At 37.6% G+C, this 72089-nt stretch overlaps 1 protein-coding gene and 1 long non-coding RNA gene across 3 annotated transcripts; both read right to left on the bottom strand.

Annotated features, from left to right (window-relative positions):
• Positions 1–32711: 32711 nt before the first annotated feature.
• Positions 32712–33318, bottom strand: LOC110688790. Its single transcript, XR_002504670.1, has 2 exons — positions 33147–33318; positions 32712–33062 (listed from the first exon to the last, which is right to left on the bottom strand). It is a non-coding gene; the product is annotated as an uncharacterized LOC110688790 (long non-coding RNA).
• A 43-nt stretch (positions 33319–33361) lies between these two features.
• Positions 33362–48995, bottom strand: LOC110688731 (lariat debranching enzyme-like). 2 transcript variants are annotated; one of them, XM_021865493.1, is made up of 9 exons: positions 48628–48995; positions 47650–47807; positions 46087–46208; positions 45695–45888; positions 45027–45233; positions 44829–44947; positions 44588–44733; positions 43962–44078; positions 33362–34203 (listed from the first exon to the last, which is right to left on the bottom strand). In XM_021865493.1, exons 1-9 carry the CDS (start codon positions 48748–48750, stop codon positions 34118–34120), a joined length of 1272 nt encoding a protein of 423 aa, XP_021721185.1. In that variant the 5' UTR covers positions 48751–48995; the 3' UTR covers positions 33362–34117. The 2 variants fall into 2 exon arrangements, with proteins under 2 accessions (XP_021721185.1, XP_021721186.1); XM_021865494.1 differs by having other exon boundaries at positions 33364–34203; positions 45027–45209; positions 48628–48988.
• Positions 48996–72089: the final 23094 nt, after the last annotated feature.

The following is a 72089-nucleotide window of genomic DNA, read 5'->3' as shown; positions in this document are numbered from 1 at the left end:
ATTCTTCTCCTCTTTCATCTTGTCTTCTAAAAAGTAGCTACACCCTTCTATTGCCGAAATTGCCCTCCACATGAATAATCATTATGAACTATGAAGTACTCGTTTCGGTTTTCTTCAATTGAAATAGTAATATGACTTGCTAGAAAATGAAGTATTAAGGTGTGAGATGAGAGCAATGGAAAAAAATTTATATGAGTGAGATCCATTATAAGAGATAAATAGTTTAAAATGTAATCCCTTTGTCCCTTTTTTTTTTTTTTTTTTTTTTTTTTTTTTTTTTTTTTTTTTTTTTTCTCTCTCTCTCTCTCTCTCCATTTCCAAAATTTGAATCAAACTTCAAAAATTTTGACCATTAATTCACATTACTATACAAATAAATAATATAGTCATGTGGATCTAGTTTAATTCATGTCATTATATATTTTATTAATATAATTTTATTTTTTTTGTAATTGTCACGTGTATGAAAATAGAGATAAAAATGTTCTAAAACGTGTCAATTATTTTGAAAAAGAGATGATATTTTTAGGTGAAGAGAACTAAACCATTAAAAAAAGTACTTGAAAAGTTCAACAACATAAAAAGTTGCGGCATAGTGGCTAAACATTGTTAATTTTAAGAGTGAATAACTCAAGTGGTTGGAGCTCCCCTCTCGATTCCAAAAAGATCTTGGGAATGATTCTCATCAATACCCTTATGGCTCTCTAAACACAATAAAAAATAAAAAAAAAAAAAAAATAAACAATACCCTACCCACCCTTTTCCAAAATTATGTATACATTAGCCTTTGCACCAGGTGCTAAAGTGATTTAATGGTTAAAGAGATGGGAGTAAGGACCTATTCTGATTTACTAAATTGAGTTGAATTGAACTGAACTGATTGGAGTTAAACTGAACTGGATTGTTTATGAGAGAAGACAACTAGGAACTGAACTGAACTAAAATTAAGCTGAAGAGAACAAGCCCTAAATGGGACAAGTTTTTAATTGAATAAGAAATAGTGTAGAGAGTAGAGACCAAGCTTTTTACTCCCACCATCCCTTTTTGTTTAATGCGTGATTGGTGCATCCAAAAAGAACGTTAGGTATATTTAAAAGAACATGGGCGAAAAAAAGAACATTATAGACATTTATAAAGAACGCAAGCATAATATGTTATTTGAGTTTGATTATTATGTTATTTGAGTTTGAACTATATGTTCTTTACATTATACAATATGTTCTTTAATGTATGTACATATAAAATTTTTAATTTCAACCACCTGAGTAACCATGAATAAAAACATGTTCTTTAATGAATTATCATGTTCTTTTTGTAAAAACCTTCTTTTTTTTTCTTTTTTTTTCCTTTTTTGTAATGTCATTTTCTTTGTCAAATCCAAACATGTTTTTTTTTGTCAAATATAGGGTTTTTTTCCAAACATATTCCACCACCTGAGTAACTATGAAAATGACCATGTTCCTTAATGTATTACCATGTTCTTTTGTAAAGATTTTATGTTGTTTTCAAACACTAATATGTTTTTGGGAAATTCTACACAATAATCCTCAGGTTTTCACTTTTCCACGTTGTGTCCCCTCCTTTTAAAAGTTCCACGCTGTAACCTCAAGGTCCATTTATTGATTACGCTGTAACCTTGTCGTTAACTCTCCGTTACATGTTACCGTTATTGAGGCCTACTTTACACCTATTTAATTTTTTTCTCTCGGTTTTTGTGTTTTACGTTTTTTTTTTTTGCAAAATCTAAGATCAATTTGGACCCTTAATAGCTAAAATGACCTCTAAAACCTTAAACGGAACATTTTTTAGCACAAAAAATCAAGAGAAATAAATAAAATAGGTGTAAAGTGGGCTCCACTAACGACAACATGTAACGAAGGGTTAACGACAAGGTTACAACGTAGTCAATAAATGGACCTTGAGGTTACAGCGTGGAATTTTTAAAAGGATGGGACATAGCGTGGAAAAAATGAATACCTGAGGGTTACTATGTAGAATTTCCCTATGTTTTTTTTTCAAACACTAGTATGTTTTTTTTTCGCCCATGTTCATTAAAATATGCCTAATGTTCTTTCCCGATACACTATACTATTTTCACTTTTGTTATTATTGTATTATTCTTTGGGGTGCCCTTTAAGACTAATCTGGTATCAATTTTTTAACATAACTTACCACTTGCGCATATTAGTAAATTGATCAATGGGGCAACAAAAAGGACTGAGGGAGCAACCCTGTTTATGAGAGCTTCTCGATGTTTCGAGACTTGTTAAAGGACTAGCACAAATAAAAACTTATGCTAATGGTTGAGGCTAAAATATTGGTTAATACTTCTGACTTCTATCATACCCTTTCACATAAGAGTCTGTTACATTATGGACAGATGAAATTTGAACTTATGACCTTCTTATCACACTTGCTGTTAAAACCATGTAAGAGGATTAACTTCACAAAAAACTTAAGCTAATAATTAAGACCTAAAATGTTGGTTTATAAGTGTTGAAGCTTATATTTGATGATGTTGTACTTAAACTAAAGCAAACTCAATTAATAAAGGTTTATAAGTGTTTGACTAGTACAGGTGAAGTTGACCTTTGAGGTGGAAAAGTATCTTGAGCTATGAAGACATGAAGAGACTTTTAATGAAAAGTCAAACAATACAAAAGAAGAGTTCTCTAACAAGAACTGAGTTCCTTAACAGGAAAGTTCCCTAACAGGAACTTGGAAGTTGCAAGCTGAAGACAGTAAGTTCTGGAAGGAACTTAGTCTGCGAAGTTCCAGTTGAAGACTGAAGAACTAGTGACAGCAGGAACTTGTTCCTGGTTTGCGTGAAGCCCAAGTAATTCAAGATTACAGAAACGCGGCACAACGATAGTAATTTAGTTAAGATTTTATCTTCTAGATTTATTGTTAAATATGTTAAGTAGATATGCACGAAATTTATTAGAAGCTTGATAAGATAATTGGCAAATTTAATCAAAACGGAAAAAGATAAAAGATAGATTTTAAGAAAAGATTTTCAAATTGATTTGTTTCTTAAAATCAGTTTTAACAAAAGATATTATTCTTTTTGCCATAACTTATTTTATCTTGTTTTCCGAAAAAAAATTTCTTTTAAGATTTACTTAAAACTTATTTTGTGATTTAGTTAATTTAACTTATTTATCTTTTGAAAAACCCTACTAGCTATACAAGTTAATCTTCTATAATTAGTAGAGATCACATCCTCATAAGTTTCGGTGAGTTTTGCGTGAAGAAATCTTTGAGCTTAATTTGTGTAAGTTTGCCGAGCTTTAATCTTGTCATACTAGTTTTGAATTTCGTGCGTTGCTTACCTAACATATTACAGGTGTTATATTTTCTGTAATTGGGGCCTGTTCTGATTAACTGAACTCAGCTGAACTAAACTAAACTGAATTGAACTGAACTGAGCTAAGCTGAACTGAACCGAACTGAACTGAACTGAACTTATTAATTAGTGATTTTTAACTACGGATTAGTGATCTTTGATTATTTATTGATTATTTATTACTATACATATGTGTATATACAAATGTACATATTAAAATATTTACGAAAAATATACTATATAATTATAAAATTTATGGAAAATATATTAAAAACTTGAAACCTCTAAACATTTTAAACACATATATTATTATTATTATTATTATTGTTATTATTGTTATTATTATTATTATTATTATTTATTGATGATTACTATTATTATTATTATTTATTACTTATTGATTATAATAATAATAATAATAATAATAATAATAATAATAATAATAATTGTTGTTGTTGTTGTTGTTGTTGTTGTTGTTGTTGTTGTTGTTGTTGTTGTTGTTGTTGTTGTTGTTGTTGTTGTCGTCGTTGTAATAAGAGCTTAAAAGACTGAAATTTGGCTTTATATCATTAGCAATATCATTAGACATAAATTAAGAGCTGAACTGAACTGAATTAAACTGAACTGAAATGAACTGAACTGAACTGAACTGAACTAAACTGAGCTGAACTGAACTGAACTGAACTAAACTAAACTGAACTGAATTTCAACGGAAGAGAACAGGCCCTTGGTTGGGTTATTGGGTGTTAGTTTATGAAATTTATATTGCATACGGGTGAGGCAGTTTGAGTGCAAAGGTTGTGATGGTACTGTGAAAGTACGAGTGAATTCAAGTTAGGAACTTGAATTGGGTAGGATAGAGTCCTGCTGTGTAGGAAGTTCTAATTGGAACTTGTGAGTAAAGGTTTGTCTTATAATAGGTTTGTAACTTGGTGCTTGCCCTATTATAGTGGATTGGTTTTTATGTGGAAATCCCTTAGAAGGGTCGAGGTTTTACTTCTAGTTGGGCCCTAGAAGGTTTCCTCATAAAATCCTGTGTGCATTGCAAAGTTATTTTTATGTTCAGCTTTATAATTTGCAAAAGTAGTCACTAGGAACTCACCTACAATTCACCCTCCCCCTTCTTGTAGTGTTCCTTTCACCTAACAATTGGTATCAGAGCAAGGTTCTCACGTTTAAGCAGATAATTTTGCTGAGTAAGTTCCTGAGGAGAAATGAACTACAAGGAGAAACTTGAAGAAGGGTATTCCACCCAACGTCCATCTATGTTCAACGGTAAGTTTTACACCTACTGGAAGAACAGAATGAAGATCTTCATTAAGGCTGAAAATTACTTGGTTTGGCGTGTTATTGAAGCTGGTGATTTTGAGGTAACTGCAACCAATGACAAAAATGAGGTAGTTCCTAAACTTATTTCTGATTGTGACAAAGAGGACTATCAGAAACTTGAATTGAATGCTTTAGCAATAAAGTATTTACATTGTGGACTTGGACCTCATGAACATAATCGTATCATGGGGTGCAAGACTGCTAAACAAATTTGGGATCTACTAGAGGTAACTCATGAAGGTACAAATGAGGTAAAACAATCTAAAATCGATCTATCAATGTCTAGATATGAAAGGTTTGAAATGCAGTCAAAGGAAACTATAGAAGAAATGTTTACTAGATTTAATGTTATAATTAATGAACTGAGTTCCCTTGGCAGGCATATTCCTATTGATGAACAGGCTAGAAAGATCTTGAGAAGCCTACCATAAGATGAACGATGGAAATCCAAAGTTACTACAATGCAGGAAGCAAAGGACTTCACTAAGTTCAATATGGAACAGCTAGGACGATCATTGATGACTCATGAACTACACCTGAGTTCCAATACTGAAAGTTCCAAAAATAAAAATCTTGCTCTTAAGGCTCAATACTCAGAGGACTCAGAAGTTGATGAGGAAGAGATGGCCATGCTAGTCAAACGATTTAAAAAGATGATAAATAACAGGAAGTCTAACGAGAACAAGAAGTACACTAGTTCCAGAGACACTACCTGTTTCAAGTGTGGGGCAAAAGATCATTTCATCAAAGACTGTCCTCTTAAGGAAGGAAAGAACAAAGGAAAAGAGCAATCCAAAGAATCCAGAGTATATAAGCCTTACTTCACTAAGGACAATGTGAAGAAGGCAATGCTAGCTGCCTGGGGAGACACAGATTCAGAAGAGGAAGAAGACCAACCTCCTGAAGAAACTGCTCATCTATGTCTCATGGCCAAAACTAATGAAAAGGCCAAGCTGAAGGAACTTGAGGCTGAGGTATGGTTTTCTCAAAATGATTTATAAAATTTTTCTAAAGAGAATCTAATATGTGTTGTTTTAGATATTCAAGAGGAACTTAAAGAATTGCATAGAGCTAAACAACAAAGTGATGAAGCTTTGACTACTTACAAAGAAATTAGTGGGTGGGTTGATAATATGAAATTTGACATTCAATACAGGTTCTTTAGTTTTTTTTTATGACAACATTGTTTTAAAAGAGACTATAGAAATATTGAAACATGATAACTTACTCTTGAATGTGGAAATGTCCTTGTTAAAACTTGGTATTGATACTCCTAATTCTGAAGTTCCTTCTCTAACTCATTTCACCAATTTTGAAAAATTGAAATCCGATTTAGAAAATGCAAAGATGGAGAAAGCTAGACTTGAGGGGGAACTTGAGAAGGTTAGGAAAGGAAAGCAACCTGTTGAGTATAGAGTTCCTGACTGGATCACTAATTCTCATACCAAAAGAACAGAGGGATTAGGTTTTAAGAAGAAGCTCCAAAAGGAAAAGAAGTATGTTAATTTGCCTAGCAGTATTGTTTGTTAATTTTGTGGAAATACAGGACATAAGCAGGTTAAATGTCCTAAGAAAGAAAAAAGTACTCAAAAGAATGAAAAATCTGTTGAACAGATTTGGGTTATGAAAAATAATCCCACTCCTATTACACAGGAACCCAAGGAAACCTAGGTTTCTGATTATAACGTTTGATTCTTCATGTAGGTTCCAGTGAGGGGGAACAACACCTGGTACCTCGATAGTGGTTGTTCTAAGCACATGAATGGAGATAAATCTAGATTTCTCTCATTGGATGCCTATTATGGTGGAACTGTGACCTTTGGCGATAATATGAAAGGAGATATAATTGCTATTGGAAAGGTAGGAATTGAAGGCCTTCCTTGCATTAAGTTCGTATATGAAAAAGTGTGTGATGCTTGTGTTAGAGGAAAACAGACTCGAGTTTCTTTCAAATCCAAAAATATGGTAAGCACCAAAAGGCCTTTGGAACTTGTTCATATGGATCTATGTGGTCCTATGAGAATCCAAAGCAGAAGTGGTAAGAGATATGTAATGGTTATTATTGATGATTTTTCAAGGTTCACTTGGGTTTTCTTTCTTGTAAGCAAAGATGAAACGTTTGATGAATTTGTAGCTTTTGTAAAGAAAGAACAGAGAAGAACAGGTAATCCATTGATTCATCTTAGATTAGATCATGGAACAGAATTTGAATACTCAAGATTTGATGAATTTTGCACTGAGCATGAAATGGATCACAACTTCTCTGCCCCAAGAACTCCACAACAAAAAGGAGTGGTGGAACTTAAGAACAGAAGCCTAGAAGACGTGGCTAGAACAATGCTGATCTCAAGTGGACTGCCTAGGAACTTCTGGGCTGAAGCAGTGAACACAGCTTGCTATATTCTAAACAGAGTATCTGTTAGGGCCATCACCAACAAAACTCCTTATGAACTCATCAAAGGGAGAAAGCCTAACATTTCTTATTTCAGATCTTTTGGATGTAAATGTTTTGTTCATAATAATGGTAAAATGAACTTGGGAAAGTTTGATGAAAGGAGTAATAAAGCATTTTTCTTAGGATATGCTTCTAATAGTAAAGCTTATAGAGTTTATAATAAGAGAACAATGTGTGTTGAGGAATCTGTACATATTATATTTGATGAAACTAAACAGTTGATTGATGTACAGGATTGTGATGATGATTTTGAAATTGAACTTGTACGTAAGCAGGATCCAGATGAGGAATCAACATCATTGCAGAAGCAGCAGATGGAAAATGAAGCAAATCCAGAAGCAAATGAAGCACCTACATTAGAGGATGCAACAGGAACTCCACAAGTTCCAGAATATAATGATGTTAATATGGAAGTTCCTGAAGAAGTTCAAACTGAGAATCAAGATGAAGTTCCTACTGTTGAACCAGTCATCAACAATGAAGAAAAATTGTATCTAATTAAAGAATTTACACCAAAACCTTGGAAACATCAGAAGTCTCATCCTGTGGATGCAATCATGAGCGATATCACAAAAGGAACTCAGACCAGATCTCAGCTTAGGAACCTCTATGCACTCTATGCATTCTTATCTTTTATGGAACCTAAGAACTATGTTGAAGCTTTGACAGACGCTGACTGGATTAGTGCAATGCAAGATGAACTTAATGAGTTTGAAAGAAACAAAGTTTGGCATCTGGAACCTAGACCCAAACAGAAGAAGACAATTAGATTAAAATGGGTGTTTTGGAACAAGCTAGATGAGCATGGTATTATTGTTAGGAACAAGGCTAGACTTGTTGTACAAGGTTTCAATTAACAAGAAGGAATCGATTATGAAGAAACATTTGCTCCTGTAGCCAGGTTAGAAGCTATACGCTTACTTATTGCTTTTACTGCTTATATGGGATTTAGGCTGTACCAGATGAACGTTAAATGTGCATCTCTAAATGGATTTCTTGATGAAGAAGTCTATGTGGAACAACCTCCTGGATTTGAGAATCTAGAGTTCCCAAACCATGTCTATAAGCTTGACAAGGCTCTTTATGGGTTAAAGCAAGCTCCTAGAGCATGGTATGAAAGATTATCAAAGTTCCTATTGAAAAATGGTTTTAAATGTGGCAAAATTGATAAAACTTTGTTTTTAAAATCAAATGGAACTGATATATTAGTTGTACAGATTTATTTTGATGATATTTTATTTGGTGCAACTAATGAATCTTTGTGCAAGTATTTTGCTGACCTAATGAGTGGAGAATTTGAAATGAGTATGATGGGGGAGTTAAACTTCTTCCTCGGTTTGCAAATTAAACAAAGTGAAGAAGGAATCATGATCCATCAACAAAAGTATATCAAGGAACTGATCAAGAAATACAAGATGGACAGTGCAAAAACCAAAAAAACTCCTATGGGTATTGGAACCAGCACTAGTAGAAAAATTGCATTTGGCACCCCCCATATGGCACCGGTTCAGCCCAAACCGGTGCCAAAAACCGGCCCAAAATTGGGCGGGATTTTAAACAAAGGGAAAAGGCACCGGTTCAATTCAAACCGGTGCCAAAAATGTAAAAGGCACCGGTTTGAACCGGTGCCAAATGAACCGGTGCCTCATTTGAAAAAAAAAAAACCGCGTCTTCTTTCTTCCTTATTCTTCCTTCTCTTTCTCTTTCTTTTCATTTTCGCTGTTCAAAATTATCTTCTTCACTGTTCCATTCTCTAAACCCCTCACCTCACCGCCGCAACAGTCGTCGGCCACCATCACCGCCGCCACCCCTGGCCTTCTCTTTCTCCCCTGCCATTCTCTTCTCCCCTGCCATTCTCTTTCTCCCCTCAGCTCAACCCCCTCCACGCCGACGTTACTTGGACCTCCAATGTTTCTGAATTCTTGCTGAAGGTTGCCGCTGCACCACCTCCCTGCTGTAGGTTGCCGCCGCACCACCTCCCTGCTGAAGGTTGCCGCCGCACCACCGCACCACTGACCACCGCACCACTTCAATTCAATTTGAGTGTTTTAGGTATAATTTTTTTTTATTCTCAATAATTTCCCATTTATGAACTTATATTAATTTGTTTTGCATGTTGAAGAATTGTTAGGCAAATTAAAATTTAGGTTAGAATATAATTTAACTTCAATTTGTTTCAATAATTGGTTTTTTTATTGGGAAATTGTGAAAATATTAGAAATTAGTAACTTTGTTACTCATTTAGTTGGATATTAGTATGTTTTAATGGTTAATTTAATTTGTTTTGATGTGTAATTTTGAATAAAGTAGAGAATATTAGCCTTGTTACTTAATTAGTTGAATTTTGGTTTGGTATAATGGTTAGAGATTAGTAACCATTTTAGTTTAGCAATTTTGAATAATTAAAATGAAAAAAATTAGATATTAGTAACCTTTTTAGTTTAGCAATTTTGAATAAAAAAAATGAATTTTGAACAAATTAAAGTAGTGAATACATAGTTTAGCAATTGTTAGTTCGATGAATGATGTGTTTTAGCTTATAAATAAATTAGTGAATTGACATGTTATGAGAAGTACATAAATAATCACATATTTATAAGTGTTTGTCATTTGAAATTACATAAAAATCGCCAAGTTCTAAGTTTTTGGGTCCAATTCGTCAAAAATAGCCATTTTGACCCGAAATGGCTACTCACTTGGCTATTTTCTTCATTTCTCAACTTATAAACTCCTTGTATCTCAAAACACCTCATAATCACATATTTATAAGTGTTTGTCATTTGAAATTACATAAAAATCGCCAAGTTCTAAGTTTTTGGGTCCAATTCATAAAAAAAAAACCATTTTGACCCGAAATGGCTACTCACTTGTCTATTTTCTTCATTTCTCAACTTATAAACTCCTTGAATCTCAAAAAAAACTCATAATCACATATTTATAAGTGTTTGTCATTTGAAATTACATAAAAATCGCCAAGTTCTAAGTTTTTGGGTCCAATTCATCAAAAAAAGCCATTTCGACCCGAAATGGCTACTCACTTGCCTATTTTCTTCATTTATCAACTTATAAACTCCTTGCATCTCAAAACAACTCATAATAAAATATTTATAAGTGTTTTTCATTTGAAATTACATAAAAATTGCCAAGTTCTAAGTTTTTGGGTCCAATTCGTCAAAAATAGCCATTTTGACCCGAAATAGCTACTCACTTGGCTATTTTCTTCATTTATCAACTTATAAACTCCTTGCATCTCAAAAACAACTCATAATCACATATTTATAAGTGTTTGTCATTTGAAATTACATAAAAATCGCCAAGTTCTAAGTTTTCGGGTCCAATTCGTCAAAAATAGCCATTTTGACCCGAAATGGCTACTCACTTGGCTATTTTCTTCATTTCTCAACTTATAAACTCCTTTCATCTCAAAACACCTCATAATCACATATTTATAAGTGTTTGTCATTTGAAATTACATAAAAATCGCCAAGTTCTAAGTTTTTGGGTCCAATTCATAAAAAAAAACCATTTTGACCCGAAATGGCTACTCACTTGGCTATTTTCTTCATTTCTCAACTTATAAACTCCTTGAATCTCAAAACAACTCATAATCACATATTTATAAGTGTTTTTCATTTGAAATTACATAAAAATCGCCAAGTTATAAGTTTTTGGGTCCAATTCATCAAAAAAAGCCATTTCGACCCGAAATGCCTACTCACTTGGCTATTATAAGTGATTGTGAGTTGAAACTTATTATTTCTCAAACTATTTCAGATTTTTAATGGAATCAAAACTTCAAAGAGAAAGAGGGTGGAGAAGCCTAAAATAATTGATCAACCTAAGAAGAAGCTTAGTGAACAACAGTCCAAGAGTGAACAAGCGTCGAAGTTGCACTCTTCGAAAAGTTCACCCATGCCACCTACTCCAATTGTTGAAGACATTGTTCTTCAATCGCTCTCTACTGACATGACCTTTCTTCAAAACCGTGCTTGTCATTTGGTCGATCCCATGGAAGTTGCACTTCCTAAGGCAATGTTCCACTATGATGAGGATGTAATTGCATGGATCAACAAAGAAGATGTGAAGGAATTTCTACGTGGTACAAAGCTTAACATTTCCCTCATTCAAACATTCATGAGGTACTTCAATGCCCACATAAAGTTCATACTTTTTTCAAGTTATTCAAATTGATGGTGATTATCCTACATCTGATAAATTAATCAATGTTCATGCACGCAGAGCACTACAGGAGCACTTAACTGACACTGATTCTCCTTGTAAAGTTGGGTGGTTATGCCCCGAGCAGTTATCCACTACTAAAATCATAGGCAACCCCCATGACGTGTTGTACTATGTTGAACAGAGTATAAGGGAATCAACGCGTGCGGAAGACAAGTTCATATTCGCCCCATGTTATAGAGAGTATGACTAACCATGTCAAATTCAATAGATTTGGCCTCATTATATGTTGACTCCTAAATATTAATTACCTTGTCTATTGTGAACTTATGTAGGGAGCATTGGAGCCTCATGGTGATTTGTAATTCCACTAACACAATTTATCACCTTGATTCAGCTCGATCATCGGAGAAGTGGCTCGTGAAGTTTATATTGCAAAAGTAAATATATATAGCAACCTATAGTGATGATTATTGCTAATAATAACTAATTTAGTAATCATATGACTAATCAAATTTGATTGTATTTTTTTATACTACAGTGTTATGAAGAAGCTACATTGTCGTGCTCCAAAGGGTCCAACATGGAAGACACCGTTGGTAATTTACATGATATTATTGTGATTATCTTGAAAATCTATGGTAGTAAATATTTGCTCATTTCCTTTGCATGTTTCACTGATGTGATTTGTTTGTCATATTCTAGTGCGCACAACAAGAGAATGGACTTGATTGTGCTTTGTATGTGATGAGATTCATGCTTGACATTGTGACTCATTGTACGGACACTCAACAACTTGATGAGGTAAGTCCTAAAACTTCTTGAAATGCTATATTGATGTGATTTCACGCCTTAGGCACTTAATATTACCCAAAAATGGCATGTTATGAGAAACAAAAAAGCTATTTCACAAGAAAGGTAGAAAATGGGCTGAATAGAAGTCATATGGGCCATGTTAGGGCCATTTTGTGTTAATATGCTCTTTTGATATGATTTCTTTCCTTATACACATATAACTAGATAATATTGACATGTTATGAGATAAATAAAGTTCATTTAATAAGAAATGTAGGAAATGGGTAATGTAAGGTCATATAGGCCATATTCGGGCCATTTTGAGTAAAAAAGCGTCGTAAACCTTAATAAAATTCTCTCCTATACAATTTTAGGGCTTACACACATACAACTATCCAACATTGACATGTTATGAGAAAGAAATAGTTCATTTGATAAGTAATGTAGAAAATGGGCTACATAGAAGTCATATAAGCCCTATTTGGGCCATGTTGAGTAAAATGCGTTGTTAAACTTCTTGAAATGCTATATAGATGTGATTTCTAGCCTTAGACACCTAATATTATCCAACAATGACATGTTATGAGAAACAAAAAGGCTATTTCACAAGAAAGGTAGAAAATGGGTTGAATAGAAGTCATATGGGCCATATTAGGGCCATTTTGTGTTAATATGCTCTTTTAATGTGATTTCTTTCTTTATACACCTATAACTAGATAATATTGACATGTTATGAGATAAATAAAGTTCATTTAATAAGAAATGTAGGAAATGGGCAAAGTAAGGTCATATAGGCCATATTCGGGCCATTTTGGGTAAAAACCGTCATAAACCTTAATAAAATGCTCTCCTATACAATTTTAGGGCTTACACACATACAACTATCCAATATTGAAATTTTATGAGAAAGAAATAGTTCATTTGATAAGTAATGTAGTAAATGGGCTATATAGAAGTCGTATAGGTAATATTTGATAAAATACATATTTTTTGCCTAATTAATTATTTTTAAAATAATGTTTTTGTATTTCAAGTTTTGCAAGGTCCAAAAGGATGGTCCGTTGACAATCAAGGAGCTTAATGAAGTTCGTGACATGTTGGCGTCTTTCATCACCTTCAACATGTAAATGACATGCATTGTAATTGTAAATTATTTATGTTAACTTTTGAACTATATATAACTTATTATTCATTATATATGTGTACTTACTATTATTTGTATATGTAAGCAACTTTTTTTTTTGTATTGCGTTTGGGAATATTTATATCTATATATATATATAATTGAATTCTTGTATCTAATATTATTTTTGTATATAATAATTAATAATATTATTATTAGTTATTATAATAATAAAATTATTAATTATTATATTTAATATAATTGCTGGAATTACAGGGTATTATTATTGCAGGTTTTTTTTTTTAATATATTATTGCACGATTGAAAAAAAAAATGAAAAAAAAAATTATACAAAAGGCACTGGTTAGGCAGGAACCGGTGCCTAAACCATCCACCACCCAAAAAAAAAATTGCGGGAGAGCAGTATTAGGCACCGGTTAACCGGTGCCTATTCTACCCTATGGCACCGGTTAACCGGTGCCTATTAAACCCTATGGCACCGGTTTTGAACCGGTGCCAAATAGGGGGTTTTTGGCACCCCTTAAATAGGCAGCGGTTCAAACCGGTGCCTTAGACCGGGTTTGAACCGCTGCCTAATGTGTTTTTTCTACTAGTGCAGGTTGGATGAACATCCAACTGGAAATTGCATAGATCAAACTATGTATCGAGGTATGATAGGCTCTCTGCTTTACTTAATAGCAAGTAGACCTTACATATCTTTTAATGTAGGTCTTATTGCCAAGTTCCAAGCAAATCCAAAGGAATCTCACTTGATAGCAGTAAAGAGAATCATTCGTTACTTGAAAGGAACTGATGACTTGAGTCTCTTCTATCCTAGAAGTGATTCATTTGAATTAAATAGCTTTACTAATGCTGACTATGCAGGTGATTTGGTTAATAAAAAAAGTTCTTCAGGTATGGTACAACTTTTAGGACCTTGTTTAGTTTCTTGGGGTTCCAAGAAGAAAAACACAGTTGCATTGTTGATGGGCGTTAGAACGGTCGTACATTCCACACTCAATCAAACACATTTATTAACAAACTTCTTACAAACCAAGCATAATGACAAGTAAGAGTTCGGTCCACAAGGAACGGGATATGGTTGCTAAAGATCTTAACACTTAAGCTAATTCGAAGTCAATGGTGATTTGGGGTTCGTCAAGTAGACGAACAAACTATGGTCCTAAATCAATGGATTAAAGACACTATGGAATGGGATCCACTCAACCAAGACAATTAGGCAAACGGGGAGTAAAATAGACAAGGTATAGCAAGTGTTTCGGGGTTTTCTGATGTCCTGCGGGAGAGTTACAATTCCGAGACTGGAACCGGACGCCTGTACCTGCAAAACAAACGGATGCTCCGGATGATTGGAGATCCGCCTCCGACGGTCAAGTTAGTACTTGATTAAGGAGTAATTAATGCGGAAATTAAAGTGATTGGGTCTCTCTAGGTGGGAGAGTTTAATGTGTGTAATCTGCGTTCCCTCTCTTAATGAGGATTAAGGGAGGTATTTATAACCTCGGGAAACGTGCCAATCTAGGTTTAGGTTAACCTTGGGCTGATTGGGCTTCCCTCGGAAGTTGGGCCTTGGTGACCAGTTATCCCAGGTGTCATGGGAAGGACACGTGTCGTGTCGTAATTGGTCCATAGTGGACGGATCATTGCTTGACACGTGGCAGGCTCCTATTGGCCCATGTGACGGACATATGGCGGAACCTGATTGGTCCACTTGTCAGATGGTGATTGGTGGGAAAAATCCCCTAATCATTTGCCCCTCACAGGTGGCACGTGACTAGTCGCGTGTTACCTGTGACAGGTATCACCCTGTAACAGGCGACGGCCTGCTACAGGTGTCACTCGGCGAGAGGCCGAGAGATTCTCCCGCCAAAATTTTGAATTCTGGAAGTGACCCTTCGCCTTCTCACTTCGCCTATATAAAGGAGTGTTGACTTCGGCCATTTTCACACTTGAAAACTTTGTGAGAGAACATTCGGACCCCTGAACTTGCTCTGACATTTTGGACCCTTTCTGCCTACCGCCTGCTCTGACAAGCCGACTGCAAAGGATTTTCATAACTTCATCAATCGTCACTCGTTCAGGTAACCGTCGGTTCTCTTACTCTTAATTTTCTCTTTACTTTATTCTTTTTTTGAAATGGCACCACGGAAGCACACGACACGACCTAGGTTAGTGATCAGCCGGTCACCGGGGACGGCTGAATCTAGGACTAGGAGTGTCGCCTGCCCTTTTCTGGACCCATCTTTGCCCTTTATACAAAGTCCGACTGTATCTGTGTCTATGCAGAGCATGATGGCCAGAACAAAAAAGACTGCCAGGATCTCAAACTCAGACGGCTCCTCCCACAGGGTGCCGATTAGTGAAACATCTGACTAGGCGCCAGATGTGGAAGTGAAACAAAGCGGCTTGAAAGCCGGCAGTTCTGAGGGAGGAGTCAAAGTGACCCCTTCCCATTTTACAGTTGACAATTCTACATTCTCTCCTGCTCCTTTTAAAGGAGAGGAGGCGGGCCCCTCCGGGAGAGGGGAGGAGTCGTCCTCTTCGGACTCGTCAGAGGACGATTCCGAGTCTAGCTCTTCTGGCCATGCTTCTCTGGACACAGAAGAGAAAAACAGTCGCCTACAAGAGGCGAGGCTTTCTCACGCAGTTGAGAAGGGGGACGATTGGGCGGAGCCATCCGCCTCTCACCGAGAGCAAAATACCCCCTACTACTGCACGGTACCTCGGGGCCGGATCACAGCCATGCAAGAGAAAGTGGAGAGCTTTATCGCAAACCACACAATGGGCCCCGACTTTTTAGTGTTCGTGCCGGATCCAGAAGATACAGTCGTCTGGCAGGCTGGTACCAGTTATGATGGCGCCTGCTTTGGCTGCTACGAGGCGGCCATCAAGGCTGGGCTGCGCTTCCCACTACATCCGGCTGTTCAACGGATCTTGGATGGGTATGAGTTGGGGTTATGGAAGTTAGCCCCGAACTCCTAGGTCAACGTACTCGGCTATGTGGCCGGGTGCGAACTGCACGGGGTGGAGCCGAACTTCGAGGCTTTTGCCCACATGAACTACCTCAGCCGGACCCCTAAGGCAGGCGGTACCGGCTGGTATCAATTGACGAGCCACAGGGGCTACCTCATGACGAGAGGTAAAGCAAACAAATGGAAGGACTGGCGGAGCACCTTCCTTATTATTGGGAGTTCAGACACAGAGCTGAACAAGCGCTTCAACAGGTGGAACAGGAATCCGCCCCTTCTTGCAGGCGGCCGCAGCATGCCGCCTATTCCCCCCAAGGCTAAAAAAGAGATCCTAGATAAAGGACTCTTCAAAGTAGAGTCGAAGGTGAACTCTACTTCAGGGGTACGAGAGCAAGTACCCCTGCACTGCGTCCCGAGCTTCAAATGGCTCTACGACGAGTACTTTTTGGCCGCCTGTGGCCTCAGAAGTCGGTGCTCAAGAGGTAGCCGGCCTGTCGAATACTCTGTTGTTCCATGCATTTCGTGTTATGACTTTTATTAACTTTGCTATTTGTTTTTGCAGCGGACGCCATGAGCAAAATTACCGCCTCCAAGACTGCGGCGGCCATGTTGCGGGCCTTCATCATGAAACAGTCTTCAACCGACTCCCCCAACAAGGGGGCACCCCTGGTGGGCTTCGAACCTTTCACCCTCTTTTTGGAGTTGTGTTTATGCATATACTGACTCTTTTCTTCTTTTTTAGACGGGCGCTCCAAGAGCTTCTTCTTCCCAACAGTCGGACCCCAAGGCCCGGAGGACGACTGTTGCGAGCTCTCCTGGTTCTGCCAGGAAACATGTGGCGGCTGAGAAGCAGCCGTCCACTTCTTCTAAAACTCCAGCTGGGCCACCTAGAAGTATGAAATTATCCTTGTAAATTTTAGACTTGCTCCCTTCTTTACTAGGTCTAATCCGTTTGTTTATGCTTGATGCAGCCGGCCCTTAGGAGCCTGACTTGGTCGAGGTGGCCAAGTCTATGATCAAGGCCGTTCCTCCAGCTGAAAGGGAGGCGGTCAGGGGTGTCGGCACCCTTGACCTAGACGGGATTGCAGGGGTCCTTGCTGAGGTATACTTAGCATATTTTTTAGTATTTGAATTCCAGGACGCCTGTTTTCTTTTTTGTTTGGAAACTGACGCATGTTCCCCTTTTTACTTAGGCCCTGCTCCGAGTGAAAGGCCTTCGCAAGCCGCTTGACCGGAAGAACAAAGAGGTAAAGGCTGCAAAAGCTATGACCGCCTCTGACTGTGATAAGGCAATGTTTCAAATTGCCCAAAATGAAGTTCTGACCATTGATATTCTTTATTATCAGGCGCAGGCTACCGCCGCTATCCGGGCTCAGTTAGAGGCGGCCCAGAAGAGGAATAGCGAGCTGGAGGCGACCATCAACAACCTCAAAGCCGAGCTGAGACCTCTTCGCCAAAAGATGTCCTCATACGAAACCTTGGAGAAATCCTTGGCGAGCGTAAAGGTACGTCTGCTGACCCAGGAGAAGAGTCTTACTCAGGAGCTCTCGGAAAAGGCCGAGCAAGAAAAGAAAGAGCTGGTCCGGGAGATGATGGAAGACTCTGCTCAAATCCAGCGCATGACTTGGGGCCGCCTCTTCCCCAATGCCGACTTTGCCTAATGGGAAAAAACGTACCGCCAGTGTTCTGATAGATATAATCAAGAGATCCTGGCGGCTGCTGAGGAAGAGGCGTTGGAGGAGGAGGAGCAGCCGGTAGTGGCGCTTGTGCCGCTTTGGGGTAATGCATCAAAGAAGGATGCAGCTGAAGCCGAGTCCAGCAAGAAGAGTGCTGACCAGGCGGCAGCTGCTAATATTGAAGATCTTCCCCCTTCTTAAGCTTTATGTCTTCTTTCCACGGCCTGCGTGTCGTTTGTTTGTATTTACCCGGCCAGGGGGCTGGGGCTCTGAATATTTTGCCGGTCTTTAATGACCGGCTTCTTTAATGATTTTTTTTTTTGTTTTGCTTCAAATTTGTTTAAGTATTGAATATTCTGATATCCAATTGTACACTATACCGACTGTTTTACATGGCCGATAGTTGCAGACAGGTACGGATAGTTAGCCACGCCGCCTATGCCCCTGGACGACTGGTTGTCTGTTTCTAGGCTAGACGATCAGTCGGCCATTTATCCAATCGGTATTCGAACCATCTTAAAGACTGGATCCCCTTTAAGCAGGCGGTTCTGTCCTTTGTAAAATTAACCAAGTAGGAAAGTGGTTTCCTACTTGTCATGTTTTTAGGCTAGAGACTTTAGGCCGTCTGGGCCGACTGTATGAACACCTTTTTAGTTTCAAACTAAAATTTTTAGGGAGTGACCAAGTAAACATGATTGTTACCTAATCGCCAAGTAACTGAGTAGTAGAGGTATCAAGCGGTGGGTACCGGTTGTTCCCCTTTATTCGCCAATGTTTTTTGGCTTTTAACTCATAGGTTGTTAACTTAGCAGGAGTAGTGGTTGAGAGCCTCTGTTTGCTAAAAACAGGCGGGCGACTCATACCTTTTAGGCTCCATACTAAGTTTGAGAGAGTGACTATGAGTTAACTTTGGTGTTACTCAGTCGCCGTCACTCCTGCTTGAGTAGTAAAGGTACCAGGCGGCGGAGGCCGGCTGAACCTTTTGATTCGCCAATGTTTGTTGGCTATTAACTCAAGAGGTACCCCCTGCATTTATCCCAAGTAATACAGGCGGTCATCTGACTCAGATGCCAACTGCTACCACTGGTTTGGTTAGTGATAGAGTTATCCTTGTCTCAAAAACTGCTACGTGGTTGCCTTTGGGGACAGTCGTATAGGTGTCGTGTAATTAGTTTATAGAGCAATGTTCCACCCAAAAGGGAGCTGCTCTCTGCGATGAATTTCATCCGAAGAGATGCCGCCGGACGCCTGCTATGATGTTGGGACAGGTCGTATTAGTTTTGAAGATTGGATCAGTTGGCTTGGCGCCTGGACTGATCATTCGGCTTTTGGCCTTGGTTAGTTCTTGGTGAACGTAGGTGCTAAGTAAGAGGAGGGTGGTTGTGTGCTTTGGAACCAGTCGGCCCTCTTCTATGGAGAGTAGCCGACTATATGTCCAGACGGCATGCCCCTATGGTGATAGAGTAAAATATTCAATGGAGAGTAGCCGACTGTAAAGGTACAGGCGGCATGCCCCTCTGAAGATAGAGTAAAATACTTAATGGAGAGTAGCCGACTGTAAAGGTACAGACGGCATGCCCCTCCGATGATAAAGTGAAATACTCAATGGAGAGTAGGCGACTGTAAATGTATAGGCGGCCTGCTCCTCTTAAGTAAGAATAGTCGACTGTTTGTTAGTAGGCGTGCCCCTCTTACTACAAAATTGAATTTTAAGTATGCAAACTTTTATTAAGTATCCCTTGACTATTTACATCATTCAAAAGAAATATTTCTTAAGATTATCTACATTCCAAGTTCGAGGCAACGGTTGTCCGTCTGGTGTTCCCAGACGGTAGGTACCGTCCCTGACCTCTTCACAGATTCGGTAGGGTCCTTCCCTGTTGGGAGTTAGTTTGCCAGACTCATTAGCCCTTCAAACTGCTTCCATTTTTCTAAGTACAAAGTCCCCCACTTTGAGTGGACGCCTGTGTACTTTTTTGTTGTATGATCTAGTCATTCTCAGGCGGTAAATTTCATGGCGCAAGACAGCATTGCCCCTTCTTTCAGGAAGTGAGTCTAATGCCAGGCGCATGGCTTCCCAGTTTGCCTCTTCGTCATATAACATTACTCGAAGAGTCGGCTCGTAGTGTTCTATTGGAAGAACAGCTTCCGCACCATAAGTTAGGAGGAATGGAGTTTCTCCATTCGCCCCTTTTTTAGTCATCCTAATGGCCCAGAGAACATGTGGTAATTCATCCGCCCATAGGCCGCCTGCTCGTTCAATCTTTTTCTTGAGACCGTCTGAGATGATTTTATTAAAGGCTTCTACCTGGCCGTTTTCTTGTGGACGGCCGAAAGATGCAAAGTAGTGTGCAATTCCTTGGTCACCCAACCAGCTTTTGAGAACAGGCGTCTCAAATTGGGGACCATTATCAAAAACCATAGACATGGGAACCCCGAACCGAGTGATGACATTTTTCCAAATGAATGAAATTACATCCTTCGTCTTGATTCCCTTTACAGCCTCCGCCTCTACCCATTTAGTGAAGTAGTCGACGGCAACAAGTATGTACCTCCTTCCGCCTGTAGCAGGCGTATATGGACCCAGAATATCCATGCCCCACTTAGCAAACGGTAGTGGGCTATGAATGGTAGTGAGGTCAGTAGCCGGAAGGTGAATTAGCTTGCCAAACCTTTGGCACTTGTCACATTTTTTCACCACCTCCATTGCATCTGCTTCTAAAGTAGGCCAAAAGTAGCCCTGCCGCCTTGCCCGTTGAGCAAGCGTCCTACCGCCTATATGGGAAGCACAGTAACCAGAGTGAAGATAGTCTAGTATCTCTCGTCCCTTTTCTGGAGTAACACACTTTAAGAAGGGTTGAAGGTACCCCCTTTTGTGAAGTTCTCCCTTTATTATTTCAAAACTGGTTGCTCGTTTTTTCAGTGCTGCCGCCTGTTGATGATCATCCAGCAGGGTACCGTTTGTCAGATATGCCCTGATTTGATCCATCCAGGTTGAGCTTCTGTCTAGGATTCCAATAGGGTCTTCCTCGATGCTTCTCTTCTCCATTACTTCCCAAAAAACAGTTCGAGGAGTATCACAGAAGGCGGATGATGCTAATTTTGACAGTGCATCCGCCTGGTTGTTTTCTGATCTCGGCACTTGGGTCAGATGGAAATCCTCAAGGGAGCCGACTGCTTGTCGAACCGCCTGTAAATACTTGATCATGGCCGGATGGGTTGCTTCGTATTCGCCATTGTACTGACTCACTATCAATTGTGAATCAGAACAGGCGTCTATTTTTCTTGCCCCTGCCGCCTTGCACATGCGGATTCCGGCTAGTAAAGCTTCATATTCTGCCTCATTGTTTTAGGCCTGAAAACTGAAGCGTAGAGCATACTCGTACCTGTCGCCCTCTGGCGACTGACATATGACGCCTGCTCCACAACCATTTGAAGTAGAGCTTCCGTCCACATATACCTTCCAGACCTGGTCTGTAACTTGAGAGTCAGGAGGACGAGTCATCTCAACAATAAAGTCAGCAAAGGCTTGCCCCTTCACTGCTTTTCTAGGCTCGAAAGTAACTTCGAGGCTCTGTATTTCTATGGCCCATTTGATCATTCGGCCTGACGGCTCCATGATGGTCAGTGGCCGCTTGATAGGTTGGTCTGTATACACGACGACTGCATGTGCCAAAAAGTAGGGCTTCAATCTTTTAACAGCCATGAAGAGTGCAAGACCAAATTTCTCCACTAAGGGATACCTCAACTCGGCATTTTTCAGTACATGACTGACAAAGTAGATCGGGAGCTGACAGCCGTCTCTTTCAGCAAGGAGAACATCGCTTAACGCATGATCAGAGACGGCCAGGTACATGTAGAGTACTTCTTTGGGCAAAGGGCTGACCAGCCTCGGCAAGGGAATGCAAGTGAACTTTCAATTTTTGGAAGGCCGCCTCAGCATCCGGCCCCCATTCAAACCTTGCCTTTTTCTTAATTTCCTGGAAAAAGTATAGGCATTTGTCGCCTGATCGGCTTAGAAAACTTCCCAAGGCCGCCAGACAACCTGTTAACTTCTGAACCTCTCGGATGGTACGAGGCGACTGCATGTCGATGACCGCCTGCACCTTCTCAGGGTTCGCCTCTATTCCTCTCTGATTGATAAGGAATCCGAGAAATTTCCCAGACTCAGCTCCAAAGACACATTTCTTGGGATTGAGCATGACATGGTGCCGCCTGAGTGTGGCGAAAGTTTCTCGGAGGTCCGACAGATGATCTTTCTGAAGTTTAGACTTGACAATCATATCATCAATATATGCCTCGACATTTCTCCCAATCTGATCAAAGAACACAGTGTTTATCATTCGCTGGAAAGTGGCCGGGGCATTCTTAAGACCAAACGACATGACCGTGTAACAGTATAACCCCTGATCAGTGACGAAGGCCGTCTTCCCCTGATCTTTCTCCCATAAAGGAATTTGATGGAAACCAGAGTAGGCGTCCATAAAGCTCATCAAAGCATGGCCGGCTGTTGAGTCGACCAGGTTATCAATTTTAGGCAAAGGGTAACTGTCTTTGGGGCACGCTTTGTTTAAGTCTGTGTAGTCTACACACATTCGCCAGGTGCCATTCGGCTTTTTAACAAGCACCACATTTGCAACCCAGTCTGGGAAGTAACATTGCCGAATGAACCCTGCATCAAGTAATTTTTTACTTCGGCGGCTGCCGCCTGACTTCTTTCTTCGCCATGGTTCCGCTTCTTCTGCCGTACCGGCTTCTTTTTCGGATCCACGGCCAGTTTATGTACCGCCAGATCAGGACTAATGCCTGGCATTTCATGGACTTCGAATGCAAAGATGTCCTTGTATTCTTTCAATAGTTTGTGAAAGTCGTCACCCAGGTCCCTTAGAGCAGTCGTCCCAACCTTGATTGTTCTGTCAGGACGCGAGTCATCTAACATCAGGTCCGTATGCTCACCAGCTGGCTGAGGGCGGAATTCATCCGACTGCTCCTCTGCCAATGATTGATATTTTCTGTCTTTTCTTGCGGCCCCTGTCTGGGATGCCTTTCTCTTCTTGAACAGGCGCACTCTCCTTGACATTGTCAAGGTCTATTTTTCCACCGCTTGACATAGTGGCCATAACAGTGGGCTTGACATCCGAGAGATAGCACTCTCGGGCCATCCTCTGATCTCCCCTTAGGGACCCGACTGTTCCATTATCCCTCTCAAACTTGAGCAACATAAGAGATGGGATTATAACAGCCTTGGAATTATTCAGGGTTGGTCGTCCCAGAATCATGTTGTAGGCCGAGAGTTCTTCTACTACCAGGAACCGAACTACCATGTGTCGTCCTTCCCCTTTTTCGCCCAGGCGGATGGGTAAATCCACTCGTTCCACTAGGTGGACGACTCCTCCTCCAAACCCTACTAAAGGGTGGGATGCCGGATGTATGCAATCAGTCTGATATTTTAGTTTCGACAGACATTTGCTACTGATGAGATCTGAGGAGCTTCCGGTATCTATGAGGATTCGGCCTACTCTCTGGTTGGCCACTTTACATTCAATAACGATAGGGTCGTCATGCGGCCCTCTTACCCCTCCTAGATCTTCTTCAGTGATGACAATCTCAGGAAATGAATATTTGGAGGGTCGTTCTTGGTGAACGGAATTTACATCTAACCGTCTGATATTGTCTTTGTTGCCCCTAATAGTGGGGCCGCCTCCTGAGAAGCCGCCTGCAATGGTGTAGACGACTGCATCATCTGTATCGGAACTGTCGGCCTGTTGATTCTTTTTGGCCGACTGCTTTTTCGAGGAAGTGTTCCCCGTAGATTTCTTGACATAAGTGTCAAGATCACCTTGCTCAGCCAGGCGGTCCAGATACCGCATGAGACTGATGCATTCATTGGCGTGATGACCAACATCTTCATGATAATCACATAATTTTTCTTGGTTCCGGTTGTTTGCAGAACCCTTCATGGGGACCGGCTTCTCAATTGAGATCCGTCCCTTGATTTCCTTTAGGATAAATTGGCTATCCTTGTTAAACGCATACTTTGGGGAGTATGGTTTGAATTCTTTTTTCTTTTTCTGGGCCGGCTGTTTAGAGGAATCAGCCGCCCAGACCTCTTTTCTCTTCTCGTCTTTGTTTGACGACTGTTTTTGTCGTCCTTCTCTTTTGTCGGACCTTCTCCCGTCTGACTGTTTTACCGTACTACAAAGATCAGTCGCCTGTATATAAGCTTCCGCTTCAATCAAGGCCTCTTGAAGAGTCGCCACCCTCTTTCGGACCAAATCAAATTTGAAGGTCGACCCGTCTTTGAGACCTCTGAAAAAGTCAGTATAGGCTACTTCATCCGGTAACCCTTGAATCTGTATTTTCATCAGGTTAAACCGCCTGATGTAAGAACGAAGCCCCTCCTTCTCGCCCTGCTGAATTGTTCCTAAATCAAGGGTTGTCTTCTTCGCAGGGATGTTCATGGCGAAGTTGGAGGTGAATAAGTAAGCAAGCGTCTTGAAGCTATTTACACAACCAGTCGGCAGGTTTCCGAACCATTGTTGTGCGATTCCTTTGAGAGTCGCTGGGAAACACTTGCACCAAGTGGGATCATCCAACCCTTGAAGGTACATCAGGTTAGTGAATGCCATCAGATGGTCTTCTGGGTTAGTAGTGCCATCATAGGCGCCTACTAATACATTTTTCACTTTGGCCGGCTGAGCGGCTTCAGTAATTTCCTTGGAGAAGGCCGACGACTGTTCGCCAAGTCTAAGCAACCGTAGCTGCCAGTCCATAGGTTTGACGTTTTTTGCTGCATGTCCACCAAACGGAGGTGGCTGTAAAAAATACTGTTGTTGCGGTACAAACGGTAAGTTTGGTACCGCCTGGTCGCTATGATAGCCGGACTGACGGGAGGTGCCGCCTGACTGACTCTCATGATACGACTGAGTATGCCTCATCGAGGTATTTCGCAGACTGTCTTGGAGGTTTGAAGTAGAGGCCGACTCTGACAATCGGTCACTCTTCTTCTGCTCTAGCAGTAGCCGAGCGTCTGTGTATGTTTTCCTCGACCCGTCCGCCTGAATATGACGAACAGGTTTCCTATTTCCTGGAGTAGGAAAACGGTATTTTGTGAAATCAAGGGCAGGTGGCTCCCGCTTCCTAGATTTAGGATGAGGGGTCGCCTCTCGCCCTTGAACTGGCTTCCTCTTCTGTGAAGTGGAGGGTTTCTTAGCCGACTGCTCCTTGTCCAGAGCAGGCGGCTTCTTGTTGATCAACTCTTGAATTTCTCCCTTGAAGTCCCTCATGAAGGTCATGAGTTCGTTCCTTGTGATGGGAGCAGACCCATCAGTCGGCTGTTGCCGAACAAGCGGTGCGCCTGCTGGCTCGCTTCCTGTATGAAGATGTTCCCGTTCCCTCCTTTCGGTATGACGGGTACGTCGGGCCCTTACGGTCCCGTCTGAAGCTGTGTGAGCTTCAACTTCAAATTCATTCTCAGTATCGTGGTCCGACTGAACTAGAAGGTCGTCCAGGGGACGTCTCTCTTCAGGAGTCGGTACAAACGTGGATGCCATCTCAGAAGTACTCTCCCCACAGACGGCGCCAAAATGTTTCGGGGTTTTCTGATGTCCTGCGGGAGAGTTACGATTCCGAGACTGGAACCGGACGCCTGTACCTGCAAAACAAACGGATGCTCCGGATGATTGGAGATCCGCCTCCGACGGTCAAGTTAGTACTTGATTAAGGAGTAATTAATGCGGAAATTAAAGTGATTGGGTCTCTCTAGGTGAGAGAGTTTAATGTGTGTAATCTGCGTTCCCTCTCTTATTGAGGATTAAGGGAGGTATTTATAACCTCGGGAAACGTGCCAATCTAGGTTTAGGTTAACCTTGGGCTGATTGGGCTTCCCTCGAAAGTTGAGCCTTGGTGACCAGTTATCCCAGGTGTCATGGGAAGGACACGTGTCGTGTCGTAATCGGTCCATAGTGGACGGATCATTGCTTGACACGTGGCAGGCTCCTATTGGCCCATGTGACGGACATATGGCGGAACCTGATTGGTCCACTTGTCAGATGGTGATTGGTGGGAAAAATCCCCTAATCAGCAAGGACTATATGTAAAATCAACCTCATGTAATTAGAAAACAACTCACACTACTAAACTTAGATTCCTCATTAGTTTAGCAATAGATAATAAATAATCAAATTGCAATAAGTAATGACATACTCAATTTACATTTCCATGTCAAACTAGGCATATCATGCTATCAAGCTCCTATCTCAAGAGTAGCTAATCCTATCATGAAGAACTAATAAGTAATCTCATATAATCAATTTAATTTCAATACAAACATCAATGCTTCTCCCACATTTGCATAACTAACCCAGAAGGTTGAGCTTCACCCAACCCCTAGCAAGAAGAATACTCACAACTCATGTTTATCAACATGCAATCAAGAATTAGGGTTCTAACTACTTCAATAATTGGGGAAAAGTGGTTAACAATTGAAATAACTATCATCCAATAAAAAAATATCAAGAACTAAAGAGAATCAAGTAACATGCAAAGACAAATAAAATCAGAAATTAATTGGAGAAAAGTAGAGGGAAGTTACTAATTGAAGCTTGAAAATGTTGAATACAAAGTGCCAATCCTTGAGAATAAATCTTGAAAACCAACTATTAAAATGATTAATTTGATGAAAACTAAGCTAAATTAACTAAGAGGAATGTTTCAAACTAAGAAGATTCTCTAAAAACTAGGCTATTTCTGTCTAGGTTATAAATGAATAAAATAGGAAGTATTTATACTCCCCGAAACACATAGGGAAATCCGTCAAAAGAAAGCGGATTTCCCAGCGAGGAGCGCCCGCTCCATAGCCAGGAGCGCCCGCTCCTCACAGGGTGCCATATTTTGAAGCTTTGGCAGAAACTTGTCAGAGACTTTGGAGCGCCCACTCTTGAGGTGTGCACGCCCGCTCCTGCTGGAGTGCCCTCTCCATTATCAATTTTGCTTGCCTTGAACACAAACCATACACCGAATGCTTTCCAAATTGAGTCCATAGACCTGCAAAACATGGACAAACACAAACCAAGAGGAGGAAAGCCGGGACAAAACATTTTCATTCAAAAACGAGTTAGAAAGAGGGGAAATGAACGCAAAACCGGGTTTAAATTAACACAATAAGTGGTCAAATAAACCACTTATCAATTATCCATAGCTGAATCTGAGTATGTGGCAGCAGCAGCATGTTGCTCACAAGTTTTATGGAAAAAACAACAGGTTAGAGATTTTGGTATTATTTTTGAATGTATTCCTATTTACATTGATAATACAAGTGCTATTTGTATTTCTAAAGATCCAGTTCAACACTCAAGGGTAAAACACATCCACATTAGGCATCACTTCCTTAAAGACAATGTGGAGCAAGAGAACATTAAGTTAGAATTTTGTCAAACTGAAAATCAAATTACTGATATTCTAACCAAGCCCTTGAACAGAGAAAGGTTTGAGAAATTGAGATTGGAACTTGGGATTATCAAGCTGACTTGATTGCTTTTGAAGTTCCAAGATATGAAAAAGTCAAAAATAATGTAAATAAAGCGAAAAGAGCTTTTGGCGCAATTTTGGTGTACTGTGCTAAACATAGCTGAAGTGTCACCGTTGTTAATCACTAAAGGTAAGTTCACTAAACACTTAAATTTGTAAGTAATTAATAATGTACATTATATACGTATAGAAAGCGTGTTCCAAATACGTGTTTTCAGAATTTTTTTTACATCAAATGAATTTGGAAAGTAAAAGAATTTGGCAAAAAATATATCCTACTTAATTAAATTTGGAAAATTAATTGAATGTGTTCAATTAATGACTGAACAGTGAAAAACTCTTTACTTCCTTTACATCATTTCATTTATTATAAAAGGAATCTTCACCCACCTTACATCATCATTGTCAAATCAACTTACCCACTGTGAAAATTTCTACAACCTTCTTACACCTTCAAGAAATCACCATGTTCATCATCACTTCAATTAGCTCTTCCAAAAGCTCTCAAACACCCAAAACTCGGAACAGGAAGAAGTGTCCTCTCTTCCAATTGTCTCTTACAAAGAACCTCAAGTCGAACCCACTTCATCCTCTACACCACAAAACCCTAAGTCTGCTGAAACAGAGGACATAACCTCTGAATCAATTCTTCAAAAGTTGAAAGAGTGGAAAGAGATGAAAGAAAAGAGAAAGACGGTTGAAGAACACATCAAAGAAGTGGAGGAGTTTGCTGAGAAAATAGAGGATTCAGAGAAAGAAAATTCTGAGAAAGAGGAAGACGAAGAGACCAGTGATCAAGCAGAGCTTGAATCACAAGCTGGAAGGTATGTTGTTGGTCACCGTATTTATTTGACTTGGTGTAGAAAATCTAGGTTCCTAGAATTTCTTGATTTAATTAAGTTCCAAGGATGGGAATACTTGTTGTCTAAAGCCTCTGATAATTACATGTACCCAATTTCCATGACTGAGTTTTTTCAGAATTTTGAAGTAAAATTGGGAGTTATTTCTAGTGAAATTGATGGGGTAAAAATTGAGTTCAATGTTGAAACCCTAGGTAAAATTTTTAAAAACTCCGATTGGAGGGTATGAGACCTACATTAAAGGGAAGGCTAGTGTGAAAGTTGGAAAGTATTTGAGTGGTGACATTGTTGAGCCCTAGGAGGAAAAAGAGGGAAGAACATAATGAGTCACAATGATTTAAGCCCATTGAACAAGCTGCTGTTCAATTTAGTCAAGAAAACAATTCTGCCTAGAACATCAAAGAAAGGTAAAGCATGTCTAATGGATATGACTGTAATTTTCTGTCTAACTAGGAAGATGAAGATCAATTTTCCTTCGCTCATGTTCCAACACTTAGCACACTGTGTTCCAAGTAAAACAAAGGTAGGATATGGAGCTATCCAGTCTACAGTTTTTGAGAATCTTGGAGTGGTTCTAAAAGGAAAATATTTAGGTTTGGATGAGAAACCAGAGAATGTGATAAATGAAGAAACTCTGCAGGGGCTTAGTTTGGAGGTGGTGAATGGGAAGATTCAGAAACTGAAGAAGGGTAGGGAAAAGAAAGAAAAAGGAACAGGAAAAAGAAAAAGAAAAGAAAAGAAAAGGAAGAGGCTGAGCAGCCTGTGAGAAAGAGTAGGAGGCTATCAACAAGCTCTGTCCCTTTAAACTAGCATGGAGAAACCACTAGTGTTGGATACTGATGAAAGGGAAATGGATGGGCAGGTTGCAAAGCTCACTGTGAAGTTGGTGTTAGCTGAAAAGGAATTAAAAGAATCTGCTGGGAAGATTCAGAAGCTAGAGAAGTCTGTGTAGAGGCAAGACAAACTCCTGAAGCACCAGAAGTTGGAGTTTCAGCAGCAGATCAAGAGTCTTGAGGAAAGACTGGACACTTTTGCTGATCAACAGAAAGAAGACAACAAACAAATTTTGGAGTTCCTAAAGAGTTGATTCAGCAATCCTATTTTACCAGCCCTATTATTAGCCTAGCTCTTTTTCACTTTGCAGTCATGAACATTTTCAGTTTAAGTTTTCTATGTTTTTGAACAATAATTTGGTTTGTATTAACTTTAAATAGCAGGATATTACAATTTTGGTTTTTAATGAATATTTGGAACTTTGCCTATATATGTGTGTACTTGTATGTTATGAAAGCTTATGCAGGCAAGTGGAATTTACTTAAAGGAAGTTAGCAGCGCTGCCTTTAGTTTCCCACACTCGATGAATTGCTTGTGGGGTTGTGGCTAGAAGCTTAATAGCTTGAAAAGGCAAGACTTTTTTATGATGCCAAAAAGGGGAAAAGAAAAGGCAAACTTGAAGGCTGGAGTTGTTCTAGGTTCCAGTTGAGAAAGTATCAGAACTTTCTTCTGATATAGATGCCAGTCGCTTAGTTCTGTTTTGTTTTTGTTTAGTTTCTGTGTTTCTTATTTGTGTGTTTTTGTTTATTTTTGTTTTACTGTTTGCGTGCTTAATTTTTGTGTATGTTTACTTTCTGCCCAAAATTTAAAAATAAAAAAATACGCCCTTCTATTTGTTCTAACTTTTTAAAAGAGTTTGCTTAAGTTTGTCATCATCAAAAAGGGGGAAATTGTTGAAGCTTATAGGTTTTGATGATGATGAACTTAAACTAAAGGAAACTCAACTAATAAAGGTTTATAAGTGTTTGACTAGTACATGTGAAGTTGACCTTGGAGGTGGAAAAGTATCTTGAACTATGAAGACATGAAGAGACTTTTAATGAAAAGTCAAACAATATAGAAGAAGAGTTCTCTAACAAGAACTAAGTTCCTTAACATGAAAGTTCTCTGACAGGAACTTGGAAGTTGCAAGCTGAAGACAGTAAGTTCTGGAAGGAACTTAGTCTGCAAAGTTCCAGTTGAAGACTGAAGAACTAGTGACAGCAGGCACTTGTTCCTAGTCTGCGTGAAGCCCAAGTAATTCAAAATTACAGAAACACGGCACATCGATAGTAATTTAGTTAAAATTTTATCTTCTAGATTTATTGTTAAATAGGTTAAGTAGATATGCACGAAATTTATTAGAAGCTTGATAAGATAATTGGCAAATTTAATCAAAATGGAAAAAGATAAAAGATAGATTTTAAGAAAAGATTTTCAAATTGATTTGTTTCTTAAAATGAGTTTTAACAAAAGATATTATTCTTTTTGCCATAACTTATTTTATCTTGTTTTCCGAAAAAGATTTTCTTTTAAGATTTACTTAAAACTTATTTTGTGATTTAGTTAATTTAACTTATTTATTTTTTGAAAAACCCTACTAGCTATACAAGTTAATCTTGTATAATAGTAGAGATCACATCCTCATAAGTTTCGGTGAGTTTTGCGTGAAGAAATCTTTGAGCTTAATTCGTGTAAGTTTGCCAAGCTTTAATCTTGTCATACTAGTTTCGGATTTCGTGCATTGCTTGCCTAACATATTCTAGGTATTATATTTTCTGTAATTGGTTGGGTTATAGGGTGTGAGTGTATGAAATTTATATTGCATACAGGTGATACAGTTTTGAGTGCAAAGGCTGTGATTGTACTGTGAGAGTACGAGTGAATTCAAGTTAGGGACTTGAATTGGGTAGGATAGAGTCCTTCTGTGTAGCAAGTTCTAATTAGAACTTGTGAGTAAAGGTTTGTCTTATAATAGGTTTGTAACTTGGTGTTTACCCTATAATAATAGATTGGTTTTTATGTGGAAATCCCTTAGAAGGGTCGAGGTTTTACTTCCAGTTGGGCCCTGGAAGGTTTCCTCGTAAAATCCTGTGTGCATTGCAAAGTTCCTTTTATAATCTGTTTTATAATTTGCAAAAGTAGTCACTACGAACTCACCTACAATTCATCCCCCCTCTTGTAGTGTTCGTTTCAACTAACAATAACTATATCAATACTATTGTAGAGTATATCAATTCTGTCTCTAGTTTTGGTGTTGCAAAGTACAGCTTTGATGCCATGCACACATATGGTATTTAGAAACCCCTCTTCGCCTATAAATCCTTCTTTCACTCATATTGAGGGATAGAAAATTTTGATAATATTTGGATAAGATATACTTATTTACTCTCACTTTCAGTCAAAATTAATCTTCATATTTACAGATTGCATACAAATATATGGTTGGTTGACTTATCAAGTAATCTCTCTCAAAGCTTAGTCCTTGTTTAGTTCACCGTATTTTTATTTATTTCAGAAAAAATAAGTTCAGTTCAGATCAGATTATCGTTTTATGTTCAGTATTTTTATTGCCAAATATGGTTAATTTCGTAATGAAAATCACATATTAATAAAATACACATTATTACGAATCTAACAAGACCCCACTTGACATATTTTTTTCTGCATAAATTATCATATATTTAAGGTCAAAGTTTGGTCAAATCAGAGCAGATTAGACCAGACTAAATTAGTTCAGATAAGCATATAGAAGGTGAACCAAAAAAGCCTTTAATCAAAGATCTACACTAATTTTTTTTTTTTTTTTGAAACAAACACCACACTTTAGTAGTTATCAAGGCATACAAATTCTTAAATAGATATGGTTCACATTAATTTATTGTGAACCACTATCTTTTAAGGACACTATGGTCTTCTATATTATTATTATTATTTTATTTTTTTTTAAAAGGTCACCTGTTAAAATAAAGGTTATTATATTAAAATAAAAGTCATTGTATTAATATAAAGATCCCAAGATATATATATATTTTTTATGTCTACAATTTATTTACTATGATACATTCATTTCATAAATTTGTTTAAAGTAAAATTAACTTAAGTGTATAGATTTTGCATGGAACAGTTCCTAAATTACTAGTACCTCCGTTACATATTATTTGCAACGATTTGACATAAAGTAGAGAGAAAAAATGTCTAACTGTTGCAAATAATATATAACGGTTGTAGTATACCCTCTTTTACATATTGTTTATCCTACTGATCAATTTTGTTTTGTAAAGATTTCAAGTGGGAAGAAAAAGAATGGAATGGAGGGAGTGCCATATACTACCACATGCAAAAACATTTTTTTTTCCTTGACGAGATACTAAGAAGTCAAATTAAAAACATGTAATCATAATGTCTTTTGTTGATCAGTTTAATTACTACCTCCACTTTTTATTATTTGCAATTTTAAAGGGATATTCCAAAATTTTGTTTGTAAAAGTTAAATGCAAACAGAAAGACAAAGATGCATGTTATAAGGAGAGAAATAGAGAAAAATGACACTTTATAAAGAAAACATTTGTGGTAAATAATATGAAACATTCTTTTTTTGACAAATGATGCAAATAATATGAAACAAAGGTAGTAGTAGTAGTTGAATTGACAAATGTTAAACAAACGTAACGTCTGTCTACATTAGTATACTTTTGAGGTCACTAATTCAAGACCTACACTACTGACACCTTACCAATTGCCAATATGAAATAGTCTAAGAAACTGCCAACGTAATTTGGCAATTGCACTTAGCCTAATGCTTCTTCTGTACATTTTTCTCAACAGTGATTAGAATCACAAGAAATTACTTATTGTTACATGCAATTATGCAAACTCAAGTCACAAGGCTTCCTGTTCGTTCCCAGAGTCTCAACAAATCCTTTCGATGATGAAAGCTACCCAAGCTCACAAGTATATACCAGCGTCTACAACAAAGTGTAATTAAGAGAACTTAAGAGAGCGATCATTATGTTAAGATTTACTTCCAGTAAAGAAATGGTTAAAATTACCATATTATAGTTTCGCAAAGGCCTCTTCAGAAAGTCTACGGGCTGATAATGTTGACAACTCAACAATTGTGTTGCATCATCATGATTTACTATAGGTAACAATATTCGTAAATGTTAAGACAGCAGATGCAATTTCTGCATGGAAAATGGAAGGTGAAGCAAAGGAATAACAGAAAAAAAAAAAAAAAAAAAAAAAAAAAAAAAAAAAAAAAAAAAAAAAAAAAGAGGACTAAATTAGAATAACAGAACAAATAAATGAGAATTAACATCATAGTAACTCCTGACTTCCTGAGTTTCCACTTTCCACCATCTATACCAAAAAAGTTAAAGAATGGGGCAGCTAGATGAGTTGCTATTAGATATCTAGCATGTTAAACAATAAAAAAAAGGGATTAACTACGAGCTTAATCTTTATTCTTCAAGTACTTGTATGTCAAAATAGCATTTGATTAAAGCTTGGACTTTCAAAGATATCACAAATTAATTTATCAGAACAGCCATATAATCATACACGATTAACACAAAGCAGGATAAGAAAATATTTAGGTTGGCCAAGATGTATATTAAAAGTCGTAAGCATGATGACAAAATCAATTTCTCAGTGAGCACCACTATAAACATTTTTTTGACTAAATTAACTTCACCACTATAAATTAATATAGGACAAGTGTCTTCGGTAATCGTTAGGTTACATAGTTGAGTGACGGGGAAAGCAAAATAAACAAGATGAAATCAAGATTAGCCAACTTGTTACTAAGATATAATCACCTAGACTTCTAATGCTAATGTATTGCAGGCAATTACTTGATGATCCACATGTGAGTCAGAAACATGTTTCTCCAAGAGAGAAAATCTCACTTCCATTTGACATGCTCAAATCATTGCTTGAAAATAAAGAGCTAAGTTGAGTTCATAAGCACCTAATTACAAGCATATTGGATTCTTACTCGCCTTCATGTCTTTTGAAACACTTATTCTTCATCAGCAGCACCAGCCAACTCCTCTAATTCATCCACATCATCAATAGGAATATCTTCATCATCAATAGAATAAGCGCCTATATAAAAACAACAAAACTGCAATTAGAAGGGGGGAAAAAAATCTGCAAATAACTGCAATAGGAAGCACAAAACTACCCGTCAAAAAAAAAAAAAAAAGCACAAAACTAATTGTCCTCCAGCAAAAATCAACTATACAAGAGGTGTGCCAAACTGACAATCACATTGGAATTAAAAAAAAACCTGTAAAATCAGGTGACCTAAGGGCTAAGAATCACAATTCCGTCCCAAAGGACCAAAGGTATAGGCCCAAAAAAAAAAAAAAAAAAAAAAAAAAGGTGATATAACCCATTCACCTTCGATCACAAGACCGACGACCATACAAGCCAAGCGTCCCATATGGAAGCTAATATTTCAAAACTACATCATAGAAAGGTAATATCCACAATGCAAACTAATAAAGTACTTATGATTACCAAATCTCCACAATATCAAGACAAAAAATGAAAAAAGACATCAAGTATAATTATGTATTTTCTCCAAAAATGCAAATTATCAATGCAAATTAGCAAGAAGGATGTGCCTTCTTTAGATAATTGATCTCCAAATGAGATTTGCAGGAGTGATTAAAGCTTATGGCTGCAAATCTCATAAGGATTAATCCCATGCATAAGTTGGAGGGAGTTAAATAATTAATTGATTTGGTTCATGTAGCCGACCACACTTATGGGATTAAGGCTTTGATTGATTGATTGAAATGGACATTAAATACTTTATAGATTTAAGTGATGTGAAAAAATCAAGCAACCATACAAGAAAGGATTGAATAACCATCTGTGAAAGGGAACTTCCAAAGTCCAAATCCAACCCTTAAATGATTTAGAGTTAAAGCTTAAGGCATTCATAGGTCTGAGGACTAGATTCGAACTCACATCCTTGTTACTCCACAACCATTACCTTAAACAAAAGTCTCTCAGGTCTCAGCTTCTATGATGCCAAGGAGTCATGGTACATCGTAAAAGAAACCAAATCTCAAATTCACAGAGACACGGAATTTTTTTTTTTATGATTATTCACTTTCTACAATTACTGTTTAATTTTGTTCGGTAGAGTTGAACAGAAGAATAAGGAAACAGAAGAAAAATCTACATGGATTGAGTTCATTTTGGACTTGCCACCAGCTGCCGTGTTGATTTCCATATTGCCAGGTATGGTTGTATTATGTGTCTGCACCCCAGACAGGAAATGTTGAGGCAAAATGATCAGTCGGAGCATCACTGCTCAAATTTATTAGACATTTGAAATTGAAAACAATCCTTTGTTTTATTTAAATTTTTTAGTTGCACCCATTTGACTTTTACAATATTCACACATTCTACTTACAGACACTATTGTTGTTGATTTATACATAAGAAAAAAAAAAGTCATATGGGAGCTTGTTAGATGCAGCTCTCCACATACTTTCAAGATATTGTGATTTTTTATGTTTTCAATTGTTGATATTAAAATATATTAATGATTGAAAACTATGCATTGATAAGAGTTAAAATAAAAGGAGCACAACTAATAAAACTAGATAAATGACATAGCCTTCCAAAGTAGATGCCATTTTCCACCCACAACTTCTATAGTTCAAACTATCTCAGGGAGTAGGGAACCTCAAAATTCAAAATCATCAATATTGCAAGGGAGTTTTCTAAGCCATTCTTTTTAAGAAATGTGTTGCCTTTGCTAGTTTTAATGATAACAAACCATCTTCCCTTGCTAGTTAATACGGAGAAAACATTTGTTAAGTATGCAAGTTTTTAGGAACAAGTTCAGAGTAGAGAAGGTCCTATTGGCTAAAAACACTTTGCAGAGTACTAAGTGCAGCAAATATCGAAGTTCTAATGTGATATTCCTATAGAAGCCTATATACAAGTTCCTATAAGATAGGGCATAAAGTTCCAGATTTGGAATGGATATTAAAGCTACAGAGTTGAAGCTTCTTGAAAGTATTCATGGAGACTAAAGAGAATGAATTTACTTTTAGGCTTTATGCAAGTGTTTTAGGGGTTTATAAGTTTATTGGAACAAAAGGAACGTAATAAGTGCTATATTTGGAACAAGTTGTTTTATCTCATTCATGACTGCACGCAATGAGAAAATAAGGCAAAAGTAAGGATTAACCAAAAGAAAGATACAAGCCTAATATGGCCAAATTTGATTATCATAAGGCAATGATAGAAGTTAGGGGTGATTGATGATGAGGGGAACATAATGAGGAAGTTACAAACATGGGTCTCATGGCAAATATTGATAGATCTTAGCAACTTCATCAAATGAGGTAAGTCACAAAACTCTTCGTGCCTTGTCTATAAATAAATTAATTGCATTGTTATTAGAAAAATTGGATGATATAGAAATCTTATGGGCATTTGGTTTGCATAGGGTAAGGGGAATGACATTAAGAAAGAGAAATAGGGAAAAGGAATGAGTATCACCCTAGTTTCATATGTTCTTCGTTTGTACATAAGAGTAAAAACAAAAATAAAAAATAAAAAATAGATAAATAAATAAAAAAAAAATGTCGTTGTATTGCCTCCATGGCTCCACCCCATCTTTGCCTCCATTCCACCAACACCTCCAAAAATTCAAAAAAGGGTAACAAGAAAATAGAGTGAGAGGGAGATATCGGGGATGATGTTGATGAAAAATTAGAGGACAATGTATTGGAGGTCAACGGGTGGGTGCCGGTTGTTGATTATAATTGGTAACTGCTGTAGTGGGAGAGATAGTTTGATAGTGGTTGTGGGGAAAGGTAGTAAAAAAAACCTAGGGGATTGTGGGAATCAACTTAGAGAACTTAGGGCCAAAGTGGAAAAGAATATAGGGTAAAGGGAATGGCAATTTAAACCTAACAAACAACATCAAAGGGAATTAATCCTACCCTTTGATGAACACCCTGTAGCAAACGCCCCCTTAGGAACAAAGTGACAAAGCTTTTGAGCTTAACAAAGACCAAGTTACTAATTAGAACAATACACGTGTTTTGAGATGTTAGAAATGATTAGATATGCTCAAAGATTCTTTAAAACATGTTAAAAATGAAAATGTCACGCTTAATTGAGACTAATATGAGAAATTTTTAATTATGTAGAAATTGAATAATGATATTATTATTGTAAGGAACAAAAGAAAAAGTTAGAAATGGAACTCGTTTTAGCCAATACAAGCAAACAAGTGATACCTAGAGCTAATCCTAAGTGGATTCACAATGCACAAAAGCTAAAAGACCAAGGTTTAGTTTCTTTCCATTAATAAAAAGTAGTCCCAAAAAGATCAAATATGTGGATTTACCTAGTAGCAAGGTTTATTCTTTTTATGGTAATATTGAATGAAGCTAGCTCCAAAAAGAACAAGCAAATACAACAAACGTAAATACAATTAAATAAATGTACGTTAGAAAAGCTAGTGAAGATAAAAAAATTAAAAAAAATAAAAAAAAACCTAAAAGAAACACAAATTTCTTACAGGTTGTTACAAGAGGGAAGTCAAGGAACAACACTTGGTACTCTATAGTGGTTGTTCCAAAATCTAGATTGTTTCCACTAAACATTGCTTTTGGAGATATAAAGAAAGGCGAGATCATCGCAATTACGTAAATATAAACCAGGAAGGAAGAGCAAAGGTAGGTAGTTTTTGGAAATAAGGGAATCGTAAAGGTTGGAAATCAAAAGTACCAATTTGGAGTTTTCAATCTAAATTCTCTTTAAGTTCAATGTAATGTAACTCTATGAATGTAACTCTATGAATGTAATGTAAATGAAATTTATTAACAATCATTAAACATTTTCAATCTAAATTCTCTGGAGTTTTCTCGGTGTCATTATTTGTCAAGTTAATAAGCATCGTACAAGAAACCAGGTTAAGCTCACTCCTAAAAACCCTTCCACAAGACCACAACAATAAAATGCAATTCTTGATAAAATTTAAGTTCAATGTTCAATCATACAATCTTGCAACTCATAAAAATGTTCACAATTTCACATATAACCAAATCACAATTAAATATTTAAACATACTTTCAATAATTCACTTCATCAAAACTAATCACTTCAACACCACCAAAATATCATGCACATAGGAGAAATATATTTTAACTCATATGTCCTTTTCTTTCCTTTCTTATGACATCCTAATAAAAGCAATAAAACATAGAGCACTTACCTAAATATACCAAACAATTATTTGTTATTCAGTTAATAATTCAAAATTAATTACTTCCTCTGTTCTTTTTTACTTGACCTGTTTCTTTTATCACGCTTGTGAATGCAAAACTTCAACGATCAATAACTTAAGTTCTACATCAGTAAAAATTATATATTATGATACTACTTATTGAGACGAATCCAAAAAGATCATACATGAATATATTTTTCCTTACATATTATTCACAAAAGACGGTCAATGAAAGGGTAGTGAATAGTGTAAAAGTCAAAGCGGGTCAAGTAATAAAGAATGGAGAAAGTATAATTTAACATTTAACCACAAATATATACTTCCTCCGTTTCTATTTAGTTGACGTGTTTGATTTAGGCACATATATTAAGGAGAGGAGAGAGAGTGAGAGAGAATGAAAAAGCAAGTGGGGTAGCTTGTAAATGCAAGGTAAAAAAATTTACCCTAAAAGGAAACGTGTCAACTAAAAAAAAAACCCTAAAAAGAAATACGTGTCAACTAAAAAGCAACGGAGGTAGTATTTAAAATCACCAAAAACCAAATGCAAATAAAAAAGGAAAATTTGATTTAAATAATCCAACCTTTAACGTATTTATTTTTAATAATCCAACCTTTTGATTATTCCACAATAATCCAAGCTTTGAGGGGTATCTTATATTATTAGGCCAAGGTGACCTGCAACCTGTTTCTCAGGTAATTTTTTTTTTTTCATTTTAAATTTTTTTGGCAAAAAAAAAAAAAGGTAAAACCAGCAGCACCAGCACCCACCTCTCTGCCGCCCTTCCCACTCTCTTTTCCAGTTTCCGATCACCGCCACCTCTACCCCCCTGCCGACCCTCCCCTCACCCCAGCACAGCTGGTGCCCCTCGAAATCCACCCCAATACCCACTCCCTTGGCCAGTTACCGACTTCCCTCAAAACCACCCCAATTCCCTAAAACCCAAAACCTAAAACACCGAAAATCTAGAAATCGAAAAAGGGTTATGTTATTCTAGGGGGCGAGCTGAGAAATCGGTGTCGATTGGGGGTAGGCGGTGGCCAGAAATTGAGAATGAAGAGAGAGAAATTGCGGATGATAAAGGGAGGTTGGCGGTGCGTGGACAGTCGTGGGTGGAGGGGATCGAAATTAATAGAGAGTGAAGGGAAAGATAGATGAAGGAGTGAGGAAGGAAAGAGAAAGGAAGGAAAGAGGAAGGAATGAGCTGCCGGGAATTATGGAGGAGAAGGAAGGAGGTGGGGTGTTCGGCAATTGGAGGGACCGACTGTGGGTGGTCGGATTTTGAAGGGGAGGGATGGTGTCGTGCGTGGTGGTGGTCGGATTTTGGAGGGAAAGGAGTGGTGGTGAATGGTGATCGGATTTTGGAGGGGTGGGAGTGGTGGTGGTCGATTTTTGGAGGGGTTGCGGTGGTGGTGGTGCTGTCATGGAGGTTTGAAGGGAAGGAGGAGGAAAAAAAAAGGGATTTTTTTTTTAATTTAATTTTTTTTAAAAAAATAAATAAAAATATTTATTGGACAAATGACAATCCGACACGTGGAAGACGACTTGCAATATTATGTTAAGTGACCTGCTAGGCCTGATAATCTAAGACACCCCCCAAAGCTTGGATTATTATAGAATAATTAAAAGGTTGGATTATTAAAAATAAATACGTCAAAGGTTGGATTATTTAAATCAAATTTTCCAATAAAAAAATAGTCCAAACAAAGGAAATCATCATAAATAGCTTGGAAAAAGATACATAAATCAAATAAACCTCATCACTCTTCCTTAACTTGATGCAAAACGTGTAAAGAATCTCCACATAACGTTAATTATGAGGATGCTTGGAGATGAGTGATGAGAACTATTTAAATTTAAATATTATTTATGTTGATTTTGTGTTTAGGTTACGGTTTCAATGCATGTTTGGTTTTAAGATATTTAGAATGTTGGTTTGGTTTGATTAGGGCCATGGGCTCCAACTTGTAATATAATTATTTAAATTAGTTTTGGATTTTAATTTGGTTTTTGAAAGTTAGTTTAAGCTGCGTTAACTTTTGTAAAATCTTTAACGTTATCATGGGGGAAGTAAAATTCTAGTAATTCTCCAAAATATTTTTTAAGGAAATTGTTTATAAAGTACTCCCTCCATTTCATACTAAATGACACACTTAGGGGGTGTTTGGTTCATCAAATTGGAATGGTTTGGTAAGGAATCTTATATTAAAGAGGTATGAATTCTAAAACTCATACTTGTCCAAAGCTGTTTAGTTTTATTGAAGGAATGCATTCTATACTTCATTAAAAGAATGGATTGTGAATCTTAGGGAAGATGTGAGTATGAGATTCCAGGATATGAGAGAGAGTTAGAACCCCTTGGATATGAGATTCCATCATTATAAAACTCAACCAAACAAAAAACTACATAGAATGGATTCTAACTCCATTCTAGCTCATTCTAAATGATCCAACCAAACGACCCCTTAAATTTTTTCACTATTCATACGCATATTCCTTTATGGAAAGTTTCTTTTTAGTTGACACATTTCTACTTTAAGAAATTTTTATACATTATATTAACCCATACTAATTTCTCTAAACTCATCTCTAGCTCCTCCCTTCACTCTTCTCTCCCTTATCTTTACCATAAGAGACCCAGTAAATACTCACTCCTCCATTATCATCTTCCCCACTCCACCTCCACCATCACAAAAACCACCATCACTTCATTTCTCTCCTCTCTTCCTATAAGACACCCAATTTCAAAACACAAACCCAACTACCAAGCTCTCAAAGTCTCACCTTTGGTTGTTAAATCCGTCGATACCAAAGAGCTTCTCCATTGTTGCGGTACACAAATCTGAGAACGGGGGAAAATTGGAAGGAAATGAGGTGATTAACCTGAGATTTTAAGCTAACTCTCCTTTCTCTTCATTGAGCGAAATAGGCCACGGATTCCACCAGATTCAAACCCGGGGAAATTAAGACTACTAAAATCCAAAATATTTGAAGCCAGGTGGTTTTAGGTAGATCCATTGGTGTCCACTTAGATGGTAGGTGCCTAAGAAGTTAACGGAGGTGGAGGAGGTTGCGGTGTAGCACTGGGCTCAACTCGTCGAGCAACATGTAGGTGGGTTGGGTAAAGGGTAAGGATAGGTAAGGGGATTTTTTTCATTTGCTTTCCTTTCTTACTTTTCCTTACTTTTTGTGCAAAAATGAAACATGTCAATTAATTTGGAATAGTAGAAATATCAACTTTGACCACGGATTTTTTACGAATTATAATAAAAAAAAATGATACCATTTAAATGTTGTTAAATAGATACTTTCCTTGTTTCTAATAGTTGGCGTGTTTAATTTAGGCACACATATTTAGGAGAGGAGAGAGAATAATAAAGCAAGTGGGATACACTAGTAAATGTAAGGTATAAAACTTACCCAAAAAGAAAATGTGTCATCTAAAAATAAGCTTCCTAAAAAGAAATACGTATCAAGTATGATTTATTTAGGATAAAACAATCTCATTTATGATCAAACAGGGGTAGTAAGGGAATTATCACTGTTACGACCATGACTTGGCTCGCTCGCTACGCGATCATATTTCTTTATATACAAGGAGGCATTACTTAGATAACTTTTATTTAGTAGTAAGCTTGAGAGACACATCTATGATTTATCCAAAATAAAAGAAATCAGATTAAACGAATCAAGAGAGAAAACATGCCACTTTCAATAATTTTCTTTACTCTCTCTTTAATTCTTCTTAATTAAGTTTAATTCACAAAATATCATGCTTAAACTTCAATTCAATTTCAAATTTTGATCTTCCCAGTTCCATTCCATGCTTTTTACAACGCATATGGAGTAGATTCTACCGTTACTTGAAATTGCTTGTGATGTTAAGCTTTGAATTTGGAATTAAATTGATTAATGTCGGATTATATGTGATATTCAATAGAGTAGCTAGCCAATATTGCATTATTTGTGAAGTGTTTTAAGCTTTGTAAGGCATGGACATGTGTGAGTTGAGTGAAATTATTTGCATACTAATTAGGATTATGTAGCACTCCATCTTTCCCTAAAGATTGTAATCTATATACAATATTTACAAGTAAAGAGAATCTTTTAATTTCTTTGCAATATATAAGAAAAAAAAAATCATGTGGGATAGGGTCTTATTTGATTCTTCTCAATAGACATTTTTAAAATATCAAACTTTTAGGGATATTAATAATTAATAATGTGCATTGGCAAACATGTCGAAATGGAATAGGAAAAGGGGAAGGATAGAGTAGAGATTAAGCTTTAGTCGATAGTATTAACTATTAGACTTGTTTTGCAATTGGTTATTGGTTGTTAGCTCACTGACTATTAGCATGGGCTGTTTGACTATTGGTTGTAACAATGCAAAATGATCTTGAAAGACAATATTATGTGTATTTATTCATCTATTACGAATATTTTTAATCCATCTATTACGAGTATTTTTAATTCATTTATTACGAGTATTTTTAACTAAATATAAAATACTAATCAGCAACGCATACTTATTTATTAATTATTTATCAATCAAGTAATATAAATTAAAATTATTAATGATTATTTATAAAACAATTATTGCTGTAAATTTATTATTTTATAATGATCAATAGGGAGTATTAAACATAAACAATTATTATATAATTATTAATAAATAATTAAAATTTAGTAATGAAATATCAATTATTCAATTAATTAGTTTATTTCTTATATTTTTATTAATCCGTACTAATTAATAATTATTAGTTATTAATAACTAATTGTTCACTAATTAACTAATTATTAATTGTTAATTACTAATTGTTAATCGCTAATTCTTAAGTGTTAACTATTAATTGTTAATTGTTAGTGAACAGTAAGGACATAAAAGTAATTTTAAAGATGAAAAGCCCAAAAGCCAACTCGAAAAACTTTTGCCTTTTGGCAGAAAAGCTGGCTTTTAAAAAGCCAATTACCTTTTTTTTTTTTTTTTTGTTTCACCAAACATATAAGCCAAAAGCCATGTAAAAAAGTCAAGTCTCTACTACGTTTAGTCTTTGCACGATCATGTATTCATCTACATGAGACTAATCTATAAAAATCTGATCCTAATCCCTCAATCACTAAGTTGTCGTAATACTAAGGTATTTAGTGATTAGGAGTATAAATTTGACTTGATTGAGATTTTGTTTGTTTCCAACAATGACCTTGCAAAACCTTGTAAGATAGATAGAAGATTACAAAAGAAGATGTTCGATTATGAAATTTAAAAGCCAGGGTTATATTTATTTTGATGAACTTATAGTGTAAGATTAGTCCTTGCATCCAAAAAATTCAGCCACGATGAATCATATACATAGAGTCATAAACCATAATCGTACAACCTTACCCAAGAAGACAACATAGTTTATCAAAAGAACCTTGTGACTTTTAGATTTTGTCATTCTTTTCTTTCATTCTTATATCTCATATATTAAAGTTTACATGTAAAATGTCAAATGATATTGTAGAAAAATCTGAATTTAAATAATATCAAACCAAGAACTCAAATATAATAGGAATTATGTGCTGTGGTATGTATAGTCACATGAGAGTCACCTTTGGATATTGAAGGAGAGTAACTACTCATCTCACGGGAAGCAATAGAGTTGTCAAGAAGATATGGTAGCTCAAGTAACTTCAAGAGTGCCTCTGTCTGAGGATTTCGATAATGTTCTGTAATCAAAATTTCAATGACCATCAAAGACCAACTTACAGCATTTAACCCCCGTCTTGAGTAATAAAGCATAAAAGAACGAGTAGCTATTGTTCAAGTATGGGGAGAAAAAGGGCACAAACATTTCATATGAACAAAAGAGCACTGAAATAGTCAGAAGAACAATATAGAATATGATCCCTTAACCATCATGATACACATAAAATAAGAGTTAAAAAAGAAATAAGATTTGCAGAGCTTCTAACAAACACCAATTATTGCCATATTCATGGATTTACCACAAAAGCCCACAATGAGGAGCTATTTGATTATTTGAGCATCTAGAATATTCATACAAAAAACATTAACATCATGTGTATGATGCAACTAATGACAGAATCAACTTTCAACAAGAGAAGCAGGATGTATTTCTAGCATATGAAAATTGCTTGTTGTAGACTCTTTAAATTGGAAAATATCCTGAAAACCAAAATTGCTAAGCTCTATACACAATAAATTATATGTTTACCTGCTGAGGAACCGTTAAATACAGATTGAGAGGGATCATGGCATGGAGCTGTTCGTGTAAACTCAAAGGGTTTAACCCCTCTTGTGTTTGAGTTTAGCTTACTCCTGACCCACTGACGTGAACCTTCTGTGTCAACTTGCACACTCCTTTTTCAGGAAAAAACAAAAAACAAAAAATATACGTTAGTCAAGGGTTAATCAAAGAGAAACAAGAACATCAACAAATAGAATAAGTAACACACTGGAAATCAGCAGGCCTTGCTGTGATGGGGAAGGCTTCATTGAATGTCCTGGTAATTGCAAGCCACTCTTCATCATAACATATTTCGAGCGGTCCAGGGTCTGATTCAATTTCAATAATCTGACGCAAAACTTAAATTAGCATCAGCAATTCCAGGCAGTTGATAAATTGGACGACAAGTGGGATGACATTTTCATACCTGTAAAAATTTGCGATTAGGCAAGCACTTGTCAAGTGCAAGAAATTTTGTCATAGAACCCCCTTCACCATGCTGGACAAGGGCAGAAAATTTGCAGTGCAGGTGAGCCGAAAACCAATAAGAAGGTTTTAACTTCTCCAGCAGCTTAGCTGCAGGCTTACTACCAAGAGTTCGCTCCTGAATCTGACATGTTGATTGCTTACAAAGCTAAGTCACAGTGAATATATTGCCATTAACAATGGCCCAATTACTTGCAAGCATTGCTGATAGAAACATATAACATCAAAGATTTCAGCCATCATGCAACTAAATTTAAGGATCAAACTTCTAATTTGTATTATTGTACTCATAATGCAATGAGATTTCAACTTAATCAGATATTTAATTCAATAGGTTGTTATAACAGTGAGTTTCATAACCTTGCAGGGGAAAATTTTCAGCTTAAAGTTGTATTAAAATTGAATTTAAATTCTGACAAGCATATAAGCTAGACTCCTACAATGCACTAATTCAAAAGTAAAAGACGTTGGTGGACAGGTGTTCAACTCCTATGAGTCATGAGAGAGATAAACCCCTATATGTTCTTTAGGAGTTTAGGCACTAAATAAAAGCAGAATACAATGTTCCATTCTCGAACAAAATATTTTCAGTAACATAGTCAAGATTACCTCTTTTTCAAAAAAAGGCTTCTTCCGGACAAGTTCCCTCCAATTTCCACAATCAGTAATACCAACTGGCCAATCATGTGAAAGAAATATATCAATTGGCTCCTGAACTTGCATAAGCTTGTGAACATCATATTCACGAACATGGTAGATAGATCGGATATCACTCTCATTGTATGGAGGTCTTTCAAAATGCCCTGGTCATAAATAATGCGTACATATGATTTTTAAAAAATAATAAATAAAAACACCAGGTATGACTGTTATAAAATGCAGAGAGGTTTAGATAGTGAATTTGTCATACCAATATTTAACTATGAACGTGTTTGTAATAAGAAGAATTAGAAAGTCATTATATAAATACCACTCAAACTAATGTATGCCAATGGACCAACCTAATTTATAATGGCGGAAATTATATATTCCTGACAATCCACCAATTCGAATGTTGCCAAACTTGATAACTCCAGCAAAACCCAAGAAGAATATGTTAGGTGCAGCCCATCCACCGTAGTACCTAAAACACAATACACATCACTCTTCTAAATTGCAGAGTATATATAGCAGGATAGCATATGAAATATCATATATTAAACTGACTACCCATGTTGGTTGGTAATACAACTAACATATTTTCCCCTATTCAGTAAATTTCACTAACTATATCAGCAATATGATACTTAAAGACCTAACATGTGACTAGACATTAGAAATAGCTCTAGCAAGAGGTGCACGATTATGTATAAAAAATATCCTATATATAAAGTACCTTAGACAAGTTTAATATTTGACTACACATCGGAAATTATGATCATCATAAATTAGATTGACCATCCCAAGAATGTGCTCAAATTAGCTGAGCTCAAAGAAGATATGGAATCCGCGAGAAAAGAGGACTCCAACCTAGAAGACATTCTAAAGGAGGCTAAATGACAACATACAACAGGGGAAAAAAAATCAGGTAGAAACATTCCCAAACAAAGTAATAACACAGAAATCCCTTACAAAAAATACCATTCATACAAACTATCCAACTTAGAAGAGAACTGCTACTGTTTATCTCCTTTATCTCATGTTATCCTCAATCAAACACAAAGGTAAGAACCAAGTTAAGCGAAGAATAAGGCATAACCCTTCTTTCCAGACACTGATGATCCCACACCCCCACCTCAACTAAGAAATAGAATAATTCATTTTGTAGAAAAATATAACATTACAATTCACCATCGATTAATCATTAGAAAAACTAAAAAGACTATACAAGATCAAAATCAAGGGCACCAAACCCACACTAATGTTTCCTCCATTGCATAAATTAATGCACCACTTTGACTAGCATGCTTCCCAACACAACTTTTACCATAGATGCCTTTAGTTATCTACAAGTAAAATATACTCCTTCCATTACCAAAAGCTCAACTCACTTTCCAATTTAGGGTGTTTCAAAAAGTTTACTCACTTATACTTTAATCCAATTTTGGCAAACCATTATCAATATTTTAGCCCTCATACCCCACACTATCTACACAATTCCACTCACACTCTCTTACTCATCTTATTGTTCTTAAATCCACCCATCTTTTGCTTAATCTCTTCAACTTTGTCCACCTCACTTTTTCCAAACTTTCCAAGATTCACAAACCTACAAAAAGTTAGTCGAACTTAGGGAATGGATGCGGTATAAAAGGTTGATATCATGAATTTGTACAATGGAACTAATTCAACAACATTCTAATCAATACCATTTGTTTTTAATAAATTAGTAATAACATGTGATCAATATTAGTGTATGAAACTATGTGCAAAACTAAAAGTGTAGCAACTATTTTGAAACAGAAGATATAAAAAAAAAAATGCAAGTAAATACATGCATATTCCACGATCCACACTGTAAAAAAACATGCACAATCCACATCCAAGCTTGTTGGGGATAAGTGCTGGATCATGAAATTACTTACAGTTCCCAGAGGTAATTGGAAGCTTCATGATTTCCACCAATAAAAATAGTAGGCACAGGAGCTACTTCTTCTCCAGAGTAGTATTTCCAGAAAGTGTTCATTTGCCTATATTTAGGTTTAACATTTAAACTTTCAAGATCCTTTTTGTTTCTAACAGCCTGTCATAGAGATAAGATCAAGCCAATTATCAGTCTAACATGAATTTTAAAGATTTTCACACAAACAGGCAGCACTATACATATTCTACAGTTTATTTACAACGAGAACACATTCGTCACAAAACTACAATGACTTGAAACTGCCAAATTTACTAGACACTTAAAGCAAATGCTTCTAATGCAAATAAAATGTAATCTAATGTAAAACAGGTCTGCACAAACCTTAACATATTAAATACATTTTTTACGACATCCAAATTGCCACCAAATGTAGCCACAAAAGGTTTCAATATTCGTGATATTTGTGTGTGCAAGAGCTGAATAAGTGATCCTCCAATGTGAGAAAAAAATCTGCATCTTACAAGATAAACCCTAAGGCACTTTCAAAAATCGATTTAACCAGCTCACAGTCACCACTTTACCATTACAAAATTTATTACTTATCATATATCAACATTTTGTGTCCCTAATTGCTCGAAACATATATCGACACCAATTTCATAATTGAAATAGCACGGGCATTAAAGAGAAATTTGATGTAATGATCCAACATCATTCACTCATAAATTCTATACATCAGAAATCAACACTTAATCCCACAATAATATCAGTCATTCTACCAATGTACTTCTTTATAGAATCAAATAACATATTCAAGTAAATTCAGCAACTATGAACACAAAATGATATTAAGAACAACTACTACTGAATCAACATAACCCTAAAAGTTCACAAATCACGAAATTAATCAGAAACAATACTAAAATTAAACTGATGATGAGGAAAAATTGTAGAAATTATTAGAGAGAAAAAAGAAAACCTGAAAGTCGCCGCAGCAAATGAGAAGGTCAATTTTGGTGTTTTCTTCTCTCTGTAAATCGGCAATGGTTTTGTAGACGTTGTCGAGGTCACCATGCATGCATCCTTCCACTGCTATCTTCATCCTTCTTAGTCTGTCTAAAGAAGCTTAGGGTTTCTTTCTGAACTCAACAATTGCGTCTGTCAATTTGTATATTTTGGTGTTTTTGACGTATCACGTAAAATTAAACAAAATGCGACAAGCGATTTGACTGTATTAGCTTAATCAGAGTTTTTTTTGAAATAAATTAGCTTAATCAGAGTATTAGTTTACAACCTTGATTTTTTATAAACAAAAAATCGGCCTTCAGTATCCATTAACTTTGAATGGGCTTTTTGACTGGTAACTTGCTACTAAAAGAGCTATCAGGTTGCAGCCAAACAAACCACTGAACGAACCACCGGTAGGCCACCAAACCCTGTTGTCTATCCCTACCACTATTTTAAGTGTCACTATCACCAAAATGAAACCACTACTCTCTCCATGATTTTTAAATGTTACACTTACAAAATCCGGCTGTGTTTAAATAAGTGTTGCTTTTTTTTTTGGCAAAAAGCTACATTAAAATATTATCTCTCTTCTCATGGTCCCCACCCAAACCCACTACTACTTATTATTATTATTATTATTATTATTATTATTATTATTATTATTATTATTATTATCTTCTCTCACATTCATTACATTTCAAGTACCTCAATTATGAATCCTACCCGATCATCATTGGGGAAATTGATTAACCGGGTCACAAAAATGACAACGAAATCGGACAAATCAAACACTTTGAGGCCTGAACAAGATTAATTTCCCAAAAGTAATACTTCGATCCTATTATACACACCGGGTATCACGAAATTAATAGCAAATATAGCGAAGACAATCACAACAGTGTGTAGTATATTTGTGAACTAATGTAACCAAACTTTGATAATTTATGATGAAGATGGTTGGTTTGCAAAAAAATGGTTTCAAGAAAATGAATAAACTGACTTTTTCTAGATCATCCATCTATTTGTCATATGTTTAGTAACATATATATATAAGCAAACAAAACAAGTCAACCATCACGATGAAAACTGCGCCCAGCCGGGTTGCAGACTGCCCGACCAGGCGGATCTAGGTGATGAACCTGGACATTCTCGCGCCCGATCGGGCGGTGGTGGCCTTACTGGGCGGCGAAAACCAATTCCAGAACACAAGGCTTGCGCTCGACAGGGAAACGAAACCCCGTAATCGGGCAGCAACACCTCGTCAATCTTCTTCGTTCTCATGCCTTTCAAGGCAGCGGCAGACCAGCGGTAGAAGACAAGGTAGCTTTGCTTCCCCTGCTTTTCCTTGCTTATCCCTCTAAACCGAGGTTCTTCACTCTAAACCGAGTTTTTGCTTCTAACCTTTGCTATTCTTAATTAAACACCTTCACCTTTATTAATTAAGCAAAGCAAACATGAATATAGTCTACATACTCTAAATAACTCAACCATCCTCCCCTATTTAGAGTATAAATTAATTAGACTCATTGGAAAAACATCATCATCATAAAAAATCAATCTTATGCATAAATGAAAGTGTACAAAGACTTGAACTTCCACTTAGTGCAATACACATTCCAAGAATCCATTTTCATTTGGTGTCGTAAAACAATTGAACCAAAAGCAATATTAGATTCATGAAGATATTACACACACAAGATCAATTACATGATTACATTAATACTTGACACGTAAAGCCATGTGTCCCTATCTTTTCGTAAGTACTTCAAATCTATGCCCTAATAACTTCTTGAAATGACTAAACTTCGTACTTATATAGGTAGACTTCCAAAACATGCTCCTGTGACTGAGTACTATATCGGGAAATCTATTAAAAAAATATCAAATAATATTTATAAATTCCCAACTAACCACTAAGCAAGCATAGAGGCTAGTCCAGAGTTGAACCACGAGGACTAAGTGTATCAATTTGGGAATATTAAACTAGTAGGAAGGATTGTGAGATACAGAGAGAAACAACTAGAACACTACTTAAAGCAATTAACAAAATACTAGGGAAAGAGGAATTCAATTACATTAATGAATTTAACAACAAATTGCAATTAGATGGTGTAGGGAATATTTCAAGCATTACCCCTAACTTGAACCCCATTGTGATCATACACTAAAGTACGGTGGCGTCTAAAGGGAAAGAAGATAGAGCAAAAGAGTCGCCAACAAGTTTTAGGAACTTGTAAACCGTTCACGAGGTGAAGGTTACACCCCTTAACGATCCAGGAGATCGTCAACTCCAATAGGTCTGGAACCATGACTGATAGTTCGGGGATGAAGGTACAAATCCAACCTAAAAGAGATTGAACCTGCCCTAATAATAGGCCTCTACTTTATTCTGATCGTATTCATGTGCGCTTTCTGACTAACATGCAATCAATAGGTTTACCCTAAACCTGTTTAATCTATGTTGGTTGAATATTAATGCACAAATAAATCTATTATTGGCAATCACTTGAATTATAATCAAATTAACCTTAAACAAGATTATTAATTATCTTATTAAGCGTGATTACAAGTACAAATTCCCTTTAAACATGCATAAAAGGCGTGATCAAACAATAACAATAAATATCAAGCAACATAATATTCATAATAATAACAATTATAATCATAATAAAAATAATCACAATTAAAATAACCATGTTAAAGCATAATAATAGCATGCAAGATCCTAGGCATGATACTAACAAGATTAATAACAAACCCTAGCATGTCACTAAACAATAAAAATCAAAGCTTTAACCCTAACATGATACTAACATGAATATTAGGAAGAAAATAGGAAGCATCATGGAAATCATAATTGACATTATACTTTACCCTAGACATGATACTAGGAAGCAATAAAAACATCCTAAACATGATTCTAGGAATCAAAATAACAATCTAAGCATGATTTCTATATCAAAATATCAATAAAATTAATTAAAGTACTTACTTGGATGCCTCGTACCTCTTTCTAATAACAAAATACACACGTTAGTAACTTCAAGGAAAATAATAAACAAATAATTAAATTAAATAATTGAAAGAGAGATTTGGGACCAAACCCTCAGAAATTAAAACCTTTCACGTCTAGGGCAAAGGCAAATTCAAATTATGCTAGGTGTTTCTTGGTCTTGTGAATGCGGAATTTTGTATGCAAAAAGGTTAGTTTAGAAAAGAGAGAGAGAGAGAGAGAGAGAGAGAGAGAGAGAATAAGCTTTAGCTTAGAGAGAAAAGAGAATTAGAGAGTTGTTGATGAAAAACGGAGGTTTTAGGAGGATATTAATAGAGAAAAATCAGCCAAACGGATAGAAAATAAATCAGGGTTTCGACAAGGATAAAAGAAGTTAGCGCCAGAAGCTAAGGCTAGCGCCAGGCGCCAAGCATTAGCGCCAGGCACTAATGTCTGTTGTCAGGCACTAATTATTATTTTCACGCGTTTTCTTAATTCAGATAAAATTTAGCCGTATTGAAGGGAAAAATCGTATTTTCCTTAAAAACACTATTTTATTCTGATTAAAACTCTAAAAAGTCAACAAAAGTCAATTTATCAATGCTAATTGAATTAGGAATGAAAAGAACCTTCTAGAAGAATCTAAACAACTAAAATCAATTCTAATTGCATTAGGAATGATAAATCCATATTAGACCCTTCTCTACATCATTGGGCCGCATATAAATATCAAAACGGGCCCAGTTTAGTAATTTGGCAATAACTTCCTCATTATTCATCGGAATTGGGCTTATAATATATCGTTGGAAAACTCTTTTCATGGCCCATCCAACTACACCATTATTGGACCCTTGCTATGGACCAAACCAAACTGGATTGGCTGTTTTATTAAAATAGGTTTTCAAAAACAGAGAGAAAAGAAAAGAAATTAAAACTATCCGCAACACTAGACTTTCTACAATTTCACTTCATTCGATTATGATTCGACGCGAAAGGTACTCATCACTGGGTTGGTTTTGGGGAGACACAAATGGGTGTCTACAGAAACCCCCACTTTGACTGAGTTTGGAGAAACGCAAGTTTCGAAAACAAAAGTCAAAGTATCGATAGGGACGGAGAATGATTCAGAACGTTCTGCGATCCTAAATCATTCTTGTAACGCCAATACCTGCAAACTAGCGTTAGTTAAAACAGATAAAAGAGTTAAGAAACGCGTATCTTGCACCGTCGAGCACACGTTTCTAGAGGTAACTTATTTATTCTGACGATCTTCCGCAAGCTAGAGAATATCCCCTGAAGACTGCTACGCCTGTAACTGCCTCCAATTTCCGCTGTGATAGTCTTCGAAAAGATCACTGCTCGTTGATCCTTAATGCTCTATGCCAGTACGTCGGCACTTTGCTGCTTGTAAACCAGTATGTCGGTGCTTTTGTTGTGATGACAATCCTATTTTCTTTGGGAATAGCTGCCAACACAACTCTTGTATGATGTATGACAATCCGATTTAGGGAAAGTTGTCAATGCTTCGTAACAATCCATCCTTGGAAATGTTGCCACGATGAAGCGACAATCCGTATCTCGAAAATTTTGCCAAAATCCAATTTTGGGAAAAGTTGCCAATGCTTCGTAACAATCTGTCATAAGAACTTTGCTACAATTGATAATCCACATCTTGGAATATAACTCTTGAAAGCAATCCGCCTTGGAAATTTTCCAATGCTATGCGACAATCCTTTTAGGAAAATATTGCCACAATTGACAATCCGTGTCTTGGAACATTTGCAAAAAAGAGTTGATCGACAATCCACTTTGGGAAAATTTGCCACTTGCTGAAATGAATGACAATCCACGTTGAGGAACCTTTGCTGAAATTTATGATGAATAGAAACCTACGACAATCCTTTGGGAAATTTTGCCAGAGATGACAATCCAATCTTGGAAAAATTGCTAGCGATGACAATCCAACCTCGGAAAAAATTGCCAAACAGAGAAGGAGCACGACAATCCACACTTGGAAACTTTGCCAGAGATGACAATCCAATCTTGGAAAAATTGTCGTTGAAGAAGATGCACGACAATCCATATTTGGAAATATTGTCAGTTGGGGATGACAATCCAATTTTTGGAAAAATTGTCATTTAAGAAGAATGCGCGACAATCCATATTTGGAAATATTGTCGTTTAAGAAGAATGCACGACAATCCGTATTTAGAAATATTATCGTTTAAGTGCTTGCTTTTAAACCGATACGTTGGTGCTTGTAATGAGCCAGTGTTTTAGGCGCTTAAGCTAAGTGAGACGATTTTTTGTCAGGTCAATCACTTACTACGATTGTAATGCAGCCGACTACTAACCATGTCAATTTGCTTATAGGGGCTAACTGGCGTACCAAAGAACCTGAAATTGTTGTATGAGGTCGAAATAACCATTCCGAGAGGCTTCGAGCTCTGTCGCTGCTGAAATATCTCTGGCGTCAAGAATTGGCTCTGTCGCCAGACGCAGGGATCTAGAGTCAGGCGTTGAACTCTGTTGTCAGACACCAAATGTTGTTGCCAGATGACAGCCTTGTCGTCTGGTGCTAGAGTTGGGTCTTCCCTATTCTGCTCTTGTTGCCGCTGTTGCTTGGTTTAGCTCCGAACTTTTAGCTTTGTCGTTTCCTTTTATTCAAATCCGCTCAAATCTTTTGTAAATTAAAGCTCTTCATATCTAATTTGCTGATCCATGTAACTCCTCTTATCTTGGAGGAATATCTTGTATCATATTCGCGGTTTTTTTTCAAAAAAAAATTCGGGAATGTCCTCGCTTGCTAGGATGCGCCTACATTTATATCTTTGGCCATAGGACTTTGCTTATCTTTTTTTAGGGTTGACCTAAGACTTAGTGTTTCTTGACTCATTGACTTGTCGTGAATCAAGGTATGAACTTGACTCGCTGTGATTGACTCGAGGTTGACTTGACTGAAAGTGTTTGACACATGTGTTAGACTCAAATCAAGGTGATATGACACGACATGACTCAACGTGTACATGACTCGTGTGTGCATTATAGTGTAATTGTGCGACTCGAAAATGCAAAAAAATTTCAGTCATTTTTGTGGAGGATACCGACTTTCTCCTGAAAAAGAAAGACACGAAAAAGAATTAAAGTGAAGTTTTTGAAGGTGCATGTTGAATGAGCTTAGTCAAATGTTGTTTCTCACAGTACAATGATTGTAACATCTTAGACTATCCTAGTTGACACGATAATGAAAGTATTTAGGTAACTTAGGCATGGAGGCTAAGCACTTTATACTTCGTGATGCAATGATGATTGATGAGCGATTTTGACATGACAAGGCATGCTTCAGCGTTATGTTAAGATTTCATGACAACGGGTTCCTAAGGGAAAGTATATTTGGTCATGTATCTGTGCGGTGTGTGAAAGTGACACTAAAGTTAGGCCGCAAGGGCTAAGTGTGTGGGAAAATATTATTTCAAGAAGAGTCAAATGATGGTGACTCTTTAGGCTAGGTAAGCTAATGATGTAAGGATCAAGCCCCCAAGTCTAGCTCTAAGTAGATAGGGATAAGCATTGGAGATCCCTTGATATGACCATGATGTGTGAATGTGAATATGAATGCATGTTTATTATGGCCGCACCTCGATGTGAGGTTTCCTACGTATCCGTTAGGAATTAGGCCGAATGTAGCTCTAGCCGAACCTCGCACAAGTGTGTGTATACCTCACAAAGGTCTTTTTAAGGGTTGTAACGTGGTTAGGGAAGAAGGGGATAAAAGGCTCAAGACCCTAGATAAGCCCCCAAGGTGTGCAACTTTGCTTTTGGAATATTTGTATTTTCATGCTTGAGGGTTTTAACTCTTTTTTAGCCCTTTTTTTTGCTTTATTTATTTTTGCTCTCTTCTTCTTTTTTTTTTTTTTTTTTTTTTTTTTTTTTTTTATAAGTGTGGGCAATCCCGATCATGCGGTCTATCACTCACTTGGCATTTATGTTTCTCAGGCACGGTACTGAGCACTCGATAAGTTCTGAGACATGTTCATATCAAAGATATTTTCATATCAAAGACATTGGAACACTTGCTCTTTTGTACACTTTTATTATTATTATTATTATTATTATTATTATTATTATTATTATTATTTATTTTTTGTTATTTTAATCTTTTGAAGTCACTCAAGCTTTTTATGAAATTGAAAATCGCATAAGTTACACACCATCCCATCCCAAAGTTAGGTAGATGTAGGTTGAAGAAAGAACGGTCTATCGTTAGACGAGGCTTAAAGTGGTTTATCAAGAAAAGATTGCATATTTGAAAGCGTAAAGATGATATGATAGGCTACAAGGGGTGCCTCTAATCATGGGTATACCTTGTGTTTAGTTCGGAGTGGATTATTTTTTTTTTTTTTTGTGTGATGCAATGCAATGATCATATGTAAGGAAATAAATGCTCATTTTATTTAAAAAGTGAAGGGTAAAAATCAAACTCTAAGAAATAAATTCAATGAGGATGAAGGGTGCCTATGCTAGACTTATTGGGGAAAGGGTTCGAAAAAAAAAAAAAAAAGAAGAAAGCATGAAATCTTGGTGAGAAGCTTTCCTTGTGCATTTGTTTCATCATTACCCTCATTTTTTTTGGCAATCACATGACTCAAACTCGATTCAACATGCATGGATGGAAGAAGGTATGAAGAATGAAGGTTGTGATATGGAGAAGGCATGTAGAGAATGGAAAGATGATGTAGATGGAGAGATATGAAAAAAATAGGAATAAAATGTACCCCCAACTCAAATGACGGAAAAAACCGACTGATGCATGAACCTAAGACATGGTCATGGTGACATATACAAAGTGTGTGCTAAGACTAGTGAGTATAGGTGACATGTTAAGACTCGTGTCATGACCATGTGGCTAGACTATGTGACTAGACTCAAGCAAAGACTAAGTTAAGACCTCATGTATACGCATTAAACTGGACAGGCTGTGGTATTTTAATCATAACTTTTGATCTGAAACTCTGATTGGGACGAAACCAACGCCAAATTAAAGATAAAACTCGGGGCTACAGATCCATAGGTTGAAAACTTGTAGTTCTTCCTAGAACTCCGGCTATGAACAAAACAAGTTGACGTTTGTGCAGTATACGGGAATAAAAATCCGGGTTGACTTAAAGGAACTATGACTCGATTTTTAGGTATATTTTTTAGCTCAAATTATTAATTAATTAATTAAACAAAGTCCTTTAGTCATAAATCAGTTTGTTTAGTCTTAACACAAGTCAAACAAACGGTTAGGAAAAAACATATAGAGTATGCATAACAAATAATGCACAATTAGTCAAGTAGGCACAACATGATGCAATGAGTTTGCAACTTCACCATGGCTCTAGTTCTCTAAAGTTCGGGATATGGGTTAGTCAAAGAGGATCCATGGTTAATTGTCCGGATGCACCGCGCGGAAGCCTGACCGTGAAGGGTTGGCGCGAGTGGATGGGACACCGCGAGTTAAGAAAAACTCGCTTCCATAGTTTGGTGAATTCAACAATCTCGGATGTACCCCTTGTTGCTCATAGCGTTCAATCAGGTAGATGGAGCATGAATTCCCAAAGGGTTATGTCCATGTGTAAAACACATATGAGTTTCAGAAAAGTGAGAAAAACTCAATCAGGAAGTAGGATCGAGCAAACAGTGCTAAAAACTGGTCAAAATTAGAATGCATATTTCTGGCTCGGTATTGGAAGAACTTGGCGCCAGCAAATAGAGGTCAGCGCCACAATTTAGCTTTAACGCCTGGCGGCAGGCGCTAACGTCAAATTGTTGGCGCTAGACTTTGTTCCCTGACGCTAGTTCCTACATGCCTCAGCAGCTTTCTGTGTTCGATTAAATTTTCCAGTTTCTCGCAGCATTATTTCGATCCTATTTGTGAAAGATATTCCTCAAATTTCCTACGTGTAAAAATCCTATGTTTTTAACTCATTACAGATGGTCTTTCTAATGAGGTATTTTTTATGCATATGACAATAATGTTAATCAAAATTACGCACATGAAATACTTAGAACTTTTCGAGTCACATCCACACATTCTAAATAATTGCCGAAATAAATTTCAAGAATTAAAATAGAAATCCTCCCCAGCGGAGTCACCAAAAACTGTAGGGAATATTTCAAGCATTACCCCTAACTTGAACCCCATTGTGATCATACACTAAAGTACGGTGGCGTCTAAAGGGAAAGAAGATAGAGCAAAAGAGTCGCCAACAAGTTTTAGGAACTTGTAAACCGTTCACGAGGTGAAGGTTACACCCCTTAACGATCCAGGAGATCGTCAACTCCAATAGGTCTGGAACCATGACTGATAGTTCGGGGATGAAGGTACAAATCCAACCTAAAAGAGATTGAACCTGCCCTAATAATAGGCCTCTACTTTATTCTGATCGTATTCATGTGCGCTTTCTGACTAACATGCAATCAATAGGTTTACCCTAAACCTGTTTAATCTATGTTGGTTGAATATTAATGCACAAATAAATCTATTATTGGCAATCACTTGAATTATAATCAAATTAACCTTAAACAAGATTATTAATTATCTTATTAAGCGTGATTACAAGTACAAATTCCCTTTAAACATGCATAAAAGGCGTGATCAAACAATAACAATAAATATCAAGCAACATAATATTCATAATAATAACAATTATAATCATAATAAAAATAATCACAATTAAAATAACCATGTTAAAGCATAATAATAGCATGCAAGATCCTAGGCATGATACTAACAAGATTAATAACAAACCCTAGCATGTCACTAAACAATAAAAATCAAAGCTTTAACCCTAACATGATACTAACATGAATATTAGGAAGAAAATAGGAAGCATCATGGAAATCATAATTGACATTATACTTTACCCTAGACATGATACTAGGAAGCAATAAAAACATCCTAAACATGATTCTAGGAATCAAAATAACAATCTAAGCATGATTTCTATATCAAAATATCAATAAAATTAATTAAAGTACTTACTTGGATGCCTCGTACCTCTTTCTAATAACAAAATACACACGTTAGTAACTTCAAGGAAAATAATAAACAAATAATTAAATTAAATAATTGAAAGAGAGATTTGGGACCAAACCCTCAGAAATTAAAACCTTTCACGTCTAGGGCAAAGGCAAATTCAAATTATGCTAGGTGTTTCTTGGTCTTGTGAATGCGGAATTTTGTATGCAAAAAGGTTAGTTTAGAAAAGAGAGAGAGAGAGAGAGAGAGAGAGAGAGAGAGAGAGAGAGAGAGAGAGAGAGAGAGAATAAGCTTTAGCTTAGAGAGAAAAGAGAATTAGAGAGTTGTTGATGAAAAACGGAGGTTTTAGGAGGATATTAATAGAGAAAAATCAGCCAAACGGATAGAAAATAAATCAGGGTTTCGACAAGGATTAAAGAATTTAGCGCCAGACGCTGAACATTAGCGCCAGACGCTAAGGCTAGCGCCAGGCGCCAAGCATTAGCGCCAGGAACTAATGTCTGTCGTCAGGCACTAATTATTATTTTCACGCGTTTTCTTAATTCAGATAAAATTTAGCCGTATTGAAGGGCAAAATCGTATTTTCCTTAAAAACACTATTTTATTCTGATTAAAACTCTAAAAAGTCAACAAAAGTCAATTTATCAATGCTAATTGAATTAGGAATGAAAAGAACCTTCTAGAAGAATCTAAACAACTAAAATCAATGCTAATTGCATCAGGAATGATAAATCCATATTAGACCCTCCTCTATATCATTGGGCCGCATATAAATATTAAACCGGGCCTAGTTTAGTAATTTGGCCATAACTTCCTCATTATTTATCGAAATTGGGCTTATAATATATCGTTGGAAAGCTCTTTTCAAGGCCCATCCAACTACACCATTATTGGACCCTTGCTATGGACTAAACCAAACTGTATTGGCTGTTTTCTTAAAATAGGTTTTCAAAAACAGAGAGAAAAGAAAAGAAATTAAAACTATTCGCAACACTACACTTTCCACACTTTCACTTCATTTGATTATTATTCGACGCGAAAGTTACTCATCACCGGGTTTGGTTTTGGGGAGACACAAATGAGTGTCTACAGATGGTTATGATCTTAATTAGAAACGATCAACACATTCAACTCACTCTTGCGCAATTAAGCATGCGAATTTTCCTACTAAGCTAATTCACTACCGTGCAACTAGCCTAGCATAGGCATGGAAGAATCTAGACTCTCAACCAACTCACTTCTTCACAATTGATTGAAAGCACAATTAAGAACCTAGAATCAATTAGCTAAAAAGATTCTAATTCATGTAAGCATCACCCATACACAATAATCAAGAATTAATTGCATACTAATAACAATCAACCATTCAATTCATCAACATAACCTCCTCCTTTTCCATATAGAACAAAATCTAAGAAAACATGATGAAGAAGAACATGGAAAACAAGCTAAAACAAGAATTAAAGCAAGAATCAAACAAGTAAATTAATCATCTACTCAAATCAACAAAGAATTAAGCAAAAACAAGAATTAATGAAACCAATAAAGATGAGAGAAAATTAGAAAAGCTCATTGAATAATTGAGAAGAGATTCCACAAAGTTGCTTCTTCAATATCTCAAATCTCCATTGAAATCCAAGCTTTCTCTCTCTAAAACTACTCCTAAACGAGAGAGAGAAACTCCTAATCTAATCTAATCCTAATTAGAGGAGAGAAAATGTAAAAACTTACCTAATTGGATGAAAAAGTCTAAAGAAGGTCGTCCTATATATATATACAAGAAGATAAAGAAAGAAAATTCGAGAATAAAACGCGAAGAAAACCTGTTTAGGGTAAATATTCCCCATACACGTGGTCCAATCCTATAGAGGCACGTGGCCTAATAAAAGGGTGACACGTGTCCCTATAGGAATATGGCATGTGGCAAACACAAAGAGCACCTAAATGAGAGAAGGCTGTAAGGAGGCCCGAATCTCGAGAAAGCCGCAATACAACGCTCAAGGTAGACACGTGCCCTCACCTGATTGCGCCGCCAATCAGAGCATGTTATCCTAGGTCACTAACCCTAAACGGACACCATTTCCTACCCCTATAAATACCCCAATAATTTATGATGGGAGGGGTGGATTGTGAAATAACATTCTAAGAGCATTAATATTCGTTGTTTTGCAAGTGTTAGCATCATCCGGCCGAAGAGCGTGACCAGTATCCTGAGGGAATCACAAAAACCGCAAAACATTTGGCGTCGTCTGTGGGGATAATAGTCTGTTATGGCATTAGATGGTCAAACACCTAACACTAGTCCCAGTCCTGGTTAGGATGGACATGTAGAGAACATAATTGCAACAATAAATACCAGTGATCCTCTAACCACTTTATTCCATGAGGCCAAGGATCCTCTGGTGAGTGTTGGATCCTTAAAGGCAGCCCTGAGCAAACTCCGAAGAGAGCTTGAAAGTAAGATGCCTTCTACTTCTAGGCAACAACCTTAGAGAGAATGAGAAGGTACTCAAAAGAAAACTCAGAGCAGGGCGACCAATGCTGAAGATGCTGGGAATACCCCATTCCGCCGACACGGATGTTCACCGAGGGTGCCACGGAAGAATGATTCTGGACTCCTCGAGAAAACGCAGTCGGCTAGGGGGCAGACCAAAGAACCTCAAAAGGAGGAAACTAAGTCGTTTCGGCGTTGGAAGGATGCGAGGGAGTATATTTGGCACAGGCAGCGGGAGCGGTTAGCTTACTCAAACACAACCTCCACTCTCACTATGCCGGATGATTTCTCAAACCGCACCCTCTCCAAGCATACCATATCGGCCAAGACCAGCAGAAATCAAGGTTACTGTACGCCTACTCCAATTCCGGTGGCTCATTTACTCCAGTATCAAGTGCCCTAGTATTACAATACAATCCTATTTCCTAGTCCCCTATCTACGAACATTATGGGAAGTTGGTGAGTGGCATTTATGCCACGATTAAGGGCTTATTTTATTTGTTTTTCCCGCACTTGTTGCTTGTTTGGACCCTCTTTTCCATCTTTAGTTCTCCTTTCTTTTGTTTGCCTTCTTTTATAGTTTTTACCTCTGTAGGCGTCGTTCGAAGTGCGCCTACGTTAAAGATGGTGTGAATATGCTTGGCACTCATAGGAAGTGGGAATTGACATATACAATTAGGGACAAATAAAGTAGGGAGCCGCCAACAAGTTTGTAAGGAACTTGTAAACCGTTCACGGATCATAAAAGGCAACCACGAATAAAGAGACAACAAAGGCAACAACGATTGACCCATGAAGGTTACACCCCATTCATAATCCATGAGATTACTAACTCCATATGGTTCGGAACCACGAAAGGAGGATCGGGGATGATGGTACGAAGTGAGTCATGGAGTCACATTTGCCCGTATTGGCCTCTACTCGATTCTTATAGTGAAAAGTGATTCCTGCGATCTCAAAGGCATACAAACAAAATATTCAATTTGCTCTTAACTATTATTTAGCTAAATTGGTTGAATATTAATGCAACACATAATTCTATAAAATTTGTGATCACTTGAATTAAGCAACAAGATTAAAAAGGAACCTAAATCGGTTGTCCAAATTATCTTATTAGGCGTGATTTTCAATTACATATTCCCTTTAAACATGCAATATGGTGATCATAAAAAATAATAGAATAACATCAATATTGGAAGCAATTTAACAATAATTCTAACAACACAAAATCGTTAGAAAAATAATAGAAATAAAAGGAACATAATTCTTACTTTGATTCTGTTTGTTTGCAACCACAAAATAATAAACGAGTTAGTAACTTCAAGGAAATAATAATAAAACATTAATTAAATTAAATTAAATAGAATTGATTTGGGGCCAAACCCTCAAACAGTTCTACCTTTCACGCATTGGCTTAAGGACAGAACCACGAGTAAAGTATAGACTCTTGGAAGTGCTTGAAGAAGGAATTTTGAAAGAATAAGGGTAGGCTAATGTTTAGGCTAGAGCATAGAAGAGAGAAAAAACTAGAGAATTAATTGATGCCCCGTACATTAGAAATGAGGGGGTATTTATAGAAAAAATGTGCTGAGGGAACACACGGAACCCTAAAATGATAAAAACCCTAAAAAAGTATCCCGCGACACGGCAAAGTGTACCGTGAGACAGGAAATCCCACTGTCACATGGGAAACATTCCCGTGACACGGTGCACATTTTGTGTGACGCGGTAAATATTTAGTGAACGGGGGAGAAAACGTGTTAAGGGTTTACACGGAAAGGACACGGAAATTCCCATGTCACAGCAGGTTTCCCGTGTCACGGGGAACCCCACCGTCAGACGGGAAAGTTTCCCGTGACACGGTGGACTGTTGCCGTGACGCGGGAATTTTCAGTCCGCTTTTCCGTCTAAATTCATTTTTAACCCTAATTTCGTTCAGCATTTTAAGTGTCGATTGATAATTTCGAGCCATTTTCTGATTTTATTATTATTTGGGCTAAAATAAATAAAATAAATAAAAAGTTTGGGCCAAAATAAATAATAAAACAGTAAAATAAAAAAAAGATTTGGGCTAAAATTAAATAATAAGTTTGGGCTGAAATTAAAACTATGCTTTGACCAAATATCAAGACTAATCCATGGACTATTCAAAAATACGAATTTGATTAAATACGATATTTTAAGCACTCTCGGGATTAAATACTGAACCTGACCAATAGTGGCAGTGAAAATTTGTTCATCATCGGGTTTGGTTTTGGGGAGACATTTTTAGGTGTCTACAGAAGCCCCCGCTTTGACTGAGTTTGTAGAAACGTCAGTTTCTAAAACGATAGTTCAAGTAGTCGATAGGGACGGATAATGATTTAAGACATTCTGCGATCCTAAATCACTCTGTATACGCCGATACCTGCAGAAAAATGTTAATTATACAGATAAAAGAGTAAAAAGATAGAATACGTATCTGGCACCAGTGTATCGGTGACAAATGAGTTTGGCAGCTTCCTATGCTTGAAGGAATCCACCGGATGACGTTTTTTGAAACGCTTTCCATGCTTGAGAGCCGACTGAGGAATTTGGTAGCTTTCTAAGCCTGAAGAAACCTACCGGACGATACTTTCCATGCCTGAGGAAAGTCGAAGTATGAATTTGGTGTCATTCTATGCTTGAAGAAATCTACCGATAATGCTTTCCATGCTTGAGGAAAGTCGACTTGGCGGTTTTCTATACTTGAAGAAAAATCAACCGATAACGCTTTCCATGCTTGAGGAAAGCCGACAACTACTGTAATCGTTGAAATTTGCAAGTGTATGATGGTTCGATTATCCCCGAACGTGGGCTGCAGATGATTCATACCTTCAAGTCGATTATCCGACCATATTAGGTGTTTAAAATATCGACAAAATTGATTTTGACGCTTCCTAGGGGCAAAATAGTAATTTTGATACCCTTCAACCGTCAGTTAGAATTTTCCGCGTAATTTTACTGAAAAATTAACTGTCCAATTTGCGCGGAAAATCGTGCAATTTGGTTAAAATGCCAGGAATATTCGCTGCCAGCTTCGAAAAGTGTGTAGGACAAAAGCCTGAACTCCGTGCCACGTGGATAAATCCCACGACACGGTGCTGGATTGCCGTCAAACGGGATGAACTTCCGTGTCGCGGGAATTTTTTTTGCACAAAAAATCCCACGCGCCCCGTTCCACGCGCTGAACACCGTTACTCAGTAACGGGAAACGTGGAACGGTAACGGGAACGTGCAACGGTCATTTTTTGGCTTTAAATATCAGACATTGCTCCCATTTTTTTTATTCACCATTTCTCTGTCTTCTTCTGCTCTCACTTTTCCTCTCCATTTTTTCACCTAATTTGCTCAGATACCCGTGCCACGGCAACGACGCACCGGCGCACGACTTGTTTCTCGTCAGACAGATCCCCGTCCCGTGTCACGGCGGTTCTGCGGGTTTTTGTTTTTTTGTTTTTTTATATATTTTTTCACTGAAATCTCGTTGTTGCTCGTTGCTGCGCTGCTGTTCAGAGCTCGCTGCTGGTGATCGGAGCTCCGTCGACTCCTGGACTCACTGTGATACGGGATCTGATCACCGTGACACGGTACCTGATCACCGTGTCGTTGCGGAGGTTCACCGTGTCCCGGCGGCGTGCTCTATTCTCTTCACGTTTTTTCGAATTTTAGAGCTCAAATTTTCATCAATTTTGCTCTAAATTTTTGCCACTTTCTTCATTTTTGGTTCTCCACAAGGATCTATGTAAGTTTCCCTTGATTTTGTCTCGAATTTGCTTAAAATGAGTAATTTCATGAAAAAACCCTTAAACATCAATTTGGGGATTTTTTGATTTTGAGGTTATGTTGAAATTCTTGCCATGAATTTACTTGTATATGTATGTATGCGTGTTTGTGAGCGATTTGAGACAAAAATTGCATGATTTGGTGAAGAATTGAGCAAATCACCATTTTTGGTACTGCTTGTGGTAAATGGTGTTCTTTGTTATTCATGTTGTTCTTTTGCACTTGAAATGATGACATATTGGTTGTAGATCTTGTAAAATATGCCATGATGCGTCGATCTATTGTTTTTGTGCAATTTTAAGATATGTTTTGTGTTGTGTATGTACTATATTGTCATGGAGAACATAGTATCATGCAATTAGGAGAACATAGTATTAGTTCGTCATGGAGAAACTAAATACTATAAATAATTCCATTATTTAGCTAATTTTTAGCCTTGAGGTAAAAATTTAGCGTATAAAAAATGCAATAAATAACTAAATAACTTAGGAAATGATGCTAAACATTTAGATTTTTTATTAAAATGCAACTCGATATAAATAACTAAATGTCTTAGGAAATGATGCTAAGCATTTAGATTTTTATTTTTATAATAGCATGCCTAGACGACAGGATCGCGATCTTTCCACTCATGGCCGGCGTCAAGCTTTTCGGGAGGACACTCCCACGATTCCCGAGGGTATAGATGATGACGTCTTAGAGTATGAGCCTCGGGCCTCTACGGGTAGAGGTAGGTGGGCTCCACCTCCGTGGACCTCAGACCAGTTGGTTTTCTGTCGTGAGAACCACGTTTCTCATCGTCCACTTGCCGGCATAGTTGACGGCACGCTTCGCCATCACGGTTCTGGAGCCGGTGATTTGATTCCTCGACTTCATCGGATTATCACGAGGGATCCTGCTACGAACGCCTTATGGGAATCAGCTGGTTTAGTGGACTTTTATTCTGCGATTGTAGGGTTTTGCAGCCCCCGGGGTTGTGGTGCGACAGTCGTTCATGCGTTGTTGGAGTATTTTTAGGATACTACCAACACCTTTCACTTTGCTTGGGGGAAGATGACAGTGAACCCTCTGGACTTTAGCATGATTAGCGGTCTACGCTTCACTTACCCGGCCGTAGCACATATGTCTGATCTTTCTTGGGGAGCGGCTGAGGCAGCTGATTTGTTAGGTCCGATCGTTCAATATATCTGGACCAAGCCAGTGTCTCGAGGTGGTCCTAGGAGCGGGCAATCAGAGTTGGCTTCGGTTTTGACATGGAGGAGACATGACCTGAGCAGCGAGTGCGGATCTTCATTTTGATTCCCATTTCCATGACTCTTTCTCCTGATAGGAGTTCGCGTGCACTCCTTTACTACCTACCTTCTTTAGTCAGGAACAGTGAGATAGGATCCTTTAGCTGGGCCAGCCTCGGATATGTCGACCTTCTCTTGTCGTTACGTCATGGCTGTAGGCAGCTGAACGACGAGTCCCCTGTCACTGTCTACAGTTTATGGAGAGTCGTAGAGGTGACGATCCTTTCCTCTTCTTGTTTTATTTGTTCGACTCATGTGCTCAAAGATTACTTTTCATTGCAGCTATGGGTCCACGAGTACTTCCCATGATTGGCTCCTCGACGGCGTCATGGAGCGGTTCATGACTTCCCTGTCGGGGCCAGCTGGCGTGACCGAGGAGAGTCACGGGTGGAGTCTATCTCTGCGCTTCGCGGGCTGCTACGCCGAGGCACCTCTTCTGTTGGCGTAAGAATTAATTTTGTAGCCTGTTATTTTCTCTCTTGACGTTATTTCCAGTGCTTCATTGCAACTTTTTATGGTTTTCAGGTTGCTATTGATGTCTAGTATCGTCCTTGGGCTGGGATGACTAATCTTCCCGAGGCCTTGCAGCTTTCAGCGTACCGCACTATTTTTGTTGGTATCGGACGCTTTGTCTGGTATCTGGGGGAGTGTGTCGTTCGTCAGCACAGTGGTGATCGCTTTGTGGTGCCCTTGTCTCCACCGGAGTCGATGTTGGACTCGCGCTTGCTTAGGGAGTTGATAAACAGGGGATAGCGCTACACTTTTCCTTGGTAGGAGCTTGTGCGCATGGAGGGTGATTATGTGCAGGACTTGCTTCCCTCTCTGGCTCTTCCACCACGCCTCTCTGAGGTATGATTTCTTTTGAGGAGTTTTGTCGCTAGTCTCTGTTTAAATAGTCGAATAAGTTGATTATTCGATCGTATTTTCAGACGACTATTCGTCGTGTGGGGAGGATTGAGATTTCGCCTCAATCTGTCCGCTACCCAGGGCCAATTGGTATTACCGAGGACCATATTGCTGACGCGCCAGAGGGCTTCAGACAGGCGCAGGAGTCTCTGCCTGAGGTTTTTGATCCGGTAAGTTTTTGATGCATTATTCATCCCTTTTAACACCGCTTGTTACTGATTTTTATCTGTTTTGTTCTCAGCCTACCCGCCCGGAGATGATGGGATTCATGAAGCTGGTTGACGCTCTGAAGTACTGCATCATCAAGCTTTGGCGTGGTGCGAGTTGACGGAGCAGTTCTGGCAATGTTTTTGAGGTATGTTCACTTTTCCATTTTATACCATTTATTTTATTTTGCATTGTTGACGTCTTTTGATTTTGTATCCTTCAGGAGCAACGGAGGTCCCGCTTGCGCTCGAGGCATAGAGGCTCGGACGAGGGGGAGCCTAGTCGTGGTTGACGATCTCCTGAGGTTCATCGGCATTCTCAGTCTCAGCGGGATCCTCAGATTTCTCTGCCGTTTCAGGAGGCTCAGTGGCAGCAGCCTCAGTCTTCCCTGCGATTTAAGGGTCAATGGCAGCGACTGTCGTTTTCACAGCCTGAGTTTAGGCCAGTTATGACTCCCGTGGATCCTGGCTTATTTTCAGCTCCATCGTCTGGGGTTCCTCCACCGGTGTCGGGCTTGTTTTCAGTTCTAGTATATGGGACGATGCCTCCACCGACGATTCCTGTTTCTTTGAGTCAGTCTACACCGTTTGCTAGTTGGACGGGTCCTGCTTTGAGTTTGACTGCTACTGGAGTTATAGGGACTAGTAGGGATACTACTCCTCGTACTCGGATGATGGCGGGACTCTTTGGCTCACCGTTCCCATATTCATAGGCTGGAGATGACACTGATCCTAACTCTTCTAGTTCTGCAGATTTTTGACCGAGGGTCTTTATTTGTACATACTGTGATGACACTTGACGCTGTTTATTTATTATGACTCATTTTATACAATATTCACAGTTTATGTATTTATTGGTGTGTTTTAGTGTGTGCTTGAGACTCATTGTGTGTAGTTATTAATGACGCGACAAAAAGACGTAAGTGGAGTAAGTGGAGGGTACCGACCTTCCCCAAAAGAAAAAGAAATAAAAAGAAAAGAAAAATCTGAAAAAGTTTTACAACTACTCCAAAATAAATATGTTTGGAAATGGGACGAGGTTTATAACTTCCCCAAAGAAAAATAAAATAATAATAGAATTAAAATAATAAATAATAACGATGAATAAAATAATAAAAAATAAATAAAAATAAATAAAAAAAATAAAAAAAATAAAAATATTAATAAAATAAAAAAATAAAGTTGAGAATTTTATTAGGAATGAAACTCTCGAATAACAGAAAAAAATAAACGGTGAAGATAAAACAATAAAAAAAATCCAGATAGATACAGGAAAAGGATAAAAAAAGAAAACGCGTGGGAGGAATTCGGTGAAATTTGTCCCCTGCCGGAGGAATTCGGTGCCATCTTTGGATTTCCTGCTAGAAATCTTATTGCCATGCCTACCCTACGCGAGTATTATTACCAAGACTTTGAACGCCATCTGAATCTAATAGATCCAGATTTAAATAGAATTGTGTGTGGTAATGAGGTAGACTTAGAAAAACTTGCGAATTTATATTTCAATCGTTCTGACTCTGAGTCTTATCATGTATACCGTAGAAGGGCAAATATTTTTTGCATATTTAGCAAGCTTTTATTTGCAAACGGTAGGGTAGGACATGCTTGCCTAGCATCTGTGCTTGAACATGTAGAATCTGGGAGGTTTCCTATGCCCACGTGCCTTGGAGAAACATTTCATGGCCTTGACGAAGCAAAAGCCGACCGGAAAGCCATCAGGAAGGGCTCCCTAGTACTGCTGCAGGTAAAAACACGCTCCGAGTAGCCCCCGTGACACAAAACAGGCACCGTGTCATGGTGACCTTCTGCCGTGTCACGGTGGAATCTGCACTTTTTTTTTTTTGTTTGTAGATTTGGTTGATGGAGCATCTAGAACTTTTTGAAGCCCCCGACGATATTGAAAAATATGGCCCTAACGATCTAGTACGTAGGAAGAAGAATTACTCTGTGAACATGTCGTATGAAGATTGGAAGATTTTCTTTGCAAAGAGAGAATTTTCCATTCGTTGGGTGGTGCCTTGGTGGAGGCTTACTAGGATGGTTGGTACGAACGATACTCCGTATTGCCGTGTTCCTAGTATCTCAAGACTAACTTTTTATTGTCCCTCTCGACTGATGCGGCAGTATGGATTGAACAAGTAGTTCCACGCTATAACGATAGTCCTCGTGAAGTATCGTTGCATGAAAGTAACGTTCACAAATACGAGACTTATTGGATTGGAAGACCTTTGTGGACCGTTTCTGCAAGTAACCAAGCTCCTCCTCCCTTATCTAGTGCATACAAGGCATGGTTGAATCCTAGAAGTAGAAGGGAACGAGTCAGATCACTCAAATCTGATGTGAAGAGCCATCTTGGAAATAAGAAAGCGCCTCCTAAAGATCGTCTAGATCCGAGAACACAAGGGATTGAGTTTAAGACTCCTATAATGCCGAAAAGGAAGAACTATGTGAAAGGGAAGGGTAAGGAGAAGATGGTTTATAGAGAGAAATAACCAAAGAATTTTAAGAAAGGTGAAAGGGGTGAAAGTTCGACTAGGGGTGTGACGGTTCGGGCTACAAAAGACACATTAATGGTGAAGGCCGACCTAGTTGAAAAAGAGAAGGAGGTTCCTAAAGTTAAGAAGGATTAGATCAGTATTGCTTTGCTTTTATGATTTATAATTTTTAAAATAAGGCGCATGATGACAATAATTGTAGTCACATTTATTTCAATAATAATAGCATATTTATTTTCGCCGTAAATAAAAATTACAATGACTTTTTTTTTATTTTTTTTATTAAGTATCCGAGTCAAGAAGTCGGACGCAATGGAAGAATGAAAATAAAAAACATCGAACAAATAATTGAAGTTGTGAAGACGGTGTCACTAAAAAAATCGAAAAGTCTGAATTCCACCGTGCCACGGTGGAGTTTGCCGTGACACGGTGGAAATTCCCGCGGCGCGGGAAACCTTTTTTTTTTTTTTGCAGGTCCACCGTGCCACGGTGGAAATTTGCCGTGACACGATAGATTTTCCCGTGGCGCGGCAAACTCTCTCTCTTTTTTTTTTGCTTCATTTTGTCGTGACGCAATGCTGAATTGGCGCGTATGCTTGATCGACGGAGGAAGGATTTTATTTTTTAAAGTGGTCGGGTCCCCTTGAGGGGTTGCGTACGTATCCTTAAAAAGAAATCAGGCCAAACGTAGCTCTATTGGGTCATGAACCCATGCAACTAGGCATAGAATTTCTTGAGTTGATCCAAGTTGGTATGGGCCTGACCAATTTGGTATGAATTTTCCTCTTGGATCCAACACATTTTTGCAAAGTGCCTTAAGCACCAGGTCGCCTTCTTTGATGTTCCTAGTCTTGAATTTTTTTATTGAAATGTCGCGCCATGCGCTGTTGGTAGGTTTGGACATGATGCAAAGCTGCCAAGCGTTTTTCATCAAGTAAGACTAGTTCATCATATCTTGCTTTAATCTAGTCGACTTCATCTAGTTGGCTTTCCAACGCGATTTAGAGAGAAGGGATTTCGAGCTCTATTGGTTGTACAGCTTCAACTCCATAGACCAAAGAGAAAGGGGTAGCCCCCGTTGATGTACGAACAGAGGTTCGATAACCCCAAAGGGCGAAATGTAGATTTTTTGGCCAATCCTTGTAGTTTTCTGTCATCTTTTTTATGATAGTTTTCACATTTTTGTTGGCCGATTCGACCGCACCATTTGTTTGTGGTCTTTAAGGTGATGATTTGTGATGTTTGATATGATAAATTTGTAATAATTCCGCGCATTTGGCTTGGAAATGCGTTCCATTATCACTGATCATCTCATGAGGTACCCCATAGCGGCATATGATATTTTTCTCAATGAATTGAGCTACGTGTTTCGCCGTTAGCGTAGCATATGAGGCAGCTTCGACCTATTTGGTGAAACAGTCGATCGCTACGAGGATGAATTCATGACCCCCTTGTCCTGGTGGCGTTATCTTTCCAATGATGTCGATACCCGAAGTAGAGAAAGGCCATGGAGAAGTATATGTGTAGAGAAGAGAAGGTGGAACGTGCTGTAAATTTGCATAGACTTGACACTTCATACATTTCTTGATGTATTCGTGACAATCTCTCTCGATAGTAGTCCAATAATAACCTTGTCGTTGAATCTTTTGGACTAACATCTTCGCATTCATGTGCGTTCCACATTTACCGGCATGAAGGTTTTCCATGGTTCTGTGTGCTTCTTTCTTGGCTATGCATAAGAGATTTCTCCCCATTGCAGTCCTCTTGTGGAGTTCTCCCCCGATGAGCACATACTGTGAGGCCAGGAGCCTTAAAGCACGACGTGCCCTTTTATCAGTATTAGGAGGGTATTCTCCTCTTGTGATATATTTAAGGATATCTATATACCATGGCTCTTCATCTTCTTCTTGTGGTTCCTGTTCATCGTCAAGTGCGTGAACATAAGCCGGTTCATATCTTCTTTCTATGGTCAACGACATTCTGATTGTGTCCGTTGGAATTCGCACCATTGATGCTAATTTAGCTAGTGCGTCGGCGAACTGGTTTTCTTCTCTAGGCAAGTACGTATATTCCACTTCATCTAGTTGCTCCGTGAGAGTTTCCAGATGAGCTTGATATGTAGCGAGACTTTCACTCCCCACCTTCCATCTCTTGGAGATTTGGTTAATGATTAGTGAAGAATCACCGTAGATTCTGAGCTTCTTAATTCCCAAGGCGACA

This window comes from Chenopodium quinoa, unplaced genomic scaffold, assembly GCF_001683475.1.
Source record: "Chenopodium quinoa cultivar QQ74 unplaced genomic scaffold, ASM168347v1, whole genome shotgun sequence".
NCBI classification, from domain to species: Eukaryota; Viridiplantae; Streptophyta; class Magnoliopsida; order Caryophyllales; family Amaranthaceae; genus Chenopodium; species Chenopodium quinoa.
This window is presented reverse-complemented; position numbering and strand designations above follow the sequence as displayed.

Excerpts from the sequence above, each read along its gene's own strand:
- LOC110688731 (XM_021865493.1), bottom strand. The coding sequence starts at position 48,750 with ATGAAGATAGCAGTGGAAGGATGCATGCATGGTGACCTCGACAACGTC. Across the intron at positions 46,209-47,649 it reads TCCAATTACCTCTGGGAACT|GTACTACGGTGGATGGGCTG; the intron begins GTAAGTAATTTC and ends ATTGTGTTTTAG. Across the intron at positions 44,079-44,587 it reads ATTTAACGGTTCCTCAGCAG|AACATTATCGAAATCCTCAG; the intron begins GTAAACATATAA and ends TTTTGATTACAG.